Source organism: Pecten maximus, chromosome 5 (genome assembly GCF_902652985.1).
Source record: "Pecten maximus chromosome 5, xPecMax1.1, whole genome shotgun sequence".
NCBI lineage: Eukaryota > Metazoa > Mollusca > Bivalvia > Pectinida > Pectinidae > Pecten > Pecten maximus.
Genome location: NC_047019.1, coordinates 29,659,175 through 29,720,122, shown reverse-complemented (window position 1 = coordinate 29,720,122; position 60,948 = coordinate 29,659,175). Strand labels below are relative to the sequence as shown.

General features: G+C 37.1%; 3 protein-coding genes and 1 long non-coding RNA gene across 6 annotated transcripts in view; 2 read left to right on the top strand and 2 right to left on the bottom strand.

The window, feature by feature from the left end:
* Positions 1-270: 270 nt before the first annotated feature.
* On the bottom strand, positions 271-16,032 carry LOC117327755 (sulfotransferase 1A1-like). Of its 2 annotated transcripts, none has more exons than XM_033884885.1 (6): positions 15,927-16,032; positions 7,106-7,311; positions 5,892-6,203; positions 5,430-5,533; positions 4,648-4,834; positions 271-4,216 (listed from the first exon to the last, which is right to left on the bottom strand). In XM_033884885.1, exons 2-6 carry the CDS (start codon positions 7,284-7,286, stop codon positions 4,107-4,109), a joined length of 894 nt encoding a protein of 297 aa, XP_033740776.1. In that variant the 5' UTR covers positions 7,287-7,311; positions 15,927-16,032; the 3' UTR covers positions 271-4,106. The 2 variants fall into 2 exon arrangements, with proteins under 2 accessions (XP_033740776.1, XP_033740777.1); XM_033884886.1 differs by lacking the exon at positions 15,927-16,032 and adding an exon at positions 10,137-10,177.
* A 1,406-nt stretch (positions 16,033-17,438) lies between these two features.
* Positions 17,439-23,683, top strand: LOC117327754 (sulfotransferase family cytosolic 1B member 1-like). The gene is made up of 5 exons (XM_033884884.1): positions 17,439-17,630; positions 19,328-19,639; positions 19,897-20,000; positions 22,087-22,273; positions 22,547-23,683. The coding sequence occupies exons 1-5, from the start codon at positions 17,459-17,461 to the stop codon at positions 22,654-22,656; spliced, it is 885 nt and encodes a 294-aa protein (XP_033740775.1). The 5' UTR covers positions 17,439-17,458; the 3' UTR covers positions 22,657-23,683.
* LOC117327753 lies at positions 18,617-30,923 on the bottom strand. 2 transcript variants are annotated; one of them, XM_033884883.1, is made up of 3 exons: positions 30,840-30,923; positions 26,335-27,927; positions 18,617-19,626 (listed from the first exon to the last, which is right to left on the bottom strand). In XM_033884883.1, the coding sequence occupies exons 2-3, from the start codon at positions 27,908-27,910 to the stop codon at positions 19,604-19,606; spliced, it is 1,599 nt and encodes a 532-aa protein (XP_033740774.1). In that variant the 5' UTR covers positions 27,911-27,927; positions 30,840-30,923; the 3' UTR covers positions 18,617-19,603. The 2 variants fall into 2 exon arrangements, with proteins under 2 accessions (XP_033740774.1, XP_033740773.1); XM_033884882.1 differs by lacking the exon at positions 18,617-19,626 and having other exon boundaries at positions 24,630-27,927.
* Positions 30,924-55,506: 24,583 nt separating this feature from the next.
* The window catches only part of LOC117327752, a 6,273-nt gene continuing 831 nt past the window's right edge, over positions 55,507-60,948 (top strand). The window contains exons 1-3 of the long non-coding RNA XR_004532720.1: positions 55,507-55,629; positions 56,669-56,794; positions 59,705-59,795. This is a non-coding gene — a long non-coding RNA (uncharacterized LOC117327752). The remainder of the gene's footprint in view (positions 55,630-56,668; positions 56,795-59,704; positions 59,796-60,948) is intronic.

Here is a 60,948-nt window from a genome sequence, read left to right as displayed (position 1 = left end):
AATTGTTGTAAATATGACAAACAGGTAAAGAAAAGTTACATGTAGCACCAGCCGTCAGTCAACATTTGTTTTAAATTAGAAAATTGCTTCTATCGCTGCCACCAATTTCTACATTATATAGGGATCATAAAGACTAGATCTGAAGCGCTGCAGACAATGACTTCGTTACAGACCTCACTGGAAGGAGGGAAGTAAACAATGGACAAAGTAAACAAAGTTTCCTCGTCCAAGATCAATCCGAAGTTCGAAATAAATAACAAACGATTGATATAAAATAGCTAGGTTATGTTTATTATATTCAAGTAATAAATTTATATATATATGTATTCCACAAATTACATAAATAATTTGGTCAGAGCCACTGGTCGGCCAAAATGCTGGGGCAATTTAGTTGGGGACTTGGGGATTTCCCAACGAATGTTTGGGGAAATCCTTCTAGAACGTCGGGCTCTACTCGGAGCTACTCGAAGCAAATCCTAGCAGACGAAATGAAAAAAATTACTTTGAAATCAAAATAGATCTGATAATTAACATCAATAAATATAACGTACCTTGTGCATTTAACAATTAAGAACACAACAAAAAGATGAAGCTTTCGGCGGGATGAAACCGACCGACCAATGACATGACGCATTATATATACGAATGTACTAATGTTGCTAATGTCTTATTTTCAGCTTGATACAAAACACAACGTCGGTCATGTAGTCTTCCCTGACACCGAAGGAATCTCTGTTATCTTTCACATAAACATTGTGTAGTTATTATTCTAATGCATGTATGTCAAATGTACAAAATAATCATATGGGTATCTGGAGTAGATATATATACATACAAATAAACTATATAATCTTGAATAATTTCAACCAAAATGACAAATCATGCTTTGCCATTTGTCAGTTTTCAGATATAAGTGACAGTCGTCACCAGTTACCACAGACCAGGAAAGAAGCGACCATGGAAGTTGAAAGGAATAATTGTGGGCAGGTATGCCTTGTTGATCAGTGTCATTGTCTTTGGATCCACGATTCCAAGATAGGATAACCCTCGGTCACCATCCAGAACTAGAAGGAGCAACACGCCATCATCTTCTTCTTTCGCCACTGCCTGTGGTGCAGGAACAAACCACGCCTCTGTCGGGTAAATGATGTGGTATTTGAAACATCTTTGTCCCAGTTTTTCCACATAAGTCCTTTTTCACTATTCCAGTGTGGCTAAAACCTTGACCATTCCAGTTGAATATGACACCGTATACATAACAATAGGGTTTGGATCTATAATTTGCGTTGATGGTTGGAAGCTCCATATTGAGGGGGTCAGGGAAATCGAAGTGCGTGATGTTTTTGGTGTCCATATCTATTGTATATCGTCTCAACTTGGAAACGATTTTCAGGGACTTCCTTTCTGTTACATTCAGTACACATTGAAAGTTAAATTTATTGAAAAAAATTGGATTCGGTTGAACTGGTATATCGACCGTTAGTTTGTTGTCGACTTCGTAAGCATTGGCGTGATGCAGGGCGTATACCGTGTCCGTCCGTGGTAAATAGTAATGTTCCATAATTTATATTTATTGGGAATGCTATAACTTATCGTAGATTTTCCATCGGTGCTTATGGGTGCGGTTATTTGGCAAAGTGTTTTCTAGCTTTTAAAAGTATCGTACGTTGCAATGTAAATTGTCCATATTAAATGTATTATTAGGCGATTTCGTTTTGAATATTGTCTCATGTGTGTTTTCATATTGCTGCAGGGGAAAATAAACCACCCAATGAATCCAGATATGGTATTAGTTTTTTCTGTGAAAGAACTCAAATACCACACTTACGTAAAGCTAACTAACTAATGTTAATTTACTGTTTATTCACACATCTTTATCTAATTATAACAAACTTATGTTTATTTACTGTCAACTAAGTGATGTTTATTAACTGTAAATGATACTGTTAACTTCCTGATGTCTATTTACAGTTAATTAACTTATCTTTATTCAATGTTAACTAATATTTATTTACGGTTAGTTGACTCATTTAACTTTCTAATGTTGATTTACTGTGAATGATCTCATCTTTATTTAATGTTAACTAACTTATGTCTATATACATTTAATTAACTCATATTTATTTACTGTTAACATACTAATGTTTAGATGCTGTTTATTAACTAGTGTTTATTTACTGTTAACTAATCATGTTTTCAATGTAAATGAACTCATCGTTATTCAAGTTTACTAACTAATGGTTATTTACTGTCAATTAACTTAATTCTAGATAATGTAAACTAACTGTTGCTTATTACTATTAACTAACTAATCTTTATCTTATATTAACTAAGGAATATTTCAATACTGTTAACAAACTAATTTTGATAATTTATTACTAAATAACTAATGTTTAAATACTGCTAACTAACTAATGTTTATTCATTGTTAACACCTCATCTTTATAATGTTTATTTACTGATGATTAACTCATCTTTATTCAATGATAACTCACTAATGTTTCTTTACTGAACTAAGTAATGTCTGTTTACTGTTATCTAACTCATTTTTATTTCACGTTAACTCACTGATGCTTATTTACTTTTAATTAACTCATCTTTGTTCCTTTGTTCAGTGTTTTTTAACTTATTTTTAGATACTGTTTACTAACTCATCTGTATTTCCTGTTTACTGACTAATGTTTATTTACTGTTAACTTACTTGTATTTATTAACTGTTATACTTACTAAAGAATATTTAAATACTGTTAACAAACTAATGTTAAGATACTGTAAACCTATGAATTATGCTTATTTAATGTTAGCTAACTAATGTTTATTCGCTGTTAACATACTTATGTTTATTTACTGTTAAACAACAAATGTTTATTTACTGTTAACTAACTTATGTTTATTTAAGGTTAAAAAACTAATGTTTTGATAGAGGTGACTATAATTTTTACGAAACATGATAAAGTTTGCATAACATTTAACACTAGGTCCTCAAATAGTCCTGTTAAACGACTTGATTGTCATTACTATGATATATTTCATATTGAATAACTCTTTTATCCTCCTCTTATCATTGCGTACATTTTTGCAAAGAAGAAAGAAAACGTGAAAGAATATATAGCCACGTTAACTGAATAGAATGGGAGACAAGAATACCGACGTTCCAGCGAAATCGTATTTCTAACTCAAAATTTAAAAAAAAAATCGAGGGCAAAATACAAACAAAATAGAGATTTTTCGTTTTCCGTGCTCTTCAGCAGCCTGTATGTTTTAAAATCCTCTCAGAAGTCGATAAATGTCATGTATATCGTCACCATGGTAACAGTTAATTCATTGAATCAATTCGTGTCATGTAAACACCGTCGGTTGGGGAAGCAGTGATGTTACTGTAGATATGAAAAAATGGGAATTGAAATCGTCACGCTTATCATAAATATCAGATCATAGCTGTCCCTGCTGTTACTTTCGATGTAACGACTGATGTCGAAGAGTCCAGCACTTTGTTCTTGATTTCAAGTTCCAAAGGTACATCTGATCGGCAGTGTAGTCAACAAGTTGGTCAAGACAGGGGCACAATTTGTTCCCATTAGTATGTCAATAGTATTTGATAAGATCCTGTAACCAAACTCAGTACAGACGCTGTCGACCAGACATTCAATTCTTTTCACGATTTTATTCTGGGTATGGAGCCTCTTGGTCCTAATCGAATGTTTAACGTAATATATCCAGTGATGTGTAATTAAAACAAGTATCATTTGCTGTCAACGATTTGCGAAGATTATAGTATGTTATACACTTTAATCATCTAACACGTATCACATCTTGTTTTCATACGTATTATAACGAATGGCAACATGTACAGTATTAGATAACATTAGGATGTATACATAACAGAGCTATATACATATACATCCTGACCATACGGTACAATGGTCAGTTGTCATTATGGTGTACCTTGTTTATTTATGTTTTATTTATCTATTTAGCTATCTATCTAATTATATTTAGGTGCTGTCAAAACTTCGTCAGGAATCATTTTATTTCACGCAAGCCGATGTGAAGGATACAGATCTTATTTCGCGTTTTATTGTCTTTCGACACATGCCCTTGTGGATTTAGTCAAACACCAATTCTACATTGTATCCCGCTAGTCGTTCTTTATAAATACGGTCAAACAGTTCGCTTTGTGCTGGCGTAAACCACCGCTTCCAGTCCCCTATGTCACCTGTAAATATAAACAGAACATCATAAATCATACAATCATGATCATATTCAACTGAATTTACGTTATACACATTATCTATCTTACCAAAATTGAATTCGATATCTAACATAAAACCAAACATAATTTATCGCTGAACAGAGAATCAATATAAGCTAACTAATAGGTAACTTTATAATCAATAAGTATATGCACTGCTACTATCAAAATCAATAACACAAGCCATATATCTAAACATCTATATTACAAGTTAAAGCAAGGTAAACATCTGCCAACACTTCATAACAACACGTTGAATCCATTAAAATATGACGCACCTTGAAACCGTGCATCATTTTAACCCATCATATATATCACACATTAAGATAATCGCATCATTTTTACACCTAAAAAGTAATTATTTGAGAACTGATTTAATCAGATATAAAACTGACCTTTCCTGTAGACGGGAAGAATTCCATCTTTGACAACATTCCTAAATTGCTCCATGCGTTTTGACTCTGCTTCGTGCTTCTGTTTCATTGTAGTGAAGTCCGTATTGGCCATTACGTTTTTGCAGAATTCATCATCTCTTGGAATTCCAAGAAATCGCACAACTCTTTCCAGGTTTGGAAGTGTATTCTGCAAAAGGCAAAGGTGATGTGATTGAACTATTGAAAAAATGTTGTTGTTGTTGTTGTTGTTGTTGTTGTTGTTGTTGTTGTTGTTGTTGTTGTTGTTGTTGAGACAAACGTGCCAAAGCCGGTTTGGGGATCAATTTCGTAGAAGAATTTAATACCGTTTTTTTTTTTTCGTAAGAACGCAAATTATTAAGTAAATATTCCACGTTTCCAACGCAATTTTTTTCATAACATTGCTTCTTCGATTGACACAAAAGCATATTCGCGTGTTGTATTTTGTGAACTTTCAAGGCATTGGACAAAGTTTGGCGTAAAGGATTTTCACTCAAACTCCAGGGAACAACCTACTGCCATGGTTATCCATTTATTTAACTAGGCTCACAAGGATTAGATATGTAATAAAAAAAATAAACAACATTATCCAGCTAACAAGTTTTTTCATAATATACTGTAATGCGTTAGTTTCAAGATATAACGCTACAGTTTCATGTAATAACGCAATAGTTTCGCGTTATTTCTATTTCACGAAGAAAAGAGTGTCATATGTTTCGTTATGGATTATGGTTGTACATGAGTACAATTCACTGATGACTTACTCGTTTTAGGTCTTCGTAGTAAAGGGTAATCGTCTTCATCTTGGGATACATCTTCTCAATATCTATCCACTGTTTGATGGACGCAAACCAATTTCCAAAGAAAACTATAATGTAAACCAGTACAACACCAGCTCACTCATATGAACATGTCATATCAATTCATGGAGATTACATATCATATTTCGGGGTAAAAACGTGACGAAATCGCGACATAGGGTTAAAATGTCTACCAACGTGTAGATATTGGTATGCATTTATATACATATATATCGATATAGTGCTACTTTGCGAATATATATATCACATATTCACATTTTCTATGCATGCAGTCTGAAACAACCATACATTCTATTTGTACAGGTTTTAGGACACAACATATCAAAGAATGTATTGAATAATTATCTGTTGTATGATACTATCATAAACTGACTGGTGTATTAGGATGGTCATTTATTTACCTACATTCTTCCTTCAAATAGAAGTGTAGAAAGCCAGTAAAATCTCCTGTAAATCCAACATTTTTCATAGCGGTCAGAAAACAGTAGTAAGAAACAGCGACGTCTTTCGGATTCCGGATTATGTTGAAAACCCTGCCTATACCATTTTTTATGTCTTCCGGAAATAAGTCCACTTCTAGATGGGTTGCAAAGAGTCTCGGAGATGCCATACTGTTTATTACGTCAATATTGTGGAATTCCAGATATGCAGGTGTGCCGGCATATGTGATTTTCCCGGTCAGGAACATGTGTAGTATGTTGTACATCCAGTGTGTCCCTGGGAACAGCATATAGTCGTGAAATGGAGACAGTTAATATTGTAGATCATATACATGTATCAACGTTCATGTTGGAAATTAAACAATTGTTGCATGAGTATGGTAATTAAATATTTGAAGAGAATAGAAATACCACATTTTCCACGGTGCCGTGATATTTAACATAACAAACAATAGTCTAGCTTAACAGAATGAATAATGCATCCACGTGATTATAATATAATTAAATACTATCCCGGCGCCGTATGACAGCTTTTGTCCAATTAACAAAACCAAAAGTAGGAAAATATGTGGAACAACTAGTTAACATCCCATTTATGCTATTTAGGTATAAGACAGGGTCTATAAGGATTTTCACTCATACTTCGATCTTCTTTCCTGGCAGGTAAAGCAAGTGTGAACTTAAACTATCACAGGTTTATCCCGAATTATATCAAGTACGAGGGCTGATTGATAAGTTGTGAGTCTCGTATTGAAGGAGGTATTCAAGGATGTTTTTTAAAAGTCCTACTTAGTTCTCTGACTGTAAAGGGCCGTGTACCCAATGACTGATCTCACTTTGTTAGTTTATATCGACGAGGTAGCACTCTAAAGTAAACAAGACAATCGGCATTCGCAAAATGGACAACATCTGTTAGGGTTAGGGTTTAAATTGATTGAGCATCCAGCTATTTCAGGCACCCCTACCAAACCCTAACTTGCAGTGGATGACTTTCTGAACGGCCAAGAAAAGGGGTTCTTTAAAAGTGGCCATTAAACACCACTGTTAAGTACATAGATACTGAAGGGGATTATGTTGAAAAGTAATACAATATGTCCGGCATAATTCAAATCCTTCAATACGAGGCTCACAACTTATCAATCAGCCCTCGTACTAACATAAAACATCACAGGTTCATACCGGATTTAGGATAAGTATACAGCAGCACATCGTCCTGCCGACATTTTAACTGTGCAGTGTTGGCTACTAAGTCCCGGATGTTAGACGAAACATGAGGAGGATACACGTGACCCTTATAGAGTGAATAATTGATGGTGCTACCATGCTCATCTTTAATCTCTACCGTCTCGATTACATCCATAGGTGTTATTCAAGTACAAAGTAATCTGAAAATTAAAATAAATACGTTACAATGGTGTTTTAAACACAAATAGTTTTTAAGTAAATTACTGTGAATAAGAGTCAGTGGTGTCATTGATTTCATGTTCTACATGGTTTATCCGATCGATATGGTCAATAAAGGTTTGTTATTACGTAAAGATAACACATTGTTAATATAAGGATTGGATTTCTCTTTTAATGTAAACCTATCCTCATTTGTAATTCACATCGGAATCCCTTTATATTCGTTACTGGCGGGAGGAATTTCAACAGTTAGAACAGCCAATGATGACTCTTCACTTCAAGTTGAAACTTTCTTACGCGTCGACAAATAGCTCTGTTTTTACTTGTGCAATATTCAAATACAACACAAACATTCAGCGATATTATTCAGATTTTTCTTTTAATATTAACTTTTTTTCTGCGTAGAACAAAAAACGTGTGTGCGCGCGTTAACATGTGTTTTTCATACACAAGTTCAAAGGTCAATGTTTCCAATGCAAGATTGGTTAACAAACACATGTGGTGTTATTGAAGAGTGCATACATATATATAGAGGTAAAATTTGCTAGGTCACTATTATCTGTTCAGATAAGTTCTTCAATATAAGCAGCCTCGTATGATCACAAAATCAATAGTGTGTTTGAAGATCTTGTCACCAAAGTATACAAAGATGTCGATAATATTTCCAATCATTATATCGCGATTTGATATTCGGTGCATTTTTTATGGACGCGTGTCATTTATACACGCTCCCGTATATCTCACAACTATATACTTAAAACGCCGTTCGCGTTTTTTTGTTGTTTTTTTTTTGGAATAGAAAGCTCATATCAAAAGATTGGACTGGGGATGGTAGTGTAAAGATAGACGAAATCGAACGTTTTGATAGACGAACGATTTTTATGAGCGGATGTTGAAAGTAAATGAAATGCATTTTGGAGTTCTTCAACATCCGCATTCCATTAATTCTACCTCTGGAGTAAAAGTAGCCATATACGACTGCAGTCCTATTTAGTTGTACCAAAGATTGTGAAGTAAGACGTTTGGATAAATGCTAAGATGAACAACTACTCAAGCCAACAACTAAAAAGATTCTTATAAGGATTCTTTTGGAGTTAAGGCATCATCCATAAGTATCTTGGACGTCATATGTCATTAAAGTGTAGTCTCTCGGTAATTATTTTTTTTATTTTAATCTCTCATAGCTTATCATATGTCATTTTGTTATCTGACTCACTATATAAATGGATATTAACCAAATTTGACTGTTTTCCTATAAAACATGCTACCCATGGACTGTTGCCCGGTCACATGATTTACCGTGAGTAATACCCATGAACTGTTACCCGATCACGCGCTGCCCAATCGAACGCGTCTAATTACAAGCGTACAGATGACAGTGACTACACTACTTGTCGTCGACAAGTTTTTAAACATTAGTCTCGCATTCCCCAGACTCTCGTCCTCGCTCGAGAATCTCGTTTGAGGCAGTCTCGAGCGAGGACGAGAGTCTGGGGAATGCGAGACTATGTAAACATCGGTCGACTGTAAACATGACTTCTAGGTTTGAAGACATAAACGATGACGAGCTTTTAAATCTCATAGAGAACAGAGACTCAGCTAATACCTAGGAATATCATCAAGGGTTCTGTGAGTTATTAAATTTTGAATTTAAGACTGGGTTTTTTTTGTAGTAATGTATTCACCTCAATGGTCAGATAACAAAACAGTTGCTTCATGCGTCATCAGTCAACAGTCAAAACAGTTTCCACTCGGTGTTGGTACTGACCAGGTGAACTGTTTCCCTCGGCCTTCGGCCTCTGGGAAACAGTTCACATGGTCAGTACCAACACCTCGTGAAAACAGTCTTGACTGTTGACTGATGAGGCATGAAACAACTGTAAAATATGAACATGGCAGGGGTTATTTTGTATCGAAAATACGGTGGTATGTGAGCTTGGACAGACAAAATTATATAGAGTCTATCACCTACCGGTAAGTAAACGAAAACACATTTTCTGAAAAATAAATATTTTCTGTTCTATTTAAGGCACCCGCTGTGTCCTTTCGTTCGTCTTTAAAAATACCGATCATTGAAGTATTCTGCTCCGTAGGTTGAAGCACTTGGGTAGTAAAACCCTTGTTACGTAATTCATCCATTTATTACTGTGGCCTTATTATAATTCCATCTAACCTTCCTTATCTAAAAGAAGGGAGATGCATGTTTATGCAACGTAATAGATATGTAAGCATGATTTTTTTCATGTTTCGAATGTATGTGTATCTCTGATGAATTCAGTAGTAGTCTCGAGGATTAGTTTGATAACAGTCAAACTAATAAGATATACAGGGTACATCTAACGGCTCATTTTCACACATAGATACCAGCGAATTAGTTACACGAGCTCTGGATAGGTCATAATTTAGATAAGTTGAGGAATGTCAACGCATAACAGTGTAAGCTATCGAAATCTCACTCGTCATACAGCTTAGGAATAATATGTCCTTGTTGGTTACAAAGAGCATCATGGCTGAGGTGACCAGCTGATATGACAGGGTCAGTAGTGTCCGTGATATCAAGGTCATATTTCAAGATAATTTGTTATTGATATACATGAACGTAAAATTAATGACAAGGCCTCTTACTGTACTGTACTTTGTCCAAATAAGTATCGCGATAATTATGTCAATTCCATTAAATTACTTCAATGTGTAAAAGTTTGTTGAATTATTACGCTAACCGGTCATAGTCAGATTGGCATTAATTAATAAGGAATTTATTCTATTTGTCCAAATTGTGCGGTATTCTTCACGGAAATACTCTTACCTGCCAAAGCCGGTACAGCGAATCTTCGACTCGATCTTTGTCATTCAAACAATTCAACACCGGCCGCCTCGTTTTCGATCGAAACGCAAAAGAGTTCTACCAAGGGGAGGTAACAAAACGTACTGTGTGAAAAGGGTCTATTCCCAATTTATGTTTAAAATACTTCAAAGGCAATAATATGTACCGCCTGGAACTAAACTTTAAAAAGTTTAAACGCTAATATATTATACTGTTCTAAGGAATGCATATTCACGATTGATATTTTAAAATTTAAGCCTTCATTAACAACAGGGAATACCAACATAATAAGGAAATCGTAATTCTAACTCAAAATCGATCAAAAGAAAGCAAAATACGATAAGAAAATTTACATTTAATTATCATTATTAAAAACAACCAATGACAATGAGACCAGCTGTTTCGGAGAGATAGCGTCTTCTGATCCATTGACGACACCTGTAATAAAAAACAACTAGGCCCAAACCATATAAAGTCACATCGTTAAAAGGAGAAAAAGGGTAATGACAACGAAACCACTAGGTATATCAACAACCACAGAACTGGGGTTGTGACTAACAAACCACCAGGTATATCAACAACCACAGAACTAGGGTAGTGACAACCAAACCACTAGGTATATCAACAACCACAGAACTAGGGTAGTGACAACAAAACCACCAGGTATATCAACAACCACAGAACTAGGGTAGTGATAACAGAACCACAAGGTATATCAACAACCACAGAACTAGGGTTGTGACTACCAAACAACTAGGTATATCTACAACCACAGAACTAGGGTAGTGATAACCAAACCACTAGGTATATCACCAACCACAGAACTAGGGTAGTGACAACGAAACCACTGGTATATATAGACAACCACAGAACTAGGGTAGTGACAACGAAACTACTAGGTATATAGACAACCACAGAACTAGGGTAGTGACAACGAAACCACTAGGTATATAGACAACCACAGAACTAGGGTAGTGACAACGAAACCACTAGGTATATAGACAACCACAGAACTAGGGTAGTGACAACGAAACCACTAGGTATATAGACAACCACAGAACTAGGGTAGTGACAACCAAACCACTAGGTATATAGACAACCACAGAACTAGGGTAGTGACAACCAAACCACTAGGTATATCAACAACCACAGAACTGGGGTAGTGATAACGGAAACACTAGGTATATCAACAACCACAGAACTAGGGTAGTGATAACAGAACCACCAGGTATATCAACAACCACAGAACTAGGGTAGTGATAACAGAACCACCAGGTATATCAACAACCACAGAACTAGGGTTGTGACAACCAAACCACTAGGTATATCAACATCCACAGAACTAGGGTAGTGACTACCAAACCACTAGGTATATCAACATCCACAGAACTAGGGTAGTGACTATCAAACCACTAGGTATATCAACATACACAGAACTAGGGTAGTGACAACCAAACCACTAGGTATATCAACAACCACAGAACTAGGGTAGTGACAACGAAACCAACCGGTATATCAACAACCTCAGAACTAGGGTAGTGACAACTAAACCACTAGGTATATCAACAACCACAGAACTAGGGTAGTGACAACCAAACCACTAGGTATATCAACAACCACAGAACTGGGGTAGTGACAACCAAACCACTAGGTATATCAACAACCACAGAACTAGGGTAGTGACAACCAAACCACTAGGTATATCAACAACCACAGAACTAGGGTAGTGACAACCAAACCACTAGGTATATCAACAACCACAGAACTAGGATAGTGACAACCAAACCACTAGGTATATCAACAACCACAGAACTAGGGTAGTGACAACCAAACCACTAGGTATATCAACAACCACAGAACTAGGGTAATGACAACCAAACCACTAGGTATATCACCAACCACAGAACTAGGGTAGTGATAACGGAACCACTAGGTATATCAACATCCACAGAACTAGGGTAGTGACAACCAAACCACTAGGTATATCAACAACCACAGAACTAGGGTAGTGATAACAGAACCACTAGGTATATCAACAACCACAGAACTAGGGTAGTGACAACCAAACCACTAGGTATATCAACAACCACAGAACTAGGGTTGTGACAACCAAACCACTAGGTATATCAACAACCACAGAACTAGGGTAGTGATAACCAAACCACTAGGTATATCAACAACCACAGAACTAGGGTAGTGTCAACCAAACCACTAGGTATATTAACAACCACAGAACTAGGGTTGTGACTACCAAACCACTAGGTATATAGACAACCACAGAACTAGGGTAGTGACAACGAAACCACTAGGTATGTAGACAACCACAGAACTAGGGTAGTGACAACCAAACCACTAGGTATATCAACAACCACAGAACTAGGGTAATGACAACCAAACCACTAGGTATATCACCAACCACAGAACTAGGGTAGTGATAACGGAACCACTAGGTATATCAACATCCACAGAACTAGGGTAGTGACAACCAAACCACCAGGTATATCAACAACCACAGAACTAGGGTAGTGATAACAGAACCACAAGGTATATCAACAACCACAGAACTAGGGTTGTGACTACCAAACAACTAGGTATATCTACAACCACAGAACTAGGGTAGTGATAACCAAACCACTAGGTATATCACCAACCACAGAACTAGGGTAGTGACAACGAAACCACTGGTATATAGACAACCACAGAACTAGGGTAGTGACAACGAAACTACTAGGTATATAGACAACCACAGAACTAGGGTAGTGACAACGAAACCACTAGGTATATAGACAACCACAGAACTAGGGTAGTGACAACGAAACCACTAGGTATATAGACAACCACAGAACTAGGGTAGTGACAACGAAACCACTAGGTATATAGACAACCACAGAACTAGGGTAGTGACAACGAAACCACTAGGTATATAGACAACCACAGAACTAGGGTAGTGACAACCAAACCACTAGGTATATCAACAACCACAGAACTGGGGTAGTGATAACGGAAACACTAGGTATATCAACAACCACAGAACTAGGGTAGTGATAACAGAACCACCAGGTATATCAACAACCACAGAACTAGGGTAGTGATAACAGAACCACCAGGTATATCAACAACCACAGAACTAGGGTTGTGACAACCAAACCACTAGGTATATCAACATCCACATAACTAGGGTAGTGACTACCAAACCACTAGGTATATCAACATCCACATAACTAGGGTAGTGACTATCAAACCACTAGGTATATATACAACCACAGAACTAGGGTAGTGACAACCAAACCACTAGGTATATCAACAACCACAGAACTAGGGTAGTGACAACGAAATCAACCGGTATATCAACAACCTCAGAACTAGGGTAGTGACAACCAAACCACTAGGTATATCAACAACCACAGAACTAGGGTAGTGACAACCAAACCACTAGGTATATCAACAACCACAGAACTGGGGTAGTGACAACCAAACCACTAGGTATATCAACAACCACAGAACTAGGGTAGTGACAACCAAACCACTAGGTATATCAACAACCACAGAACTAGGGTAGTGACAACCAAACCACTAGGTATATCAACAACCACAGAACTAGGATAGTGACAACCAAACCACTAGGTATATCAACAACCACAGAACTAGGGTAGTGACAACCAAACCACTAGGTATATCAACAACCACAGAACTAGGGTAGTGACAACCAAACCACTAGGTATATCACCAACCACAGAACTAGGGTAGTGATAACGGAACCACTAGGTATATCAACATCCACAGAACTAGGGTAGTGACAACCAAACCACTAGGTATATCAACAACCACAGAACTAGGGTAGTGATAACAGAACCACTAGGTATATCAACAACCACAGAACTAGGGTAGTGACAACCAAACCACTAGGTATATCAACAACCACAGAACTAGGGTTGTGACAACCAAACCACTAGGTATATCAACAACCACAGAACTAGGGTAGTGATAACCAAACCACTAGGTATATCAACAACCACAGAACTAGGGTAGTGTCAACCAAACCACTAGGTATATTAACAACCACAGAACTAGGGTTGTGACTACCAAACCACTAGGTATATAGACAACCACAGAACTAGGGTAGTGACAACGAAACCACTAGGTATGTAGACAACCACAGAACTAGGGTAGTGACAACCAAACCACTAGGTATATCAACAACCACAGAACTAGGGTAATGACAACCAAACCACTAGGTATATCACCAACCACAGAACTAGGGTAGTGATAACGGAACCACTAGGTATATCAACATCCACAGAACTAGGGTAGTGACAACCAAACCACTAGGTATATCAACAACCACAGAACTAGGGTAGTGATAGCCAAACCACTAGGCATATCAACAACCACAGAACTAGGGTTGTGACAACCAAACCACTAGGTATATCAACAACCACAGAACTAGGGTTGTGACAACGGAACCACCAGGTATATCAACATCCACAGAACCAGGGTAGTGACAACCAAACCACTAGGTATATCAACAACCACAGAACTAGGGTAGTGATAACAGAACCACTAGGTATATCAACAACCACAGAACTAGGGTAGTGACAACCAAACCACTAGGTATATCAATAACCACAGAACTAGGGTAGTGACAACCAAACCACTAGGTATATCAACAACCACAGAACTAGGGTAGTGACAACCAAACCACCAGGTATATCAACAACCACAGAACTAGGGTAGTGATAACGGAACCACCAGGTATATCAACAACCACAGAACTAGGGTAGTGATAACGGAACCACCAGGTATATCAACAACCACAGAACTAGGGTAGTGACAACCAAACCACTAGGTATATCAACAACCACAGAACTAGGGTAGTGATAACGGAAACACTAGGTATATCAACAACCACAGAACTAGGGTTGTGACAACCAAACCACTAGGTATATCAACAACCACAGAATTAGGGTAGTGATAACGGAAACACTAGGTATATCAACAACCACAGAACTAGGGTAGTGATAACGGAAACACTAGGTATATCAACAACCACAGAACTAGGGTAGTGATAACGGAAACACTAGGTATATCAACAGGATCGGACGCGTCCGACTACATATCCCACTAGGAAACAAGGTTTTTTTTTCTTCTTCTTTCTTTTGAAATCAGATCGTGTTGTTGAACGTCACATTGAAATTTTATATCTATTACTTAATGATATATTATTTAAAATATCACATTTTGTCCATTGAGTATTAGGGATTTACTGAGGCGGTGTTCAAGCAAATGTTTGCCTCAAAATGATAGTTTTTTGCTTTTCTGCTGAAGAAGTATTTGACTTAAAACATTGTTTCCAAACGAAAGGATAAACAATAAAATATTAAGGTTACAGTGACCTAGTTTACGCCTGGTCTTGTTTGATAATAATTTAGAATGATGGTCAGAAACTTCCTTTAGTGGTATATTGTGGTTTATGGGGACCGATATCGGTTTTACTCACATTCGATTTGTAGCAGTTTAATCGCAATTCACAGTTACAATTTCCAAAAACTGTAAGGCTATCACCTAGAAAGTATGCAGACATCGTCCAAAAATAATCTAATTACGTATTTAATAACTGTGTCATAGTCAATGTAAATTTTAGTTAAGTCTTTCGTCATTTTTATATTGGTATACCTTAATTTAGATGTTTACCTTCTGTCATAATATGATAATTGTTTAGATGTTGATCATGACAGAAAAGTGTAAGCGTTAACATACTATACGAGGACTTACCACATTAAAGTCGTAGATATGATACCGTGCTGACGTATATAGTAGGATAATGTGGTAATGACTACTCACAACCGATGTCCACAACTACACAATTAAACATCAGAACAACAGAGAGGAGAGAAACCAAAGTAATAGGATTCTGAGCACGGACAAGACACGGAAAATATATTAAAGTCAGCTGATTATCTTTATGCATGCAATAATGTTATATATCATGGGTCCATCCATACGTGATTTGATTTAAGTAAGCAATGACTGAAATAGGTAGAGGGAGCGTCACTAAACAAAAATGAATCTGCACTCGTAAATGTTACCTTTACGAACATGGATAACTTTTGGGAGTAACGTTCCCATAGGTTACCCCTTTTCCCTACGCCAAAATGCGTACAGGTTATCTGGAAGGGCTAGAATTCACCACATGTGACACTCATCATGAATTTCTCCAGACGTTTGTAGTGATAATTGATTGAGGGGTACCTTTGTTGTCACTTAACCTGACATAAGTGTGTGTTTTCGATAAAGAAGATGCATAATTGGTCTTAATTTAATATTGGTTATTTAAATGTGTTGTTTTTTTCCCCGTATATTTTGTTCATAGCCCCCACACACCATTTTCTTATCAAAATGACCACTGGAATGATATACTGAGCTGAATAAAGTAAGGATGAACAGATACAGTACACTGGACTGATCAAACTTAGGATGGAAGCTGTGCGTTATTAAAAGTTTGTTTTGCATTCTACATAACGTTAGGAACATTTTATTTGACAGCAGGTTCTGGGTTTTGGTAGCTTTGTTATGAGGTCATTAGGAATTTCCCATCTTCTGTTTGACGGATAGCTACATGCCGTCATTTTACTACAAAAAATACGTTCTTGATTATTATTACATGTATTTAGCATACCTCATTGCTTGAGGCAGATCAGATTAATACATGTGCTTAGTTATATCGTTCCTGTATCAGGCCCTTTATGGATGTTCGTAATGTTGATTGGAATTTGCCATATTACATTGGTTTATATACATTCAACTTCAATATCACTTGTGTGGAAAATGAGAAATAAAATATGTTGTCTGTATCAATTAGATAGACCAGGGTTGTGTTAGTTTATCTTTATACTTTTACAATGTAAAAGTATTTGAACAAACTTTGGAGGGGTTTGAGGTTTATGTACTAATATTAAGGTAGCTAATGGTTTATAATTTCGTCCATTATACTCAGAGACAAAAAATGATGGAATTAAAACTACAAAATGCTATTTAATTTGTTTATCTGACTTGTCTATCTAATTAATAACTGAATGAGTAAATTGGTAGTCTATTCAGGCGTTGGATTGATGTCGTCTGTATCTTGATAGCAGACGACAGTTTGATATAAATAAAATTTTATTGCGATGCTGACCCCGCTATCATCAGTTATTTTCAGACTGGACATATAGAGTGTTGACCGCCACTGTATGTTATGTAATTGATGTCCCTGTCCGATAAACTGTTATCTAATAGAACCTTGTACCACTGAAGTTTAAAGAGTCATGGAGCTGGGAACAGTGACTGATGACGAGGGGAATACTCTGGAATACAAACTATACCAGGGTCATGTTTTCCCGAAACTGGTCAGGGGGAATGTACGTGACCAGCTGTATCAGACAGCCAAACTACAATGTAGACCAGACGATGTCTTACTTTGTACATATCCAAAAACAGGTAAGATAACAATGCTGTGAGGTTTGGGAAGATAACGTTACTTTTTATAGCCAGCTTTATCTGTTTGTCATCATACATTTACCTTCTTGCACTATAGTGAACTTCTGAACTACAAAGTGGATTTATCTATGTGTACAATCATATCAGATGTTGATTACAATGTCATAGTCTCAAATGTCGAATTATTCACGGATAACACATTTCATATGACTTTATGTTGAGAAACAGAAAAGAAACTGCTAATATTTGAACGGATGACAGCGACAAATTTATTCCTGGCAAATAAATGCTATATTATTTTAATTTCAAGGATATTATAATATTATCAGTCACGTACATTTGGGTTAAATTTTAACAGTATTGTACACAAGGGGAGACAATGTCTTGATCTACATATCATTGCAATGCTAGGACAGGTAACGGGAGCTGCTGTTATCAATACCATACAGGAACTTACTTTGTATCTCTTTATAGGAGACACGCGCATCAAAGTATTACTTATAATACATTCTATCAAAACGTTTATAAAGTCTTTCTCATCAATATGAATCAATTTATCACTAAATTTACTGCAACGTTGACCTCATCTTCGTCCCTTTTGATTGCCCCATTATCAAGAACCCAATGAAACAATGCTTGTTTTTTTCCAAAATGTTTGTCAGAAGGTACTTTAACCCACCTGAGTCGATCGTCCAAAATCCATGTACTGATATATATTTGAATGCAAGGGAGAGAGAACCTCAACATTCTAAAATTGATTTCTATGTGTATGTGTGTCTAAAAATGTATTTTTTCAAAGGTAATATTAGTACATTTATATTATATAGAAGTTAAAGCTACACAAAACCATGATAAGTTAATCGATAAGTACAATAATTACATAACCCGTGTACCGTACTTTCACGTCGTTTTACGTAAAGTTGAGATGTTTTGGTATTATAATTAACTAAACCTGGCTGATGTGGTGAAATTGAACTAGACGCAGATGAGATACGTGTTTTTTTATCGCTGTTATCGTCACGCGATCATCGAATCAAGTTATCGATGTTAAATTGTAAATGTTGATGTAATATGTCGAACAGCGCGACATCCAGATTCAGAGTGTTGAATGTCGAGCCACAGAATATCCAAAATTAAGTGTTTCGGTCGGCAGTTTGGCGTATGTAGAATCATCGGATATTCAAATTATCTTAACTGTGTCGAACGCCAAGCTTCTCGGCTTTCAAATTATCAATGTTGAATGTCCTATGTAGAGCCATCAGACATTCAAATTATCTTTGTTGGGTGTTGTATGCAAAGTTTCTCGACTTTCAAACTCAACGTTGAATGTTGTATGTAGACGAAGCGATATTAAAAATCTGTATGTTGAAAGGCGTATGTCGAGTCATCAAGCATTCAAATAATCTTTGTTGAATGTCGTGTGTAGAGCAATACGATATTAAAATACTGAATGTTGAATCGCGTATGTCGAATCATTTAAATTTCAAATTATCAATGTTAGATGTTAATGTGAAGAGCCACAAACTTCCGACTTCCAAATTGTCAATAGTTTAAATGTCGCATGTCGAGTCACTTGATAATCAAATTCTGAATTATGAATTATCAATGTTGAATGTCGTATATGGAGCAATACGACTTTTTTGACAAATTTTGAATGTCGAATTCAGACGTCTACTTAAGTTCTTTTCTTTGTGCAGGATTACATTGGACGTACAACATCATTCATATGTTAGTATCGGAAGCAGCTACCTATGTAGGCAGTCCCAAATATCTGGAGTTCGACGACATCGGCGACATTGACACGATGCCTTCCCGGCGGGTGTACGCCACACATTTTGAGGTGTGTCATTTGCCAGATGCCGTTAAGAACGGAACCGGAAAGGTTATCAATATCGTCCGTAACCCGAAAGATGTCGCAGTATCCTACTTCTGCTTCCTGACGTCACTTAATAGTACTGTATACTCCGGAAATTTCAGTGGATTTCTACAGTTCTTCCTGAAAGAAGATTGTGAGTTAGAAGCATGACAACCAATTTATCTTGTATACACGACATAACTTATGAGATTTTAAAGGTTTTTAGAAATCTTTTTTTTTTCATAGTGAAAAGTTAGCAATATTTGCAGACTATATGCTGGTCAATTCACATGTACAAATTCAGGTAATAATTCAGAAGTTTATGTTATTGAAGTCTTATTCGTAAAAACAAGCTATGATGATTGTCTGAACAGGTAACGAAGTTTCATTGACTGTTTGTTTTTCTGGCAGTTTTGTTTGGCAATTGGTTCGGTGCACTTAAGCAATGGTTGGATACCAAGAAGACCTATCCGCTTATGAAGACACTCACTCTACATTATGAGGATCTACAGAGAGCAAGTTGAATAATTACTAACCTCCAGCATTCACTAACACGGACAGTTGGCACTAGTAACAAAACTTCTGTCTTCAACTCCGCGAACAGTGGACACTAACATCTAATTACTATAGCCTTCACTACCGCTAACAGTGGACACTAACATCTAATTACTATAGCCTTCACTACCGCTAACAATAGACACTAACATCTAATTACTATAGCCTTCACTACCGCTAACAGTAGACACTAACATCTAATTACTATAGCCTTCACTACCACTAACAGTGGACACTAACATCTAATTACTATAGCCTTCACTACCGCTAACAGTGGACACTAACATCTAATTACTATAGCCTTCACTACCGCTAACAGTGGACACTAACATCTAATTACTATAGCCTTCACTACCGCTAACAGTGGACACTAACATCTAATTACTATAGCCTTCACTACCGCTAACAGTGGACACTAACATCTAATTACTATAGCCTTCACTACCGCTAACAGTAGACACTAACATCTAATTACTATAGCCTTCACTACCGCTAACAGTGGACACTAACACCTAACCACTATAGCCTTCACTACCGCTAACAGTGGACACTAACATCTAATCACTATAGCCTTCACTACCGCTAACAGTGGACACTAACATCTAATCACTATAGCCTTCACTACCGCTAACAGTGGACACTAACATCTAATTACTATAGCCTTCACTACCGCTAACAGTAGATACTAACATCTAATTACTATAGCCTTCACTACCGCTAACAGTATCCACTAACATCTAATCACTATAACCTTCGCTACCGCTAACAGTATATACTAACATCTAATCACTATAGCCTTCACTACCACTAACAGTAGACACTAACATCTAATTACTATAGCCTTCACTACCGCTAACAGTGGACACTAACATCTAATTACTATAGCCTTCACTACCGCTAACAGTGGACACTAACATCTAATTACTATAGCCTTCACTACCACTAACAATAGACACTAACATCTAATTACTATAGCCTTCACTACCGCTAACGGTAGACACTAACATCTAATTACTATAGCCTTCACTACCGCTAACAGTGGACACTAACATCTAATTACTATAGCCTTCACTACCGCTAACAGTGGACACTAACATCTAATTACTATAGCCTTCACTACCGCTAACAGTGGACACTAACATCTAATCACTATAGCCTTCACTACCGCTAACAGTGGACACTAACATCTAATTACTATAGCCTTCACTACCGCTAACAGTGGACACTAACATCTAATTACTATAGCCTTCACTACCGCTAACAGTGGACACTAACATCTAATCACTATAGCCTTCACTACCGCTAACAGTGGACACTAACATCTAATTACTATAGTCTTCACTACCGCTAACAGTAGACACTAACATCTAATTACTATAGCCTTCACTACCGCTAACAGTGGACACTAACATCTAATTACTAGCCTTCACTACCGCTAACAGTGAACACTAACATCTAATTACTATAGCCTTCACTACCGCTAACAGTGGACACTGACATCTAATTACTATAGCCTTCACTACCGCTAACAGTGGACACTGACATCTAATTACTATAGCCTTCACTACCGCTAACAGTATCCACTAATATCTAATTACTATAGCCTTCACTACCGCTAACAGTATCCACTGACATCTAATTACTATAGCCTTCACTACCGCTAACAGTATCCACTAATATCTAATCACTTTAGCCTTCACTACCGCTAACAGTGGACACTAACATCTAATTACTATAGCCTTCACTACCGCTAACAGTGGACACTAACATCTAATTACTATAGCCTTCACTACCGCTAACAGTGGACACTAACATCTAATTACTTTAGCCTTCTCTACCGCTAACAGTGGACACTAACATCTAATTACTATAGCCTTCACTACCGCTAACAGTGGACACTTGCACAAGTAACGCACATGCTTTACATGTGTCACCCCTCGCAATCGACACTAATGACAAAAATTCATTGAAAGGCAAAATCTAGTTTATAAAAGATCAATTCATTTATGTTAGTATTTTAAGATCTTAACTTTTGTATTGTTTCAGAATACTTTACAAAATATTTACACACTGGCTAATTTCCTGGAAATTCCCGCTGATGAAAATTTCCTTCGACAAGTTGAGCTAAATGTTGAATTTTCAAAGATGAAAATAGACCATGAAAATAAATCATTGGGATCCGAAACATTTAAGGACATCTCCAAACATGGAGTTCTTCCAATCTACCGGAAAGGTTAGTACCATTGTTTAATGTAGATTTGCAATTAAAAATTAGATGCTGGTTTGTGATGAAACCTGGCTTACCAGAAAGATATTAACATACTCGTATATGTATTGGATATATGGGTGGTGGAAAAGAACGTCATTGTTTGCTTCTGGCATAATTTTACATTGATGTTTACTACGTGATGGTAGTAGCTGTAGTGATCTGTATTCACTGTAGTTATTATTAAATATGGTATATTTATACAAACAAATATGTGTATATGTACCTTTCTTTCCCTAGGGGACATAGGAGACTGGAAAAGGTGGTTTACCCAAGCCCAGAGTGAGGAGTTTGATCGCGTCTACAATGAAAAAATGGAGGGATACGACATAGATTTTGTATACGAGTAGGTGTATATCTGAAGTGAAGGGTCATAAACTGATTGATGGACATTTCTACTTCTAATTATAGTAAAAGTGACGTTACACCAGTCTAAGTGTAGAAGACTTGCATCACCTGGGTAACAGGAATTTAAACGTGTACTACTCAAAGTATTCTGTGAACCAAGAAGGATAACTCTTGTAGGTTTGGCAACATCGTTATGATTTGCCTCCGTGTATATGATACTGTAGCGACGAAATGTAATTTTCTTCAACTTAATTATCACTTATGTCCTATTAGTTACAGAGGAAACTTCGACACAAACTCAGGATACTGTCATTTTGTTCGTATCGTGGTAGTAGTGTCAGCACTAATATTATAACAGTCTGTGAGATATTGGTAATGGATCAGTGTTTGTTTAATTCACTGTACTGATACTTGAGGTAAAGTTCAAATAAAGTTATTGCTACCTGGATCATCAACCCATCATTAAATTATTTTTTTGGACATTCATATGTTTCCTATGAAACTTTCGCCAATGTGGAAGTGTAATAGTAGAGTTACAACTTCGCAGAAAAGGCCATTGAGATGAAATGACATTTCTGATGACATAAAAACTGAATAACTAAGTATAGGTGCAAAATAATTCACACACTTATGCGTAATTTTCAATCAATAATCTTGATCATTGCACAATTGCTACGTTCTAGCTGAATTTCACTTTGACTAACAGAGGTTTTTGTCAGGATATTACATCTCTGTATCTATTTTTCCCTCCCGAGCCATATACACTTAGTTTTTTTTTTCAATACTGGGTTTTAGACCACAATACTGGGTTTTAGACCAGAGTGTTTAGTGTATTGAGTGAGAAGATGTAACGATTTTGTCAGTACTTTTTCTGAGCCCTCTAGTATGAGACCAGTATCATCAGCGTACATCGATAGGTTGAACTCATTGTTACCAACTTTGACGCCTCGGGATAGGACCCATTGCTACATATTTGCATTGTACAATTTGAACCCAACTAAATAAAGGATTTGTGATAGTGTAATTTCATTTCAGAATATATAGTATTTTGTATATAGTATATAGAATAACCTGTCAAATACCCAATCCTTACAATTATGAACAAATATATAAATGTAACAAGAGGCCCAAATGGCCTGGAAAAAATACTCCCATTGTAGTTAAAATATTTTCTTTCTTTTGAACTGCCTCTCCCAACAATGTTTCATACTACAAATGGACAGAATCTTGCCATTCGTGAAAACTATTGGCCCCCTTTCCCCCGCCCAATAGTGCCACACCTTTCGTTTATCCAACGTAAGATATTATTTGCCCAATAATGCTCCAGACTAAATTTCATCAAAATCCATTCCGTTGTTCAGGACTAATAAAATATCTACCTCTATTTCCCCTGTTGTGTCCAGTCTCTCTAGCCTCAAGGGAACAACATCCTCCATTTACACAACATTAGAATTACCTTTACCTGGTGTAATATGGAGAAAGAAAAACTAATTTTGGTAGTAAGCTGTTTGAATTTTGTCTATATATGGTAATAGTAAACGTATTGTATTGTATCGTATTTATATTGTATTGTATTGTATTGTATAATTAGTATCGTATGTTCGTTGATTTCGAAAAAAACGTTCGATAAGGTGTGGAGAAACGGCTTGTGGATAAAACGAAACCTAATAAGATTAATGGTAAATATATAATATTGATTTTATATAGGGCTGTTATCATAATTTGCCGACTTTTTATTCTGATTGCAAGAAATTAAGATGGTTAAGGCCTTTAATAACATAGGCACTTTTTTTCATGTACAAGTTCTAGAGGCTAAAAATAACGATATAAGGAAAGCTACATTAGTAGTGGTAATATGATAATGAAGGAACTGGATGTTTAAAGTTGTCAGTACTTTAATACATTGTTATGTTGTTGATTTTTCTTTTTCTTTTTTTTTTTCTTTTAGCGGAGACAATGGAAAAAAACTATAAAATTGCGAAGAAAATATATGTATTAAATTCAAAACATCACAAATAACAATATCATAACACTGCATCAATAACGATCTATTGTGAAGTCTGCTGCTTTGCAGCTGTCACTGGTGAAAAATGTCTTTCTAAAAAACAACTATGATGATTATTATAATTTATGATCATAGCTCACAAAGCTAACAGTGACATGATGCATTTTTTGTCAAAGATATTACACAAAACTGGCAAAGCATAATATGAAATAAATAAATACATAATAAATAAATCAACAATATTATGACAGGTAAGTGCACACAATACCAACCAATGTGTTTGGTTGTTTAATATAAACTGTATATCACAAAATGACAGTTTTATCACAGAAACAGATACCGTTTAAGGGAATGCATTTGAAAGCATGTCTAAAATTTACCAGATAATGTTGTCAATTTAAAAGCACCAGATTTTGTTATAAGTTTGAAAGCATACGCTTACAAACTGCATATATACACATACATGAGCAAACGTAGCCGTGCACACACCTTCTTGAAACTAGAGATTCTCAACATACAATATACATTCTATACGTGTATCACAGCTAATAGTGTCCTGGTGGGTATCATATGACACACAAAGACACAATATTACCGTAATCATATTAGCTTCACGAACACACAGACGAGAGAGTGACGTCACTATAGGATATGACTAATCGTGAAAATCTACAACTCATCCAGTAAGTGGTCTTTCCTGTAGCGGTAGGCGCTAATGTTACATATATTGTAACAACTACCAGTAATTCGAATACACTTTCTAGAATTCGTTTTGTTCTTTGGATCTGATGTATTCAAAAATGGTGTTCATTGCACCAGGAAAATTAGTTAATTTCTCATTTGTTTTGTTCTAAAATTGATATCTTACAAATACGCGCTTACATCACGTACATTTGTATTATTTAATCGCTATCTAAAACGGGATGTCAAATGTAATATATATGTGTTCACACAGATTCGTGAAAAAAATAGTAATCGCCTTATCATTAAAAAATCTTTAAATACTTGTTTTGTTGTATAATACTCAAAATAACATCTTTGAAAAAAACAAACAAAAACAAAACAAAAAACAAAAACAAAAAACTGTAAGTGATGCCTCCGTAATGATTTATAATGTTTATCTCTACTTTCGTTTTGACTAGATAGTAAGTTGAAATATTTGTAACATGATTATTTCTCGTTCGCATGTTTCAAATGATAAACGTTTATGCCTAAGTAAGGTCAAAATCGGAGGTTTCATCATCGACAGTTGTTGATATGCCTGGACATGAACCAGTCCCAAAGAGAATCTCCGACACCTCTGTCTCGGCGATGTCTTCATAAGAGGGAATCACTTTTGTTCTGAGAAACACAAGTCTGTTGTGAGCGTGGACCATGAATTCATTCATGTCCAACTGTTCTGCCAAACTGTACGCAGTTTCAGCACATTCGAACGCCTTTTTCATATTTTCTGACCGAAAATGAAAGTCCGACATTGCAATGTGATAGTGCATGTTTAAAACCTTCCTAGATGTTACACCAGATCCACAAACTTGCAGCAGGTACTTACCAGCACTTTCTATAACCGTTTGATCTGGTTGTAAAATATCCATGGTAAGTCCGTTTTCACCACATTGTAAGAGTAAAATGATTAAGCGACACATCGTATATACAAAACCGACTGGGCCATACTCACTTTTATCTTTCTGAAAGTTGGCAAGTGCCTTCTCGAAACTAGCCTTCGCTCTTTTATGCAGAAAATGGTGCGCCCCGGCAAAATTGACTCGTGTTGGATTAAGTAAATCAATTTGAGCTGCCATCAAACGTCCTTCTTGCACGTGAAGCCAGCCGGCTGCGCGTCCACTGGACGCTACAACGTCTGTTTCTATAATCATTTTAGCAGCATCCACAACATCTTGTAGTTTTTCAAACTTCTTTTGATACAGAAGCATGCGCGCTTTTGTTCCAAGGAGCTCGAGGGTAAAATAACGAGTGTTTGTTGTTTTACCACAGATTGTTAAGGCGGACTCAATTTGCTGTTTTGCACCATCAAAATTTGATTTATGTAGCTCCAAGTTTGCTTGTAAATACCCAAGAACACATCTCATATCGAAATCTAATTTATATCGACGACGAAGACGTCCATTCAAGCTGTTAAACTGATCAAATAATCCTCTGTTCATCAAAGTTACTAGCGTGTTAAAAGCAAAATCTAATCGTTTGTTTGGCATACTATCGGGCTGTGACGCGCCAGGTGATATCCGAAATGGAGAGGTACTAGTTATACCCGAGGCAGACACAAGCTGACCTTCATTTGAAGAAATGTCTCGCCTTGTCCTCTTTGCTAGGAAACAGTCGTCAGTTGAGGATTCACCTTTGTGCATTCGAGTTCTTTTCTCATTTTTACTATCTTTCCCCTTTTTACAATTTGTAGCAACATGCTCTCCTGCTTTACGGGTATGAGTTAAATGAACTTGGCTCTGTTTCAATATATCACCAAACAAATAATCGTTGTATGCTGTTCTGTCTTGTAAAGTCGATATTTCTGAGGACAACTCATGTTCTCTGGGCGGTGTTGTTTTAATATGTATGGAATCCGTTTGTGTAAATAATTTTGCATTTGACGATGTATTTTCAATTGTTTCAGCTATATAATGATATTTCTTTTGTAGAGAAGCCTTCAACAATCCAATAAGAGTGTCATTTCTACATTTAGACAATTCCTTCAGATATAAAGCACATCTGTCTTTCCGTGTTTTTCCTGTCTTTATTCTTTCACACTCGTCTTCACTGAATATCTCCTCTTGATAGCTATAAGGTAATAAGTCTCGAGGTTCAACACTTTGCAAAATCAGACAACAATGTCGTTTTAAGATATTGCCGACGTTTGGGTTCAAAAACCGAACAGGAAAATAAGGTGAGCACTTTTCACAAACGTTATTTGGACTGCATGGAAGTTGTGTTACGTTTCCCACAACAACAGAATCACTAACTGCTGTATTAGATGCGAGGAGGTCTACAATATGGCTATAGTTCGAACTCTGAATGGCACCAAGGAATGACTGAAAGGCATGGGGACCTCGCTTCATCAAAACGGAGATCAAGTTCTCACATCTTTCTTTTCTTGTTTCGTTAGAATTCGTCACGCGTTCACAATCATTGTCGGTGAGTATTCCATCCTGGTACAAATCGTCCACGAGATCTTTTGGTTCTACATCAATTACGATCTGCACGTAGTTCCGCTTAAGTTTAGCCTTGTGAATGGGATCCATGACAAGTAAGACTGATTCTGTAATAAAGTGACATCACATGTGAATCATTCAATAAATGCTGAACTAAAATATGTCCGTTATGTAACTAATAAGACCACAAACAGAAATACACATTAAAACGGTTATGAAAATGAATTGATATACTTCTATAAATTAATCTCGAAAAAATAAATATTCTATTTATTGGTGTTTGGAAGTTAGGTTTGGTGTAAGATACAAATATACAACAAAATGACAAGTAAATATATATAATATAGAATAAGATAAGATGAAATAAGATAATATAAGATATATCGTATTTAAGTAACACACATTTTAAGTACATAAAAGCACATCACATACATGTACTACATCAAAACGACTTACGAGACAGTATAAACATGTACATATGAAGGGAACATCATACAGCTGTTTCGTCCTTCTATGACTCGACAATAATGTAAGGGACATCATAAAGCTGTTTCGTCCTTCTATGACTCGACAATAATGTAAGGGACATCACATAATACAGATGTGTCGTCTTTGTAGGATTCGTCAGCAATGATGATTGCTGACGAATCCTACAAGGACGTGAATGTAAGGGACATAATACAGTTCGTGCGATCGTCTATGACTCGTCAGTAATGTAAGGGACATAATACAGTTCTTGGGTCCTTCTAGGACTCGTCAGTAATGTAAGGGACATAATACAGTTCGTGCGATCTTCTAGGACTCGTCAGTAATGTAAGGGACATAATACAGTTCGTGCGATCGTCTAGGACTCTTCAGTAATGTAAGGGACATAATACAGTTCTTGGGTCCTTCTAGGACTCGTCAGTAATGTAAGGGGCATAATACAGTTCGTGGGTCCTTCTAGGACTCGTCAGTAATGTAAGGGACATCACACAGATGTTTCGTCCTTCTAGGACTCGTCAGTAATGTAAGGGACATAATACAAATGTTTCGTCCTTCTGGGACTCGTCAGTAATATAAGGGACATCATACAGATGTTTCGTCCTTCTAGGACTCGTCAGTAATGTTAAGGACATAATACAGCTGTTTCGTCCTTCTAGGACTCGTCAGTGATGTTAGGGACATCATACAACTGTTTCGTCCTTCTGTGACTCAACAATAATGTAAGGGACATCATACACCTCGTGCATCCTTCTAGGACTCGTCAGTAATGTAAAGGACATCATACAGATGTTTCGTCCTTTGATGACTCGTCTGTAATGTAAGGGACATTACACAGATGTTTCGTCCTTCTGGGACTCATCAGTAATATAAAGGACATCATACAGATGTTTCGTCCTTCTGGGACACGTCAGTAATATAAGGGACATCACACAGATGTTTCGTCCTTCTGGGACTCGTCAGTGACGTTAGGGACATCACACAGATGTTTCGTCCTTCTGGGACTCATCAGTAATATAAAGGACATCATACAGATGTTTCGTCCTTCTGGGACACGTCAGTAATATAAGGGACATCACACAGATGCTTCGTCCTTCTGGGACTCGTCAGTAATATAAGGGACATCATACAGATGTTTCGTCCTTTTAGGACCCGTCAGTAATATAAGGGACATTATACAGATATTTGGTCCTTCTAAGACTTATCATTGATGTTAGGGGCATCATACAGATGTTACGTCCTTCTAAGACTTGTCATTGATGTAAGGGACATCATACAGATGTTACGTCCTTCTAAGACTTGTCATTGATGTAAGGGACATTATACAGATGTTACGTCCTTCTAAGACTTGTCATTGATGTAAGGGACATCATACAGATGTTACGTCCTTCTAAGACTTGTCATTAATTGGTGTAAGGGACATCATACAGATGTTTCGTCCTTCTAGGACTCGTCCGCGATGCTAAGGACATCATACAGCTATTTGGTCGTTATAGGACGTTAGCAATGTTTCGTCCTTCTAAGACTCGTCCGCGATGCTAAGGACATCATACAGCTGTTTGGTCGTTATAGGACGTTAGCAATGTTTCGTCCTTCTAAGACTCGTCCGCCATGCTAAGGACATCATACAGCTGTTTGGTCGTTATAGGACGTTAGCAATGTTTCGTCCTTCTAAGACTCGTCCGCGATGCTAAGGACATCATACAGCTGTTTGGTCGTTATAGGACGTTAGCAATGTTTCGTCCTTCTAAGACTCGTCCGCGATGCTAAGGACATCATACAGCTGTTTGGTCGTTATAGGACGTTAGCAATGTTTCGTCCTTCTAAGACTCGTCAGCGATGCTAAGGACATCATACAGCTGTTTAGGTCGTTATAGGACGTTAGCAATGTTTCGTCCTTCTAAGACTCGTCCGCGATGCTAAGGACATCATTCAGCTGTTTTGTGACTATCTAGGAATCGTCCGTGATATCAAGGACCAGATATGTGAAAAAAGAATTAAAATAAACCGGTGTAGGTGCATTTACGCGGTGAAGTTATCAGTTTCCTAATCACTGAATCACTGTTTGACATCTATTTAAGATGTTTGGGTATTTTAGCTCGTATAATGACAGCTACAATTGTCTTTACCAATTACCACGAATCCACCAATCACACTGATGGTTTACCATTAATAGTTAATTGATACAAGAACTATTTTGCTGATAAAAATGATAATACTGTATTGCATATATATATAACAGATTATTACATGTCAGGCGGGCCCACATACGCTGCACGTAACGTGCATGAATACAATGGTCTGTAGCGTATGTGTGTACCAGTGTACTGCTGTAGGAAATGCCCTGAAAACATTACACGTTCATGTCTGTACGTACACTATGTGTACCATGATGCTGAATTAGCATCGATATCATAACGTCTGGCTGCTGATTGTATGAAACCCGAAACCATCTTATTACACATCATCTGAATAGTCTTAATATGTACATTATCTAACAGTTTGTACTGGTATACTAGGGAGAAATGACACTTACCAGCAGTTTACAGTCGATCTGTGTTAGCCGGACACTGCTCTCGAGTAATGACGTCATGTCTCTCAATATCTGCGTGTGCTATTGTGGTAATGTTAAAAAACTACTTCCAGGTTAGAGTTCAGTCATCCCGCGTACATGTATTGTAGGCGTAACAGACCGTCTAGTCTGGCGGAGCGATCCGGTTAATGCTGCTTTTGAATGTTTACATTATACGTATTTTAAAAGCAATTATGCATATAACAATGCATTGTCAAAACGTTAAAGAGGATTTTTTATAGTCGGAACAGAATGTCATGTGGCGTTGACCTTTTCGTTGAATCTCAACTTGTTCGTGAATGGTTCGATGCAGATATACATCCATAAAGTACGTGTACACATTGTGGAGTAACTTGATCGTATTCAAATGCAAGATTAAAATGGTCTATTTAATGTAATATCACTATATTATTTACAAAATTAATGATTCACCAAAAAAACAAGCGATTTGGGGGGACAATGGCGATAAAAAAAGACTCAGTCGATGAAATGTAAACAAGTTCAGCATTTACACCTGTACATACTAAATAGCATTCATTAGTTGAACCCATAGCATCTACGATCTTCCTCAACAAATCTAACGTCTGTTTTCGTTTATATGATTGTCTAATGAAAAAAAAAATGAAAATGTCTTTAACCCTTTAACTCCCAGGATTTTTCAATGGAACTGAAAAAAATCCGACATTTTGGTTCATCATGATTTTTCATCCTTTTGCGTCAACATGTTTGGTAAACAATCCATATATATTTAGAAACTTGAGAATATAAGCTTTTCAAATCAAATAACAAAATTGGTGTTTTTGCATTATTGACGTTACCATGGTTACCAAAATTTATGATTTTATGACAAAAATTACTTATTTCATATGTTTATACATTTAAAGCTGATGAGAGTGAAATAAGTGCTGATATATAAAATTAATGATATATCAGACTCTTGAGGAATGAGGATAAACACAAATAAATGTAGCATTTTCTATTTTTTGCAGTTGTTGTCATGGTTACTGACTGAAAATAAAAGCAGTGATTTTTGTAAAAGTTTTTATTTCCGTTTTCTTTGCCTAGCCTTCATTGTAAGAAATTTGGTTTTGTATTACAGGTATAATTGTTTAGTCAGCAGTCTATATATATATATATATATTGAAATTTGTAAAGAGGACCTATCCAGATTTTATGACAAAACTTTTATTTTTTGGATTTAAAACGTTACCTTGGCAACCAGAAATGAAAATACGTAAAAATGCAATATTTTACTTAGAAAAACATCCACATATGCTCCCATCTGATTAAAAATGTAAAATGTAAAACTGTTTGTAGCTTATACTGCTGTACAAAATGTATTAGGATTATAAATGTTAATCATAAACCATACTTTATAATTAGGTTGTTGTTTTCATGGTTTTAACGTTAATAATTAATCTTTCAAAAGTTATATTTAGTTATATTTAGTTATATTTATTCCTTTCCTATTTTATAATTTTTGTCAACAGCTACCATGTGTAGCCAAATCATGATATTGAAGCTGATTTTATCAATGCGAATTTTACCATTATGTAGAAAATGTAAAATTGTAATTTCTCTTCAACTGTATGTACATACTGTATCCATTTTTAGTTGCCATGGCTACCAATTAGCAACTGACCATTTTGATGTTTCATATCTACTTCACTTGTTGTATTTGTTCTAGTTTTTAAATACCTATCATAATTAGACACTTGTTCACAGAGATAGTATGAAGGTCATAATAACTAGCATCTGGTATAACTAGTATACCAAAAACAGATTATACTAATAAAAATTAAAATTATTGAAGGCATGCAAATCAAATGGTTATAACCATCTTTGCCCATATCATTCTGTGTGTGAATGTCTTCCTGGTAGAGAAGTCCTAGACTTTATTCACAGACAAAAGACAGGTAGAAATATATAGACAAGTGAATAAAGTCCAAATTCAACAAAGGAACATATGTTATTGATGAAATTTTCAGTTTGAATAATCCAGTTTGGCAGACAAACAAGTTGATTGATATAAACACTTAAACCTTGGCTACATGTTGGTTATGGATTATAAAGAATTCTGAACTTTATTTAATATGATTGGCCAGGCAAGCCATATTTGGTATAAATGATATATATATATTAATGTACCATGTTTTTGAAAATGATAATTTACTTAAGATCAGAATTGCATGATTCAGCTTGTTAGCAGCTGAAAAACAACACCAACACAAATATTAAGTTATATAATTTTAATCAATGACAGAATAGTGGGAGGGGTAGCTATAGGGAAAAGATGCCTAAATCTGCTGTCTCTGGTGGCAGGGGATGGCATTTATCTTCTAGTATTGGTCACACCACAAATATCCATATAAATAAAGTCCTAAAGCTGATGTACCTGAAGTTTGAAATGGGAGAAAATCAATATCATAAGCATCCAGATATATACACTAATAAAAAAAAATTATTTGCAAGGCATTACAGATTTATTCTAAAGAACACTTCAAAATTTCAAATGAAACTTAAACAGTCAATAATGAAGTATAGGAAATGAGCTCACATATTTGGATAGGAAAGCAGAAAGTTATGATCAATTCAAACAAAACTATAAGATAATGAACATTTTAATTGTAGTGCATTTATAATTAATAAGATAAATCTATTAGCTTACCTTTGATGTCATATATTAGGCAGAATCATCCATAAGCCAATGCTCTCATTATTTGTGTACACCAGGCTTGCTAGTAAAATTGAGACAGCTCCAGACCTTACAAGTAATTGGGCAATATCTGAAATACAAAATAAACTATATTCACATACCATTGATTGCTTGTTTCACTTTAAAAAATCCTATTTCCCATGGTCCTTTTAAAAAATACAAGAACAAATTAACTTGAGATTATTAATGTGGAATATTTCAAGAAGCCTTGAAATGAACTTTTAGAAACTAGAAAGTAAACAAACTCGCCCATCCCATCACCAAGTCTGAGTTTCAAATACTCATACATGTAACAATGTTCTGAAAATCCAAATAAGCACACCAGTAAGTTTCTTCTTGCCCTATTGCCAGACATTAAGATATTTTGATGGTAAGATCATTATATGTCTCATAAAGGACAACTCTCTATCAAAGTGTCTTATGTTTGGTGTTAAGGTCAGAGGAAACTCTGAAAAATACATGTTTATAATCCTGCTTCAGTGCCATCACTAATAATAACTCTGAAAACTTGTAATTACTTTTTATTCTGTCTTGTGTGCATCGATCCCTAGAGGATGAATCATAATGAAGCATACCATGATAATTACTAGCTAACCAGCATCATATCTGCCAACACAGTATCTGTCTATGTTTGATTTATTCAAATTATTTTCTTTCAACAATGTTTCTAGCCTTTACTGGCATATAATACTTACTGGTACATGTACATCTATCTATATCTCTATATCTGTATAAAATAATACATGTATCAGTCTATTTCAAATAAAAAAATCTGACACAACATATACAGTAATGCTTGAATTCGGACCAAAGCTGGGGTGTCACATGTTGATCATCATCCATTTGTAGTAAGCACAGTAACACTATACAAACTTTATATATATGGGGTTGGGGATATGTGCCCTAACAGTAACATGATTACATTTGTAAGAATCCAACCTATACTAGCACACCATGATCCAAACATTGTAGAATTCACAACCAGATAACTCAAGAACAGCTATTTGGTATATTCAGTAATCCTTTTTCACCTCTATCAACAAACATACCATGCAACATTTTTTCTTAATTATATATACCACTGTTGCAAAACTGAAATTCACTAAAAGGTCTCACTTTTTCATCTCCCATTTATTTCATTGTGTAAAATGCGATAAAATCTAATTTATCCAATTTTAGTTGATACATACATATAAACGCAGAAATTTGGCAAACACAACAAGAACTTTTTACTATTTGTACCAGTATGATTACATACAAATGCATATAATGTACTGATGTAAAGTAAAAGTCTAAATAAAAATTCATAGAGATAAATATTGATAATTCTGATACAAAATACAGTAATGATGAAATGATGAAATTTAGTGTAACAATCCCCCCTCCCACCCCAAAAAACAAATAAAAGCAACAACAACAAAAAGAGAGAGAGAGGGAAAAACAAAACTAAATATAAGAACTAAATCGTTGTTTTTAAAGGGAATATTTTTTTAACTGGTATTAATTCATTTGGACCCAATTATTTCTCTACAAATGTAGGCCTACACTGTATCTTATAACACAATAAATGACATTAAAACATTACATGCAGATACTCATGTATACATACAATGTATATCTACAGCAGTGGCGTAGGAAGCGGGGGGGCAGGGGGGGCAATTGCCCCCCCACTTTTTTCAGTGGGGGGGCAAACATATCTTTTTGCCCCCCCACTTTTTGACATCCAAAATCTAAAAGAGGGGAAAAAACACGAATTTATATATTCATTTCGATAAATATCTGTATATTTTCGAACCGATAATGTTTTCTTGAAGGCAACGATAAAAACTTTATCTTGTACATCCGGAACATTCCGACTTTTATACTAGTATATCAATCCTCAGACCTGTGTGTCGGTCGTCTGCAATAGCCTGGTAAGTCAATATTTATATCTTAATACAAAATTTTGCTTAACTTCATCACATAGATTCAATAAGTTGATGATAATTTGTGAAGTTAATTGAGTTCATAATGAGAACAAGACAGAAACACAACATGAATAAGAATGCGCGGTTTTAACGTGAATAGAGTGATACTAATTACCGACAGGTACGAGGAAATACAAAAAAAAATCGGCTTGCGCCTACGGCGCTCGCTTTATCACTAAATTACTGCCCCCCCCCCCCCCCCTTTCGATTGCAGATCCACAGGGGGGCTCCGCCACCCTGGGACCCGCTGGGCGGCCCCCAGACCTCTCGCAAAAGGGGAAAAAAATCCGCTCGCGTGATCACTTAATTACTTGACCCCCCTTTCGAAAACTCCTGGATCCGCGCCTGATCCCGAATTATTGGAAATGTGCTATATTCATTTTCCGCGGAGGGCTTAGACCCCTTTGAACCCCCTATCAGGGCGCTGCCCTGGACCCACTGGGCGGCCCCTCAGACCCCTCGTAAAAAAAAAAAAAAAAGCAAAAAAAATCGGCTCGCGCCTACGGCGCTCGCATTATTACTAAATTACTGGACCCCCCGTCCTTATAGGGATTTGCGTAAATAACTTATTTTGTACTACATAAATTATCAAAATTATCATGGGATGTTGAAATGATAATTATTGCCTAATTTTGCGGAGATGGCATACGATTTGTTTAGTGCGTAAAATTTAAGGTTAAAAAAAATTTTGCCCCCCCCCCACTTTTTGACGACTTCCTACGCCACTGTACAGTCAAACCTCGTTAACTCGAAGTCGTCGGGATCGTGAACAAACTTCGAGTTATCCGAGTCTTCCAGTTAACCGAGTTTCAAGGTAGACGTGTTAGTATATATACAAATTAAACTTTGTTTAATGTCATTTATATATGTTCCACTTTATCATGTCATTTATATTATGGATTATTCCATTCGTAATTATTTCAAGTTTTTGTGCATCATATGGATGCTGACCATTTTAGAATTTGAAGTGAGGTGATTGGCTAAGGATGCAGAGTTAGTCTGCTTCTATTTATAGCTCCTATATAAGTACAGGGCCACTGGTCGCAGAGGTCAGAGGCCGCTGAGATATGGAGGAACAAGGTCTGTACACGTTTGTTTATTTTTATAATTAGTGTACATGTTTACTAATTATAGTTTAGCTGGAAGCTCTATATCTTTTGTGTACTTATATGTCGTGTACATTAACTTGTTCATCATGACGAACGTTGTAGTTATTGGGCATAGCTTTGTGAAACGCCTTGACCGCGCGCTCGAGGGTTCATGGACGAACCTCGGATTTCAAAACAATCCTAGGGATATTGTTGTGTCGTGTTTCGGTAAAGGAGGTGGTAAGCTGACTGATGTTTACACACGAAAGATATCCGATATTATATTGGAACAGCAGCCTGGATTAGTTTTACTCCAAATTGGTGGTAATGATTTGGATTGCCCAAGTTTTAATAGTGTCAAGGACTCGCTCGTGACCGACTTGTTATCAGTGGTTGAATGGCTATTATTTGGACTCTCAGTATCAAAAGTCGGCATTCTGCAATTGTTTTATCGGAGTCGTACAAGACATGTTCCAGTTCGTCAATATAATGAAGCAGTGGACTTCATAAATGCGAATTTGAAAGTGAAATGTGGGGTCACGGACAAGTGTTTTTTCTGGCGTCACAAAGGTCTCAAAGATGGCGTCTTTCCTCATCTTTCTGGGGACGGAGTTCATTTGAATACGTCAGGGATGCAAAGGTATATCCTCTCGGTCAGAGGAGCGGCGCTGTATGGCTTAAGATCAGACAGTGGGCGTATCTAAATTTCCGTATATGGTAAGCTTTGAATATTAATTACCTTCTGTTTACAGCTAGCGCACGCGCTCGGTGGTTGTTTACTTCGATAACTTCCGCCCAGGTCGTTCAGTCTGTTACGGAAAGTTACAAGCTAACAGGTAGTTCAATTATCTTACCGTTTACTGTATAATGCATTACATGTCCGTTAAATCGTTATCGCTCCGGGATTTTACTCATCCCTTAGTTTTCATCATTAAACGACATGAATTTCTTACAATACGTCTTCTCGACTTGAAGACCTGAAATTGTAGATGGTCTGTATGATGAAAGGGACGTAACTCGCGTTTTCAGTGTATGACTTCTCTAAAAGGCCCTATAGCTATTAGTAAATCTGCAAACTCAACTTCTGATGAATAAAACTTTGTATATCATGATAAGTCAATCTTAACTCTCATATCTTAATGTGATGCACAAGATAATACTGATTATCAGTTTGATAATTTTCAATGTTATATTTTGAGATTTAAAAAGTAATTATGCCTTGTTATTGTTAAGGTAATTCTCATTAGACTTATTAGCTAGTGAAAATGGTTTGAAAATAAAGAAAATAAAGAAATTACTTGGACATTTGGATTTCATACAAGTTGGTATCCATTTGTATGTTGGTAATTCATGAATATTTTTAAAGCATACAGGCCTAGGTCTATAACATGTATTTGAAGAATTTACAGTTTTGATATCTCGGTGGAATGCCTTGTATGATTATGCCGGGGGAATACCTGGTTGGCTGGGGGAATTCCCGGCTTTTCAGTTTTGTTATAATCATAGAGATAAGAAGCATGTCCATACTGCTGGAATTTCCAGTTTTATTCCCGGGGGAATGCCCGGAGTATACTGGGGGAATGCCCAGTACGATTATCCCGGGGGAATGCCTGGACTTTCTGGGGGAAATCCCAGTTTTACTTATACCAGGGGTATGCCTGGATTAGCTGGGGGAATTCCCATTGTTCAAAATATCAAAATGATATGGCATATTTTGCCATATATTCGTTGGTGTTCAATATGATAATGACTTTCGAGAGAGTTTTTCAAACTTTCTTTTTCATAAATGTCATTATCTAGGATTTAACCATCATCATGAAATTGGTTCATGTATTGGACTGCTCTTTTTCGCATTGTAATTACAGGTAATCCTGGTTCTGTGGGGCCTATCAGAAGATCTCGGCGACGGGCAGCTCAAAATCACACTTTGATTGCAAACAGAAGTGAGGGCAATGCACAACCGGTGGGGCGCCGTAGGCGCCAAACAGCTAATACTGCCCCTGTTTCCTCAGCACATACACAATCAGCAGCTGCTTCTGGGAGTATAACAGCACCAAACAACACAGTGTCCATCCCAGAACTTGCTGCACAACTGTTCCAGTATATGCAGGAGGCAGGTTTCTCAATAAACCCTCCACCAGCACATGTGAATGCCATAAGCAGGCCAGATGAGGACATTGCTGTGGCGACACCAGAGGTCCAGCTCCCCCGAACGGTAGCCCCGGTGCTTACATCAACACCAGTCCCAGCAATGGTTACAGCATCACCCAGGGACATCAGTACAAACACACTGAACTTCCCGTATAGTTCACACATCATTCCTGCTGCCGCAGCTGGATCGGGAAGTCAGGTGGCAACTCAGCCAATTATTCAATCTGTACCTGAAGCCAGACTACAACCTCAACAAGTGCCTCAAACAGTGACTCAACCGATTAACTTTCCAGGACCTAATGGCAATTCGCGGACACAGCCAGTGTCTTTTTCAACGGTTTTCCAGGATGTAGCTGGTGAGACCCCTAATATCACTTCTGTAAGCATTGCCCGACCTCTTGACATGTTTATTGATGTAAAATTAAAATCAAAAATTTTCAACAATGAGTATGTGGACTTAAGCTTATTGCTTAAGAAAACATCACATCAGCAAGACTCCTTGAAATTTGAAATGCAAGGACAGCAATTAGTGTTGAGCAATAACAATAAAGGTTTCACCATCAAATCCATTGAACAGTGGATCTCAGCTTTTCATATTTTTGTTGCCATTTATGTTCAGGCACATCCACAGGCTGCAGCAAGCCTAATGAAATATGCTGATATCATACAAACACTTTACAAAAGGTCGGGCATTGCCGCTGCGATGCACTATGATTCTAATTTTCGAATGTGGCATCAACTTTATCCATGTTCACCTTGGCACATGCCACACTCCGAGTTATATATGGAGGCCACTGCCATAGGCCTTCGTGCACTCTGCCCACAGCAGCCCTTTCAGGGCACCAAGCCTAACACGCGTAAAAAAGTGTGTTGGGCTTACGACAAGCATGGCAAGTGTGCAAAGGGTAACAGATGCAAATTCTGGCATGGGTGTGGTGTCTGTGGCGGCAGACATCAACAGAGAAATTGTCAGAACAACCCCAAGCCTGACAACCAGCAACCAGCTGGATCAGGTGCATCTCAAAATCAATCAAGTAAACCACAACGACCACCGCACCAAAAGTAATTCATTACCTACCCCAATTTTGGTTGATAAATTTTTTGAATATTTACAAGGTTATCCCCCTTTGAAATTCTCATTTTTAGAGCAGGGTTTTTTGAAAGGTTTTAAGTTACAATATGAAGGGCCTAGACTTTTTCGTGATGCAAAAAATCTCAAATCAGCACTAGAAAACATTAACATCTTGAAAGTAAAAATTCAAAAAGAAGTTGACAAAGGTCGTTGCAATGGTCCTTTTCTTCAGCCACCATATACTAATTTACAAATTTCTCCTTTAGGGTTAGTACCTAAAAAAGAGCCAAACGAATACAGAGTCATACACCATTTATCTTTTCCTGAGGGCGCCTCAATTAATGATGGTATTTCTCCTGAAAATTCTACGGTAGTTTACCAATCAATTGATAATGCCATTTCGCTCATAAAAAAACATGGAAAAGGGTCGCTGTTAGCTAAAACAGACATAGAATCAGCATTTCGGCTAATCCCTATACACCCGGAGGATTATGAACTTTTAGGTTTTAAAATTGAGGGACAATATTATTTTGATCGGGTTCTGCCAATGGGTTGTTCAATTTCTTGCAGGTTGTTTGAGGCTTTCAGCTCAGCCATTCATTGGATTTTAGACCAGAAGTTTAAGGTGACAGGGGTGGTACATGTCTTGGATGATTTTCTGTTTGTTGGTCCCCAAAATAGTCAAAAATGTCTCGTTGATCTTAAAACATTTCTGAAGTTTTGTTCCGATACATCCATCCCTATCAAACAAAGCAAAACAGAGCTTCCCACAACCTGCCTAACTTTTCTTGGAATAGAATTGGATAGTGTTGAGATGGTCGCTCGACTTCCGTTGGATAAGTTACAGAAAATGCGTGATGGTATACAGTCTTTTTCAAAACGTCGCAAGGTCACCCTTAAAGAACTTCAATCACTGATAGGCTTACTTAACTTTGCTTGTCGGGTAATTCTGCCAGGTCGCCCGTTTTTACGTCGACTTATTGATCTTACATGTGGTTTAACAAAACCATATCACCACAGGAGATTAAACAAGGCAGCTAGGGCGGATTTAGCTGCTTGGGGTATTTTCTTAAATTACTTCAATGGCACATCCATGTTTCTGACTGATACTTGGGAAACTTCGGAACATTTACAGTTTTACACTGATGCTAGCAATGTAGGTTTTGGTGGTTTTTTCCAAACAGCATGGATGTATGGGGAATGGCCACCAGAATGGCAATCTTTCCACATCACGGTTAAAGAATTTTTTGCGGTGGTGCTTGCATTAGAGCTGTGGGGCCCCTCCCTTGTTAATCGCTGTTTAGTTTTTTATTGTGATAATTATGCAGTGGTTGACATTATCAACAAGCAAACCAGTAAAGATGAAGTCCTAATGAGGCTAGTAAGACGTTTTGTAGTGACATCAATGAAACTAAATGTCTTATTTAGGGCACGTCACATACCTGGAAAAAGCAATGTCTTAAGTGACCATCTGTCTCGTTTACAGGTGGACTCCTTTCGCCAACTAGCCCCACATATGGAGGTTCATCCAACACCAATACCAACCCAGTTCATGCACATTTAACCAATATCATTCATTCCTTGCTGATGAAAGCTACATCAGTACAGACTTTCCGTACTTATGATAGAGCCTATACGTTGTTTTGCCAATTTGTTGCTACAGTTTTTGCTGGTACTACAGTCTTACCTACCTCATACAATGTACTGGCATATTTCATAGCACATTTGTTTGAAAGACGTTTAGCTTCGGCTACTATTTCTACATATGTTGCAGCTATAGGTTACATCAATAAGATATGTGGTTACCAAGATCCAACACAATCGTTTCTAATCAAGAAATTACTGAATGCAATACAACGCGGTAGCTACCATTCTGATAGCCGTTTGCCAATTACACCAGATATCCTGGTAAAGATTGTGACATCTTTGAATTTCACTACATCGTCACCTTACCAATATCATTTACTGAAAACAATGTATTTATTAGCTTTTCATGCCTTTTTACGGGTTGGGGAAATGACGCATAGTAGATCTGCTAGCAATAGCTTACAGTTTGAGGATGTTCGAATTATCACCAACTCCTCGGGGTCATTGTGTAATTTGGAATTAACTTTCAATTCATTTAAAGCACATTATAACATCAGACCGATAACACTGGCCATTGCTGCATCTCAAACAAATCAGGCATGTTGTCCTGTTCATGCTATGCAACAGTATTTGCTGCTACGTGGTACACAATCTGGGCCATTATTTTGTTTTCCTGGTCTTGAGGCTATTTCTTACGCGTATTTCAGTGAATGCCTTAAACATTCCCTAAGTTGGGCAGGCCTGTCACACCTGCGTTTGACATCTCATAGTTTTCGTATAGGTGCTGCGAGTTCTGCAGCAGCCCGTGGGGTCCCTGATAACGAAATTCAGCAAATGGGAAGATGGCAGTCTACGGCATTTAAAAGATACATAAGATTGCCTTCAATTTTTGATATGTAACCTTGCTGCAACATATGCTTGACCATTAGTCATGGGGTCTACTGGTCACCATTTGAATTTTGCTTAAACTGTGCTTATTTTTATTTGATTTTAATTTGCTCATGGGCATGGGGTCGATGAGTAAAATTTTTTAACTACAATGGCGTTTTTGTATTGTATACATATATGATTTACAGGGTCTCATCAGCTACTACATAATAATGTGTGCAGAGAATAGTTGTACCAACTAGAACATTTTAATAAAATCTGGTACATGACACAAGATTGTGAAGTGTTTTTAACAGTCAAGTGATTTGTTTGTATATATTCATTTTTTGTTCTTTTGAAACTCGGACGTCTTCTGGGCATTGGGTCGGGAAGATTTTTCGAATTATAGTCTATTATGGGCTAATATGTTGCTCAATTATATTATGTTGTTTTGTTGTACTTTTTATTATGCGAGAAACAGAAGGTTTGTGTTTGATATAGAATTCCTAATTTTGGTATAATCATCATGTCAATGGTATGTTGTCATGTATTATTATTAGTACTTTGTATTCATGACAACAGTTTTTACCAAAATACAACTTTTATTTCCGATCATGGGGTTTAGAAGCACTTCTGAATGTGTTTTAAGAATATTTACTACTGTATTATCACGGAGAAATAAGCTTGGCAAATATCTTGCTAATTCACCTTTGATGTATTAGTTTATATATATATTAGTGATAATCTGTTAGCTTTGCTTTGCATCATTTTGGCAAAGTATTTTAATTTTGCTGACTATATGATGGTTAACATATCCCTCTAAATGGCTGCGGATGGGGGGAGAGATAACCTATCCTTGGGTGGAATTTACCCATGGTTAGGTTATCTCTGTGGCGTTTTGCATATCCCCATCTTAGACTTGATGTAACAATGTATGTAAAATGTCTATATACATTATTGATATCCTTACGTCGTTAATAAAACGGCCTTATTTCAATTCAATTTGGTGTTTGTTCATTTATTATGTGTTACAAGTCTAACAAGCTTGCCATGGGAATAGAGGAATCATCTATAAATACAAATTAAACTTTGTTTAATGTCATTTATATATGTTCCACTTTATCATGTCATTTATATTATGGATTATTCCATTCGTAATTATTTCAATGTCATTTATATATGTTCCACTTTATCATGTCATTTATATTATGGATTATTCCATTCGTAATTATTTCAAGTTTTTGTGCATCATATGGATGCTGACCATTTTAGAATTTGAAGTGAGGTGATTGGCTAAGGATGCAGAGTTAGTCTGCTTCTATTTATAGCTCCTATATAAGTACAGGGCCACTGGTCGCAGAGGTCAGAGGCCGCTGAGATATGGAGGAACAAGGTCTGTACACGTTTGTTTATTTTTATAATTAGTGTACATGTTTACTAATTATAGTTTAGCTGGAAGCTCTATATCTTTTCCCACCACCTCCCCTTCAATCCACCTAGATCCATGGGGCGTTTTGCATATCCCCATCTTAGACTTTATATTTGTAACAATGTATGTAAACATATTTTTTGATGGGCGTTGGCGTTTTGCATATCCCCATCTTAGACTTGATGTAACAATGTATGTAAAATGTCTATATACATTATTGATATCCTTACGTCGTTAATAAATGTATGTAAAATGTCTATATACATTATTGATATCCTTACGTCGTTAATAAAACGGCCTTATTTCAAGGCGTTTTGCATATCCCCATCTTAGACTTGATGTAACAATGTATGTAAAATGTCTATATACATTATTGATATCCTTACGTCGTTAATAAAACGGCCTTATTTCAATTAATTCAATTTGGTGTTTGTTAATTTATTATGTGTTACAAGTCTAACAAGCTTGCCATGGGAATAGAGGAATCATCTATAATATATCTATAAAAATCATTTACATACACCAGAGACCTATAGGTCTCTGCATAAACACGCATCCTTAACAGAAACACGCCTATTTGATTTCAAATACTAATTATAACAAAATCGTATTTATTATTTATGCTAGACACGACATTTCTAAAAAGTAAATTATATATGATACAATACTATCATATCGTTTTGAAATCAAGTAAGCCAGTATATTTGTGATTGGGAGTCGTGTCCGACATGCCATTTCTAAGTGAGCGAAAGACGAGAAGATTAACACAAAATTTCATCACTTTAAAAATCATAAAAAAAACAATATACGAAGTCTGCGGCAAATAATACATACACAAATGTATCTGCACAGATCACGTGTTGACAAGTGCAGTAGCAGCAGGAAATGCACAGTTTATCATAGTTCGATCAGAAACGAAGTCCTGGAATTAATTCACACGCTACCCGGCCATAGTTGTGATTTCAGGTGTGTCGGATTGTTCCGCCTGAACGCACATGGTGACCTAGACAGCTGTACAGAGGCGCCAGCTTTGGTGTAACTTGGGTATAATTATCGCACTGCTTTAATCATCAAAGGGATTATGTAAGTTCTGTTTGTCAACATCAATACTGTTGGATCTTAATAAAGACGGATTTTACAGTAAAAATAGTCAGATATGTTTAAGGTAATTTAATAACAAAACGAAACAAAAACTGGAAAATTTCCCGTGCGCGAAATTGTAAACAATTTAACCGAGACGTACGATGAGTATTTTGTTGACACATTTTGTTTAAAAATGAAAATGATGTTTTCAACTTCGGGATAACTGGTACATTTTAAATAGGTTTTATAATATCGCGACCAATATTTTACTTCGGAATAACCGAGTTTTTCGAATTATCCGAGTTCGTTTTATCCGAGTTTTTATTACTAAGAAAAAGAAGGATTTTTGCCGGGACCGGAGTAATACTTCGAGTTGAACGGGGTTTTCGAGTTATCCGAGTTCGAGTTAATGAAGTTTGACTGTATATATTTGTAAAATTTACATATCAGATATTGCTGGTACATTTTGTATTCTCGTATTCATAGAACTTCACTTTACAATTATGTACATGATCTGAACACAATTGATTGTTTGTCTGTTTGTGTCCATTTACACTGTACGTCTGCAACTCTTCAAAATGCCCAGTGTCACTTCACGGTTTGTTAGTTGAGTTGACAGTGGTCACTGCATATTGTTTTGGTAACGAATTGTATCGGTAATAAGTGAAGGTCCGCGAAATCAATCGGCACCAGGCACATTTTTGTCCTGCTAAAATTAAAGATTATAAAACTACTACATAAACTGGTCCAATCCTCGAGCTCTGTTTGCTCCAAAAAATGCAGAATATAAAATACCAAACAATGTAAATGGCTGTAAAATCTTGGCATACCCCTTGATAAAAGGGGGACAGCCGTTTATTATAAACAGAAACTTTTAACATATATATCATATTTTAGAATTAAAACGTAATTTTTTTAGCAAAGGTGAGCGAGAACTATGCCTTTAAAAAACTACAGATAACTAACCCCTCTTTTTATGGGTCAACAAGCACTTCAGGAAAAACCTTTTAAAAAGGAAACCTGCGCCCGGCAGATTGGCAAAATGACCAGAAGGGAAGCACCGGGACTCCGCTTATAAGTATTATAACAATGCAATAATTAAACATTACTAGACACGTACACATCAAGTAACAAAGTCTTATCAACACGAATAAAATTAACAATACTAATAATATACTAAACAAAGCACCAAAAAGAAAATCTAGAAATAAAGATCCACACATAAAAGGAGGAATGCAGGGGCGGTTGGAGGGATGTCCTTTTCCAAATAATTCTAACGCTGAATTCTGCTACATTATAAAAAATTGTTTACGCTTATTAAGGAACTTTCCAAGATGGCGTCATAAAATTCAAAGGATGGATTCTATAGTGGGGATGACCTTAGTGTTGCAGGGGCTGGACAGAGCCCTTGACCAATGAAAGTTATGTATTTAGCACGGGGGTCACTGAGGCCCCACAGTGACCACAACGACCATTGACCAATGGGAAGACACTAATTAGCATATTATAATTACATGCATGCATATTAACCCAATGTGTGAATCTTTATTGTACAAAAATATGTCTATAAATAGACATGTGTTGTCTGTCCCACCGTTTAGAAACCGAAAGTGATCATCTAGGAAATACCCGATTACTATAAATAGCTTTTGCTGTCGTCGGCCTTATTTTTTATTTATCTATTTTTTATTTATAGATATCAAAATATGTGCTATCACTTTATTTATCTGGTGACAAAAGTAATGTTTTCTGATGAAACCAAGACCATTTATTGCGTTATGAAAACAGCAGAACTAAAAGTTGTCGATCGTATTCGCGCAGGTGCTTGTGCCCTATCGACTCGCTCTTCGTCTCGTTACTGCGGTATTTCGTTCATATAATGCGGATTTGTGGAAACTTTGCATCATTTATTTGGTACGTTATGAATAAAAGAATTGTGCATTTTGATAAGTTTTTTTCTTGGCTTCAATTGTATATATAATGTATTACTATTTTTTATGCAAAAATCATGAAAAATTGTCGATTTGTGCTGCGTACGGTAGAGAACCATACATCACATTACTTTATTGACAAAAAACATCACATTTTGGAGGATTCCTATAAAATAGTAGAATATACATAAAATTGAGAGTATTAACTACCACTACTGTGAATTACAGGCATTATTTCTCGCTATATTTTAAGTAATGTGAGATACAAAATCGAATCCGCGCTTTGACGATTACGCCGGCTGAAACACGTCAACAATTCAAAATAGTCCAAATAAAAGTTGGCTTGTTTTTTCAACTCATAAAATGCATTAAAAAAGTTTGACAAATGAAATTTTACAAAGAACAAATGTTGTTGGATATTTTCTTCAGTTTTATTAGGTATATTCGGTATTTCAATAGGTAAGCAAATAAGGGAGATACGACCATTTATCTTACATCGAAGTGCTATTGGCGTAGTTTGGCGTAGTTGGGAGTTAAGGGGTTAAGCGGGAAATGCGATTTTTGTAGCTTAATTTTGATGAGCTTGCGGGAAATAATCGTCAATATCTCCTTAATCACGGTTATGATAGTGAAAACAAAACAATATGAAGTAACTTTTTTTAAAATCATTTAATTACCTTTTGAATTGTTTCCCTGTAAACTGGAATGTTTTCACGTGATATTGTAGATGCTATGACTTTAAGCATATCAAACGTATTTACATATTTTGGATATCAAAATTTATGAAATAAAATGTTCTTGGTTGTTTAAATATCGTCAGATCATCATCTTTACCTAAATGACATGCCCACATAATCACAACATAAATAATAACTCAGTGACATGCCCACAGTGTCACACCATCACCTGTACCTCAGTGACATGCCCACAGTGTCACATCATCACCTGTACTTCCGTGACATGTCCAAAGTGTCACCTCATCACCTGTACCTCAGTGACATGCCCACAGTGTCACCTCATCACCTGTACCCCAGTGGCATGCCCGCATTGTCACCTCATCACCTGTACCTCAGTGACATGCCCACAGTGTCACATCATCATCTGTACCTCAGTGACATGCCCACAGTGTCACCTCATCACCTGTACCTCAGTGACATGCCCACAGTGTCACATCATCACCTGTACCTCAGTGACATGTCTACAGTGTCATATCATCACCTGTACCTCAGTGACATGCCCACAGTGTCACCTCATCACCTGTACCTCAGTGGCATGTCCAAAGTGTCACATCATCACCTGTACCTCAGTGGCATGCCCACAGTGTCATCTCATCACCTGTATCTCAGTGACATGTCCACAGTGTCGCATCATCACCTGTACCTCAGTGACATGCCCACAGTGTCATATCCTCACCTGTACCTCAGTGACATGTCCACAGTGTCACCTCATCACCTGTACCTCAGTGACATGTCCACAGTGTCACATCATCACCTGTACCTCAGTGACATGTCCACAGTGTCACATCATCACCTGTACCTCAGTGACATGCCCACAGTGTCACCTCATCACCTGTACCTCAGTGACATGTCCACAGTGTCACCTCATCACCTGTACCTCAGTGACATACCCACAGTGTCACATCATCATCTGTACCTCAGTGACATGCCCACAGTGTCACCTCATCATCTGTACCTCAGTGACATGCCCACAGTGTCACCTCATCATCTGTACCTCAGTGACATGCCCACAGTGTCACCTCATCATCTGTACCTCAGTGACATGCCCACAGTGTCACCTCATCATCTGTACCTCAGTGACATGCCCACAGTGTCACATCATTACCTGTACCTCAGTGACATGCCCACAGTGTCATCTCATCACCTGTATCTCAGTGACATGCCCACAGTGTCACATCATCACCTGTACCTCAGTGACATGCCCACAGTGTCATATCCTCACCTGTACCTCAGTGACATGTCCACAGTGTCACATCATTACCTGTACCTCAGTGACATACCCACAGTGTCACATCATCACCTGTACCTCAGTGACATGACCACAGTGTCACATCATCACCTGTACCTCAGTGACATGCCCACAGTGTCACCTCATCATCTGTACCTCAGTGACATGCCCACAGTGTCACCTCATCATCTGTACCTCAGTGACATGCCCACAGTGTCACCTCATCATCTGTACCTCAGTGACATGCCCACAGTGTCACATCATTACCTGTACCTCAGTGACATGCCCACAGTGTCACATCATTACCTGTACCTCAGTGACATGCCCACAGTGTCACCTCATCATCTGTACCTCAGTGACATGCCCACAGTGTCACATCATTACCTGTACCTCAGTGACATGCCCACAATGTCATATCATCATCTGTACCTCAGTGACATGCCCACAGTGTCACCTCATCATCTGTACCTCAGTGACATGCCCACAGTGTCACCTCATCATCTGTACCTCAGTGACATGCCCACAGTGTCACCTCATCATCTGTACCTCAGTGACATGCCCACAGTGTCACATCATTACCTGTACCTCAGTGACATGCCCACAATGTCATATCATCACCTGTACCTCAGTGACATGCCCACAGTGTCATCTCATCACCTGTACCTCAGTGACATGCCCACAGTGTCTTATCCTCACCTGTACCTCAGTGACATACCCACAGTGTCACATCATCACCTGTACCTCAATACAGCAGGTATTTCTGATCGGACTATACCATATCAGCTTTCCTATTTTTTTTTATTGTATCCTAACTATATAATCCATTTATCATTGATCAATTACTCAATTTTTATTTGTTTGATACCATATTAGAGATAAAATGTCTTCTACTGAAGGCAGTCATATTGATGGGGGTATCATAGTAGTTATAAGTTAGTTCTGCATATTGGCTGGTTTGTCTGAGAGGGTAGCGATTATCATTGATTATTGATAGAGGAATTTTTAACATTTTGTATTGAGATGTCTTGGCAGGCATCATTTTGTACACTGTACATCATTGACTGTCTGTGTTTATTTCGTCGTATAGCTGGTGTTTTCCGACTGCCGTCCTAGTAATCAGAAGGAAGAAAGCCGTCCTAGTAATCAGAAGGAAGACTGTCGTCCTAGTAATTAGAAGGAAGACTATCGTCCTAGTAATCAGAAGGAAGACTATCGTCCTAGTAATCAGAAGGAAGACTGTCGTCCTAGTAATCAGAAGGAAGACTATCGTCCTAGTAATCAGAAGGAAGACTATCGTCCTAGTAATCAGAAGGAAGACTATCGTCCTAGTAATCAGAAGGAAGACTATCGTCCTAGTAATCAGAAGGAAGACTGTCGTCCTAGTAATCAGAAGGAAGACTGTCGTCCTGGTAATCAGAAGGAAGACTGTCGTCCTAATAATTAGAAGGAAGACTATCGTCCTAGTAATCAGAAGGAAGACTTTCGTCCTGGTAATCAGAAGGAAGACTATCGTCCTAGTAATCAGAAGGAAGACTGTCGTCCTAGTAATCAGAAGGAAGACTGTCGTCCTAGTAATCAGAAGGAAGACTGTTGTCCTAGTAATCAGAAGGAAGACTATCGTCATGGTAATCAGAAGGAAGACTGTCGTACTGGTAATCAGAAGGAAGACTGTTGTCCTAGTAATCAGAAGGAAGACTGTCGTCCTAGTAATCAGAAGGAAGACTGTTGTCCTAGTAATCAGAAGGAAGACTGTCGTCCTGGTAATCAGAAGGAAGACTGTCGTACTGGTAATCAGAAGTAAGACTGTTGTCCTAGTAATCAGAAGGAAGACTGTCGTCCTAGTAATCAGAAGGATTTTACTAAATTAGTCCAGTTAGGTAAGCTGACCGACACGTCAACAACTAACTCAAATGTTCTAAGACGCTCCAATTAGAACCAAAATGATAGTCATTTGTTCCTTGTCAGTCATGGCGTTAATAAAAATATTGCTGATCCTCTGGACGTTACATTGAAAGAAGAACAGAAAACTATTAAACAATATCTCGTCGACAGGACGGATTGTGTTGCTAACTTGATTACCGTACACGTTATAATAATATTTCCTTTCAAACTATTTTTTCGCGACGCTGTTGCCTTCACTGTCTATCTCTCGTACGATGAAGGAAAAACCAAACGGACAGCACATATTTGTTAAATTATAAATTCGTTGAGGGTTCTTGGTGAGCCAGAGTGGGCGAAGTCATTTTGTTTACCGTTGCTATTGACCATCGGAATACCCGGGAGCGTTGTGTACCAGATCGATTTTTCTCCCATACTTCACAGGGTTATCCGGCGGTTGCTAGGGGAAAAATTATAAGACTCTTTCATATGTGTGTATGTAGGATAGGGATATTCCACCCGAGGGGTCACAAAATGTGGTGAAACCGAGGCTTGCCGAGGGTTTTACCACATTTTGTGATCCCGAGGGTGGAATATCCCTATCCTACATACACACATAATGGAAGAGTCTTTTTCTCTCATATCACCACCAAATTTCTGGCGAAAGAGTCCCTCAGCCATCCATTTTGTTCAATTTTTTAAGTTCTTTATTTGACGTTTTTACTCAAAATACTTATAATATTCTGAAAGATCATACCCAATTTTGGCAAACTAAGTTTGCACCCAAATTCCATTCCTTTTGTGGTTAAGTGATGAACGAATGCAAAATTCGCCAATAAAATTGCTTTAACTTGACCGACTTTTGACGTGGCCGTGATCAAATTGTCAACATCCGAGAAAAAGTAGTTCTAACAACAATAACTTGAAAAATCCAACGCTGAAATGAGTTTTCCAATTTTACATATAATTTGATTTGCACCTCGACATATTTGATCATTTCACGGAACACAATGTACTTTTTATTGCCAAGTCACATTCTTTTATAAAATACTACGTCACTACATGACGTCACGACTGTCATTGGAATTCCATTCATAGTTCAAGGCTATTGAGAGTGATGTCGATCTCGATCGCCATGTTTCGTGGGTGGTAGTTTTAAATTCACAGTGATTTTGGCAACTTCATGTGTGAACCAGCGAACAGTGACTCGATACGAGTATTCGATCTTTTCTGTGACATAAGATTATATGTGTTTAACCAGTTTTCTTGATGGAATGATGAAGGTACAGTGCAGTGCCATAAGTGAGTAGCCACTTCTACGCGACGTCACTTTGCATTGTCAAGTAGATGGCTTTGTATTTTCGACGTTTTTTCAATAAAATAGCAAAAAATAATGTAACTTACTTGTTAATATTTGGTAATACACCGCTTTGCTTTAATAACTGCCTGTATTCTCTTTGGAATTGATTCATATAATGCCTGTATTCTTGTCTGGTCCAGCTAATTCCAAATTTCAGAAACGACCCTCAGCAGATCTGCCTTTGACCTAATGTCATCCAGTCTGTTTGTTAGTTTAATTTTTAGTAATCTCCATAGATTGTCTATTATGTTGATGTCTGGGGACTGTGCTGGCCAAGGAATTGTTTCAATATTATGTTCCGTTTTCCACCGGCAGGTCTGTCTTGACACATGGACGGGACAGTTGTCCTCTTGTAATATCCAATAAGAATTTCCAAACATTTTCGCAACAACTGGCCACAAATGTGTATCTAAAACATTTATATATTTCTCAGAATTAATATTACCCTCCACTGGGGTCAATACCCCCACTACTTGAAAAGTTATACAACCCCAAAACATGACCGAGATATTTGATCGTGGCGAATGAGCACTATACTGACCAAGGCATTCCGGTTTCCATGTCTCGTCGCGTTTTCTCCAGACATATACTTTTCTATCCTGACCTAAGACAATCTTTGTTTCATCCGTAAAAATGATATTTTTCCAATTTTGTTCAACTGTCCATATCCGATGATCTCGACACCATTTTACACGTCGTTCACGGTTCACGTTTGAAATGGTAGTACGCTTCCTAACAGCGCATCTTTTATAATCCAAATCACTGAGTCTTCTCTTTAAAGTTCTCTCATATTAACTAATTAAATGATGCCAATAAATCCGGAAATCTTTGACGTCTGTTCTGTTTTATCAGCCGCGAAATCCGAGTGTCACTTCGGACGGTGATAATTTTGCTCCTACCACTTCGGGGCTTGTTTTCTAAACTTCCTCTCTCGTGAAAACGTTGGAGAAACTTCTGAATTGTTGAACGGGATATGTTCAATATTTCAGCAATTTTTCGTCCAGAAATTCCACTTTCGTGCATTGCTGTGATCGTCTGCTTCTGGCACTGTGACATTTCACTACCGTGTGGCACCATATTGTTTACACCGACAACGGTGCTTAAAAATGAAACCAAATACCGTATTCCACGTTCCGGATTATGGACACGATGATCACGATTAAAATGATGTATGATATAACAATATTGCTTGAAAATATATTTCTTTCATTTTATTAAAATACGACGTAACGGCGAAAACGTCGTTTTTGACGTTGAAAGTGGCTACTCACTTTTGGCACGGCACTGTAGGTCCGTCGATAACGATGGAAGGCTAAGATGACAGTTAGTTATCCCGGTAACTCTACACAAATAAAGACTAGACTATGTGTTACAATTAAAATAAATATCTATTTTTATATGAACATCGAGGGGTGTCATTTTTACCGAATGTTTGTTCTTTTAAGAGCCAATTCCCAATTTCCAATTACAAAGGTTAATGAGTAGCACTAGAGTAAACAAATTCCAGGCCCCTGTGCTGACGCAAACGGAACCATTTCATCGGTTGCGATGTTTGACATTTTCTTTTTTATAAACTTTATTTTTTATTTTTGGCCTTTTATTCAACTTCTTATCATTGTCAGGTGATTGTGTATTTGAATGTTTTTAATGGCAAATGACAAACCTATAGGGTAGACCAGTCTGTACAGTACTGTACTGTACAGTCGTAACTGTTAGTGTTATAACAGGGCCGTACTGTAGCCCTAGTAACGGAGTTAGGCTATATTTTCGCTCAGATGAAATGTCTAATCGTTTAAGTGTGTAGCCCTATCGGTTTATTGTTGGTATGATATATATTTATCTCATAATGTATGTATTTCTGACACCGACCATAAGGACTGTCGGATATACTAAACACAAGCAGACGACCTTGTAAGAGTTGTCCCCCTTGAACGCAGATTGCTCCGCGCGCGTGAAATGCTATGTAAGATAGATTTATCTTACATAGCTATCTTACATGGGCAAACTCTATCCAACATGGCAAGATATGAGAGAAAAATCGATCTTACACAGTGTGGGTAAAGACAGCCGGCACGCGCTATATGACGCCGCTCACAATAACGTAACGTCATCATTTTACGTTGAGTAACCAAGTCGTAAATGATGACGTCATAAATTTTGATGCACATTCCAAGGAGCATTGAAGATGGTGCGATGAAAAAACTTTCATAAAAAGTTACATTTGGTTGCAAGTATGTGAGAAAAATAATCAATCATGGGTCTGTTCCGCGAACAAGGACATCTAAACCCTCGTGTAAGGCTGTCCAGCACTCGGCAAGCCCCGATCGTGCTGACTGGCCAAACTCTAACACTCAGGTTGAGATATCCCTTACCACGCAACAGACACATGTTAGACTCTATCAATCACATCATCTTGATTCATCATTCTAGGGATATTTCTATCACACCATCTTGATTCATCATTCCAGACATATTTCTATCATCCCATCTTGATTCGTCACTCAGATATTTTTATTTCAATCACACCATCTTGATTCATCATTCCAGAGATATTTCAATCACACCATCTTGATTCGTCACTCAGGGATATTTCTATCACACCATCTTGATTCGTCACTCAGGGATATTTCTATCACACCATCTTGATTCTTGTGTACATTGTCGGACATTAGGGTTAAATTTTCATGCTCAGGATGAACCTGAACGATATTAACCGATTAACATACTTAAAAATGGAGTGTATAATAGCAATGATATCCTAGAAGTTATGGGGTGATAGTGCAATGACAATCAACCAGGATCAGATTGTTTTGATGTTTTGAGACAAAATCATTAGCAGCAAATGCCTAGAATTATGGCGAGGACAAAGGAGTGCTCCGAATACAAAAACAATGAATCTAGAATACTACAGGCGTGACAAATGGTGGAACTGATAACGTTTTCTTCTAAATATATATCTTTCTGATAGCGGATATCGACCGGTTCAACCTGTCCTCACGTTTGTCCTGTATTTTGCCACGGACATCTTTGTTCCAATTATAAAACCGAAAACTAAAAACATAGCAATAAAAAAAAATAGTTTCAATTCTAGTGTGCAATATTTTAATGAATGCTGTTTTTTTAGTAATGCGGGGACATGTTTGATCCGGGTACTACAACAGTATGAAAAAAATGCGTGTGAGTTAGGTTTCATCAGTTAGGTTTCATCAGTTACGAAAATGTAGGTTTCATCGTAAAGCAATATGGCGCGACACATCACCCTGCATCACAAACCTGTTTCCTCATAATACGAAGGTATATTGGCAATCAATATGATTAAAAAGTGTTGACTTCATCTTTGTCATTTGTCTCATGTCTCATGTCTCGAAAAGTCATTTTAATTGCATCAAAGTATTAACTGTGGATATTTATATGAAATGACGCAAATATGAAACTTCATACTTAGGTTGTATCGGGAATGAAACATTTTGAACAGGTTGATAGTGCTTTATAGGACAGTAGTACGTGAATACTTTATCAAGATCGTGTGAAAACGCCAGACTTGACTCTCCCAATGACAGTATAAAAACGTACACAGGCTGTCAGATTCTCACTCGCCGCCAATACCGACAGCAAACATGAGGACCCTTATAGTGATCGCCGTGCTCTCGTTGTGTGCATGTAAGTAAACCACACTATTCCAATTGGGTACCAAAGGGCTATATTCTTTACTACGAATAGGATACGGGAGGGTGTATGTTCTGTACAAGAGTATTGGGTACGAGATGGTGTATGGTCTATACCTGAGTATTGGGTACGAGATGGTGTATGGTCTATACCTGAGTATTGGGTACGAGATGGTGTATGGTCTATACCTGTGTATTGGGTACGAGATGGTGTATGGTCTATACCTGTGTATTGGGTACGAGATGGTGTATGGTCTATACCTGTGTATTGGGTACGAGATGGTGTATGGTCTGTACCTGTGTATTGGGTACGAGATGGTGTATGGTCTATACCTGAGTATTAGGTACGAGATGGTTTATGGTCTATACCTCAGTATTGGGTACGAGATGGTGTATGGTCTGTACCTGAGTATTGGGTACGAGATGATGTATGGTCTATACCTGTGTATTGGGTACGAGATGGTGTATGGTCTATACCTGTGTATCGGGTACGAGATGGTGTATGGTCTATACCTTGGTATTGGGTACGAGATGGTGTATGGTCTATACCTGTGTATGTGGTACGAGATGGTGTATGGTCTATACCTGTGTATGTGGTACGAGATGGTGTATGGTCTATACAACAGTATTGGGTACGAGATGGTGTATGGTCTATACCTGTGTATCGGGTACGAGATGGTGTATGGTCTATACCTGTGTATAGGGTACGAGATGGTGTATGGTCTATACCTGAGTATTGGGTACGAGATGGTTTATGGTCTATACCTGTGTATTGGGTACGAAATGGTGTATGTTCTAAACCTGTGTATTGGGTACGAGATGGTGTATGGTCTATCCCTGAGTATTGGGTACGAGATGGTGTATGGTCTATACCTGAGTATTGGGTATGAGTTGGTGTATGGTCTATACCTGAGTAATTAGGACGAGATGGCGTATGTTATATACCTTAAAATGAGGACGAGATGGTGTATGTTCCTATAATCCATGTTTCACTAATATATACTAATACATTCAGTGTTTGTTAATATTTGAAGGCCTATGCGTATCTGAGTCCTGTAAAGCGGCCTCCGACTGTACTAACACTCATTGTCATCACGCCACTTTGAGCTGTACCCATGGAGACTGCATATGTACCAGCTCTTCAACACACACTGGGCATTGTAAGTGATCAATATATACAGGGCGTTAAATGTGATTTTTATTAAGGTACATATGTACATTTACATTTCACTTGAAACATGTCAAGTGTAGAAAATGTATATTCGGCATAATAAAAATAAATAAAGACGGAAGCAGTTTAATTCATGTGCCAAATCTCTGTAAAATTAAGAGTATTGGAAAAACTGATAATTGAACTAAAATGTTGCCTGAAAATTATTTTATGATTATTTCAAACTTGTCCTAACTGGAAGAAAATGCTTCAAAGATTGTCAATATATATTTCCTTCGTAACTGTCAGCTTGAGATCTACAAAGTAAAATGTTGAACGTGAGTTACATACAAGAGCGACAGTCATTCACATTTAGTCTTTGCCGCCAACTCGAGTATGTGATATCAATAATATAAGGCTGTTGCAACAACTCACAAGAGATTTAGTCAGACCGGCTAGCATGGGTATTCCCGGGCGGGTTAGCGACTCCTTTGGAAATCATCGAGAAAATGAAGCCATCCATTGTTTCCAGAGAGAAACTCTACATAGAACATTCCTCACCTGTGTTGTAGCATACCTCAACTGTGTTCTAACATACTTCACCTGTGTTCTAACATACCTCATCTGTGTCCTAACATACCTCATCTGTGTCCTAACACACCTCACCTGTGTTCTAACATACATCACCTGTGTTCTAACATGCCTCACCTGTGTTCTAACATGCCTCATCTGTGGTCTAACATGCCTCACCTGTGTACTAACTTACCTCACCAGTGTTCTAGCATGCCTCACCTGTGTTCTAACATGCCTCACCTGTGTTCTAACATGCCTCACCTGTGGTCTAACATACCTCACCCGTGTTCTCAATTCAATTCAATTCAATTCAATTTATTTCTCTTTAACCATACATAACAGTACAGAGAAAACATATTTACACAATACAAAAGTTATATACAGTTGTTCAGCCAGTGTATAAAGTATGCACACGCAGACTGTATCAATTAGTTTATCAAAACATCTGATATTTAACCATATCGTTACGCATGATACCATTTTATATAAAAAAAAAAAAAAAAAAAAAAAAGATCAAGTCAAGATGAACATGATGTGTAACATCATGCTATGGAGGACACATTGCTAAAGATAATACTAATGAATTTACAGAGTTTTTTCAATGTATTTACGTGGTTTGAGTTCATAAGATCTCTAAATTTTAATATGTTCGGCCTTGTATAATAATATTTATTTAGATATAATTTTCTATGCGCAGCTAATGACTGGCATTCTAGCAGATAATGGAATTCATCTCCTATTTGTTGACTATTACAAAAAGTACATATTCTTTCGTGGCGTTCAATATTATTCCACCTTCCAGTTTCAATAATCAGTCTATGATTTGTAGTTCTGAACTTACAAAAAGTATTTCTTTCTTTATCTGTAAGAACGTCTAGATAGCATTCAAAACCAAATTTGTTTTTAAAAATTCTGTAACAACCAGACTTAGAAGAATTAAATACATCATTATCCCACTGCTGTATAAACTGATCATGGAGTGTTTGTTTTACATATGACTTTATCCAAGAAGTATCTAATTCCTGGATATACTGGATATTCCACACATAGCTAATACCACATTCATCTAATAATTGTTGTATATAACGTATATAGGGAACATTATTATTACGGTATTGGTTTAGACATAACAGTTTATAAGTTATTACATTTAGTTTGTTTTCTTTTGAATTAATCAATTGAGACCAATAGGTCAACATTCTCGTCTTAACTGAGATATTCAAAGGATAAGCTCCAAGTTCACCATAAACCATAGACGTTGGTGTACTTCGTTTGACCCCTAATAATAACTTACAAAACTGTTGCAACAACTCACAAGAGATTTAGTCAGACCGGCTAGCATGGGTATTCCCGGGCGGGTTAGCGACTCCTTTGGAAATCATCGAGAAAATGAAGCCATCCATTGTTTCCAGAGAGAAACTCTACATAGAACATTCCTCACCTGTGTTGTAGCATACCTCAACTGTGTTCTAACATACTTCACCTGTGTTCTAACATACCTCATCTGTGTCCTAACATACCTCATCTGTGTCCTAACACACCTCACCTGTGTTCTAACATACATCACCTGTGTTCTAACATGCCTCACCTGTGTTCTAACATGCCTCATCTGTGGTCTAACATGCCTCACCTGTGTACTAACTTACCTCACCAGTGTTCTAGCATGCCTCACCTGTGTTCTAACATGCCTCACCTGTGTTCTAACATGCCTCACCTGTGGTCTAACATACCTCACCCGTGTTCTAACATACCTCACCTGTGTTCTAACATGCCTCACCTGTATTCTAACATACCCACCTGTGTTCTAACATACCTCACCTGTGTTCTAACATGCCTTACCTGTGTTCTAACATACCTCACCTGTGCTCTAACATACACCACCTGTGTTCTAACTTACCTCCCGTATGTTCGACATGTTAATCACTTCAGTAAATTTAACTTTCTTGTACTTTAAACGTTTTTTTTTTTTTTTTTTTTTTTTAAGAAAGATAATTGTTAAACGGTGTTATTGATAATTTGTTGAACATGTTTCTGATAAAATAACTCATCAAGATAAATGAAAATGTATTCATGAAAAATTACATGCATAAAGTTGTATAAAGGTCTTTTTTACCTTAGCAATAATGCATTTGGGACGCCATAGTTTCTCTACCTGTACCAAGATTCTACTATGATGGTGTGCCAAAGAAACCTCAGATAGAGGAGCGATTCAAGAATGTCCAACCTGATGCTCAGCCGAGGGCAGGACATTCAGTAATCTCACCTCGAGCACCAAGACTACATTGTTATATCCGCAACATTGTTCTAGTTAAACTTTAGTTATATATGTGTATGTCTTATTTGTTAGCATGCCAAGACCGAGACGACTGTCCCTCCTGTTCTGGCCGACGCCCACACTGCGTCGACGGAGGATGTCATTGTTTCGTTATTGGTTAAGAGTAAGTAAATATTATATATATATACAATGTATCTGGGTACCGTTTCACAAAAGCTTCGTAACTTCGAAAATATTAACCAAAAGTTTTACGCAAAACTTACGAAATTCGTAAGTTATTTTCCCAAAAGTGGTTGTAACTTTTTCATGTCTTACAACAAAATCGTATATTTTCCTGATAAAAATATACTGCCCTCTAACGTGATGATTAAAATAGCTAATGATACTGTTGTTGTGAAAAGCTGTACTTAGGTCCATGACCCGTGCCCCGTACACAGACAATTAACTTTATTCTGTTTTATCCAACCAATCGTATTATTGAAAGAACATCCACTTGTTTGTAATATTCCAATCGGATATTGTTTATCATGCTGTTAAAGAAACAGTAATAACACATTGTTCACGGATTTTGCTCACTGCACACCGACGCAATGATCAAGTTCATTCTCTGAATATGTGTACAATTAGCTGCATGGCCATGAGTATTTTGCCTATATCACTCTTCGACATTCAAAACTTGGCTTCTATCTCGAAACAATCACTCACAAGGCATAGCCAGTCTCTTTTGATAGTTTGCAATTTAGTACAAAGTCGTTTTCTGTTCAAACATGTAGATTGCTAACAATGTTGAACTGTTTTCGTAAGTTACGACAGGCCGAATTTAGCCGTAAAGTAACAGCTTTAAAGGAAGTTACGAAGTTTTGTGAAACGCTTAATAGTTAAGAAAATTCGTAACTTAAGCCCGAAGCTTTGTGAAACGGTACCCAAATCAGAGTTAGTCAACGTTATACATTTGTATATATCGAGCTGCGGTGAAACATTCAATATATCGAGCTGCGGTGAAACATTCAATATATCGAGTTGCGGTGAAACATTCAATATATCGAGTTGCGGTGAAACATTCAATATATCGAATTGGGGTGAAACATTCAATATATCGAATTGGGGTGAAACATGTCACTGTTATATATCGGGGTATTGTGAGTCACTGTTATATATCGGGGTATTTTGAGTCACTGTTACATATCGGGTTACAGTGAGTCACTGTTATATATCGGGGTATTGTGAGTCACTGTTATATATCGGGTTACAGTGAGTCACTGTTATATATCCGGGTATTGTGAGTCACTGTTATATATTTACCATTGTATGGCACT

What these genes read in the sequence shown, in the direction of transcription:
- LOC117327755 (XM_033884885.1), bottom strand. Translation starts at nt 7,286, where the DNA reads ATGGATGTAATCGAGACGGTAGAGATTAAAGATGAGCATGGTAGCACC. An exon ending in ACTACGAAGACCTAAAACGA is followed by an intron (nt 4,835 to 5,429) that starts GTAAGTCATCAG and finishes TGCCTTTTGCAG; the next exon opens with AATACACTTCCAAACCTGGA. An exon ending in TCTTCCCGTCTACAGGAAAG is followed by an intron (nt 4,217 to 4,647) that starts GTCAGTTTTATA and finishes TTATATTTACAG; the next exon opens with GTGACATAGGGGACTGGAAG.
- LOC117327753 (XM_033884882.1), bottom strand. Translation starts at nt 27,910, where the DNA reads ATGGATCCCATTCACAAGGCTAAACTTAAGCGGAACTACGTGCAGATC.
- LOC117327754 (XM_033884884.1), top strand. Translation starts at nt 17,459, where the DNA reads ATGGAGCTGGGAACAGTGACTGATGACGAGGGGAATACTCTGGAATAC. An exon ending in GTTCTTCCTGAAAGAAGATT is followed by an intron (nt 19,640 to 19,896) that starts GTGAGTTAGAAG and finishes TTTTTCTGGCAG; the next exon opens with TTTTGTTTGGCAATTGGTTC. An exon ending in ATTATGAGGATCTACAGAGA is followed by an intron (nt 20,001 to 22,086) that starts GCAAGTTGAATA and finishes GTATTGTTTCAG; the next exon opens with AATACTTTACAAAATATTTA.